This window comes from Triticum dicoccoides, chromosome 6B, assembly GCF_002162155.2.
Source record: "Triticum dicoccoides isolate Atlit2015 ecotype Zavitan chromosome 6B, WEW_v2.0, whole genome shotgun sequence".
NCBI classification, from domain to species: Eukaryota; Viridiplantae; Streptophyta; class Magnoliopsida; order Poales; family Poaceae; genus Triticum; species Triticum dicoccoides.
In genome coordinates, this window is record NC_041391.1 from 657,825,550 (window position 1) to 657,885,336 (window position 59,787).

The window sequence follows — 59,787 nt, forward strand, 5'->3', positions numbered from 1 at the left end:
ATTTTTGCTTTTAGTTTTAGAAAAATTATAGACTTTCTGTTAGTGCCATTAGTTTTCAAATCTGAAAACTCTTTTTTTGTTTTCTTTGTTGCTTTATTTATTTTATTTTGTTTCTACTTACAACAAAATACTTATTGTTGCTATTTTTATTTTTTTTCAGTTTTTTGTTCTGTTTTCTGCATTATTTATTTTTTGTTGTTTTTTGCTTTATTTTTTAATTCTTTTTGCTTTTAGTTTTATAAAAATTATAAACTTTCTGTTAGTGCCATTAGTTTTCAAATTTGGAAACTCTTTTTTGTTTTCTTTGTTACTTTATTTATAAACCGGTGTGAGCGCCCTTCGGTTGGCGAGGTTTTAAAATTCATAGTTTTCAAATGAACCCTGAAAAAGTTGGCATAGCATGTGCATGTACAAAACGGACAATGGTATCATACTCGTCTGTTACAAAGTTGGCATGTTATCATCATAATAGTTGCGGGAGAAAGTCTTCACTTTTTCTTCGCTTGTGTCGTTTGCTTATTGCGCCGTAACCATGGATAATCTTCAACGTTTATCAGGATGCTTGGGTCAGCCTTGACTTTGAAGGGGGGAATTTCATGAAACTTTTCATACTCTTCAGACATGTCTGTCTTGCCCTCCACTCCCAGGATGTCCCTTTTTCCTGAAAGAACTATGTGGCGCTTTGGCTCATTGTATGATGTATTCGCTTCCTTATCTTTTCTTTTCCTCGGTCTGGTAGACATGTCCTTCACATAGATAACCTGTGCCACATCATTGGCTAGGACGAACGGTTCGTCAGTGTACCCAAGATTTTTCAGATCCACTGTGGTCATTCCGTACTGTGGGTCTACCTGTACCCCGCCTCCTGACAGATTGACCCACTTGCACTTAAACAAAGGGACATTAAAATCTACTCCGTAGTCAAGTTCCCATATGTCTGCTATGTAACCATAATATGTGTCATTTCCATTGTCGGTTGTTGCATCAAAGCGGACACCGCTGTTTTGGTTGGTGCTCTTTTCATCTTGGTCAATCATGTAAAATGTATTCCCATTTATCTCGTATCCTTTCCAAATCATTACAGTCGAAGATGGTCCCCTGGACAACAAGTACAGCTCATCACAAACAGTGTTGTCACCTCTGAGACGTGTTTCCAACCAACTGCTGAAAGTCCTGATGTGTTCACATGTAATCCAGTCGTCGCACTGCTCCGGGTGTTTGGAGAGCAGACTGTTCTTGTGTTCATCGACATACGGGGTCACCAAGGTAGAGTTCTGTAGAACTGTGTAGTGTGCTTGAGACCAAGAATATCCGTCCCTGCATATCATTGAGTCCCTTCCAAGCGTGCCTTTTCTAGTCAGTCTCCCCTCATACCGCGATTTAGGGAGACCTATCTTCTTAAGGCCAGGAATGAAGTCAACACAAAACCCGATGACATCCTCTGTTTGATGGCCCATGGAAATGCTTCCTTCTGGCCTAGCGCGGTTACGAACATATTTCTTTAGGACTCCCATGAACCTCTCAAAGGGGTACATATTGTGTAGAAATACGGGCCCCAGAATGACAATCTCGTCGACTAGATGAACTAGGACGTGCGTCATGATATTGAAGAAGGATGGTGGGAACACCAGCTCGAAACTGACAAGACATTGCGCCACATCACTCCTTAGCGTTGGTACGATTTCTGGATCGATCACCTTCTGAGATATTGCATTGAGGAATGCACATAGCTTCACAATGGCTAGTCGGACGTTTTCCGGTAGAAGCCCCCTCAATGCAACCGGAAGCAGTTGCGTCATAATCACGTGGCAGTCATGAGACTTTAGGTTCTGGAACTTTTTCTCTGGCATATTTATTATTCCCTTTATATTCGACATGAAGCCAGTCGGGACCTTCATACTGAGCAGGCATTGAAAGAATATTTCTTTCTCTTCTTTCGTAAGAGCGTAGCTAGCAGGACCTTTATACTGCTTCGGAGGCATGCCCTCTTTTTCGTGCAAGCGTTGCAGGTCCTCTCATGCCTCAGGTGTATCTTTTGTCTTCCCATACATGCCCAAGAAGCCTAGCAGGTTCACGCAAAGGTTCTTCGTCACGTGCATCACGTCGATCAAAGAGCGGACCTCTAGGTATTTCCAGTAGGGTAGGTCCCAAAATATAGATTTCTTCTTCCACATGGGTGCGTGATTCTCAGCGTCATTCGGAACAGCTAGTCCGCCGGGACCCTTTCCAAAGATTACGTGTAAATCATTGACCATAGCAAGTACGTGATCACCGGTACGCATGGCGGGCTTCTTCCGGTGATCTGCCTCGCCTTTGAAATGCTTGCCTTTCTTTCGACATTGATGGTTGGTCGGAAGAAATCTACGATGGCCCAGGTACACATTCTTCCTGCAGCTTGCCAGGTATATACTATCGGTGTCAAGTAAACAATGCGTGCATGCGTGGTATCCCTTGTTTGTCTATCCTGAAAGGTTACTGAGAGCGGGCCAATCGTTGATGGTCACGAACAACAACGCCTTTTGGTTAAATTCCTCCTATTTGTGCTCATCCCACGTACGTACACCGTTTCCATTCCACAGATGTAAAAGTTCTTCAACTAATGGCCTTAGGTACACATCAATGTCGTTGCCGGGTTGCTTAGGGCCTTGGATGAGAACTGGCATCATAATGAACTTCCGCTTCATGCACATCCAAGGAGGAAGGTTATACATACATAGAGTCACGGGCCAGGTGCTGTGATTGCTGCTCTGCTCCCCGAAAGGATTAATGCCATCCGCGCTTAAAGCAAACCATACGTTCCTTGGGTCCTTTGCAAACTCATCCCAGTACTTTCTCTCAATTTTTCTCCACTGCGACCCGTCAGCGGGTGCTCTCAACTTCCCATCTTTCTTACGGTCCTCACTGTGCCATCGCATCAACTTGGCATGCTCTCCGTTTTTGAACAGACGTTTCAACCGTGATATTATAGGAGCATACCACATCACCTTCGCAGGAACCCTCTTCCTGGGAGGCTCGCCGTCAACATCACCAGGGTCATCTCGTCTGATCTTATACCGCAATGCACCGCATACCGGGCATGCGTTCAGATCCTTGTAGGCACCACGGTAGAGGATGCAGTCATTAGGGCATGCATGTATCTTCTCAACCTCCAATCCTAGAGGGCATACGACCTTCTTTGCTGCGTATGTACTGTCGGGCAATTCATTATCCTTTGGAAGCTTCTTCTTCATTATTTTTAGTAGCTTCTCAAATCCTTTATCAGGCACAGCATTCTCTGCCTTCCACTGCAGCAATTCGAGTACGGTACCGAGCTTTGTGTTGCCATCTTCGTAATTGGGGTACAACCCCTTTTTGTGATCCTCTAACATGCGATCAAACTTCAGCTTCTCCTTTTGACTTTCGCATTGTGTCCTTGCATCGACAATGACCCGGCGGAGATCACCATCATCGGGCACATCGTCTGGTTCCTCTTGATCTTCAGCAGCTTCGCCCGTTGCAGCACCATCGTGCACATCGTCTGGTGCATCTTGATGTTCAGTAGCATCACCGTATTCAGGGGGCACATAGTTGTCATCGTACTCTTCTTCCTCTCCGTCTTCCATCATAACCCCTATTTCTCCGTGCCTCGTCCAAACATTATAGTGTGGCATGAAACCCTTGTAAAGCAGGTGGGTGTGAAGGATTTTCCGGTCAGAGTAAGACTTCGTATTCCCACATATAGGGCATGGACAACACATAAAACCATTCTGCTTGTTTGCCTCAGCCACTTCGAGAAAATCATGCACGCCCTTAATGTACTCGGAGGTGTGTCTGTCAGCGTAAATCCATTGCCGGTTCATCTGTGTGCATTATATATAATTAAGTGTGTCAAAAATCATTACAGAACATCATGAATAGATAATTAAGTGACCAAATTAATAGAAGTTCATCATCACATAAAAACCAAAGTAGATACATAGTTCTCATCTAACAACATAAAGCTCTGCAGAGCATCTAAATTAATTAAACCATACATTGAAACTATGTAAAATATTTCAATGCGAAAACAAATGCGATCATAATCGCAACCAAGGTAACAACTGATCCAATGGCATAATGATACCAAGCCTCGGTATGAATGGCATATTTTCTAATCTTTCTCATCTTCAAGCGCATTGCATCCATCTTGATCTTGTGATCATCGACGACATCCGCAACATGCAACTCCAATATCATCTTCTCCTCCTTAAGTTTTTTTATTTTTTCCTTCAAGAAATTGTTTTCTTCTTCAACTAAATTTAACCTCTCGACAATAGGGTCGGTTGAAATTTCCGGTTCAACAACCTCCTAGATAAATAAAATCTATGTCACGTTGGTCGGCATAATTTTCATAAACAATAAATGAACCAATAGTTTTGAAAAGATAATATATACCACATCCGAATCATAGACAGGACGAGGGCCGACGGGGGCGGATACCAAAACCATCGGCGCACTATATAAGATGCAATAATAAAAGTAAGAAAATAATACAAGTATCTATCTAAAAAAACAAGTAATAATATTTTTCCTTTCAGAAAGAAGATAAGAACAAGAGGCTCACCACGGTGGTGCCGGTGATGAGATCGGCACGGGTGATCGACGGCGGTGAAGACAGGGACGGGGCGTGACGGACCGCTAAACCTAGATAAATATTGAGGAAAATTGAGCTTGGCGGTCGAGCTTGGAGAGGAGAAACCTTAAGTAGTGTGGCTCGGGCATTCCATCGAACACCTTGTGTGCATAGGAGGTGAGCTAGAGCACCACCAAGCCCTCTCCCCCTCGGCCAGAAAAAACAGAGCAGTGTGCTCTGCTCCTGCGCGAGGGGCTATATATAGGCAGAACCATTGGTCCCGGTTGGTGGCATGAACCGGGACTACAGGTAACCCTTTGGTCCCGGTTCATGCCACCAACCGGGACCAATAGTGGTGGGCCAGGAGCCAGGACCATTGGTCCCGGTTCGTCCCACCAACCGGGACCAAAAGGTCCGGACGAACCGGGACCAATGGCCCACGTGGCCCGGCCGTCCTCCTGGGCTCACGAATCGGGGCAAATAGCTCCATTGGTCCCGGTTCTGGATTGAACCGGGACTAATGGGCTAAACTGGCCTGGACGAAAGCCCTGTTTTCTACTAGTGTGAGTATATGCTCACTGACAGAACTATTTTCCTCCATCTTACAACTATAGAACTTGTCGGAGACTTCATATCTCTTGACCCGGGCATGAGCTTGGAAAACTAGTTTCAGCTCCTCGAACATCTCATATGCTCCGTGTTGCTCAAAACGCTTTTGGAGCCCCGGTTCTAAGCTATAAAGCATGCCGCACTGAACGAGGAAGTAATCATCAGCACGAGACTGCCAAGCATTCATAATGTCTTGGTTCTCTGGGACGGGAGCGTCACCTAGTGGTCCTTCTAGGACATACTATGAGGATGATCCTCAGGTTCTGGACCCAGTCCGTATAGTTGCTGCCATCATCTTTCAGCTTGGTTTTCTCTAGGAACGCGTTGAAATTCATGTTGACATGAGCGTTGGCCATTTGATCTACAAGACATATTATGCAAAAAGTTTTAAGTTCATGATAATTAAGTTCATCTAATCAAATTATTTTAATGAACTCCCACTCAGATTAGACATCCCTCTAGTCATCTAAGTGTTACACGATCCTAGTCGACTAGGCCGTGTCCGATCATCACGTGAGACGGACTAGTCATCGTCGGTGAACATCTCCATGTTGATCGTATCTTCCATACGACTCATGTTCGACCTTTCGGTCTCTTGTGTTCCGAGGCCATGTCTATACATGCTAGGCTCGTCAAGTTAACCCTAAGTGTTCTGCATGTGTAAATCTGTCTTACACCCGTTGTATGTGAACGTAAGGATCTATCACACCCGATCATCACGTGGTGCTTCGAAACGACGAACTTTAGCAATGGTGCACAGTTAGGGGGAACACTTTCTTTAAATTATTATAAGGGATCATCTTATTTACTACCATCATTCTAAGTAAACAAGATGCATAAACATAATAAACATCACATGCAATTATATAATAGTGACATGATATGGCCAATATCATATAGCTCCTTCGATCTTCATCTTCGGGGCTCCATGATCATCTTTGTCACCGGCATGACACCATGATCTCCATCATCGTGTCTTCATGAAGTTGTCACGCCAACGACTACTTCTACTTCTATGGCTAATGCGTTTAGCAATAAAGTAAAGTAATTTACATGGTGTTCTTCAATGACACGCAGGTCATACAAAAAATAAAGACAACTCCTATGGCTCCTGCCGGTTGTCATACTCATCGACATGCAAGTCGTGATTCCTATTACAAGAACATGATGTCATACATCACAATATATCATTCATCATTCATCACAATTTTTGGCCATATCACATCACATGACAATTGCTGCAAAAACAAGTTAGATGTCCTCTAATTGTTGTTGCATCTTTTACGTGGCTGCAATTGGGTTCTAGCAAGAACGTTTTCTTACCTACGAATAACCACAACGTGATCTTGTCAACTTCTATTTACCCTTCATAAGGACCCTTTTCATCGAATCCGCTTCAACTAAAGTGGGAGAGACAGACACCCGCCAGCCACCTTATGCAACTAGTGCATGTCAGTCGGTGGAACCAGTCTCACGTAAGCGTACGTGTAAGGTTGGTCCGGGCCGCTTCATCCCACAATACCGCTAAAGCAAGATAAGACTAGTAGCGGCAAGCAAGTTGACAAGATCTACGCCCACAACAAAATTGTGTTCTACTCGTGCAATAGAGAACTACGCATAGACCTAGCTCATGATGCCACTGTTGGGGAACGTTGCAGAAAATTAAAAATTTTCCTACGGTTTCACCAAGATCCATCTATGAGTTCATCTAAGCAACGAGTCAAGGGAGTGAGTTTGTATCTACATACCACTTGTAGATCGCGTGCGGAAGCGTTCGAGGGAACGGTGATGATGGAGTCGTACTCGACGTGATTCAGATCACCGATGACCAAGTGCCGAACGGACAGCACCTCCGCGTTCAACACACATACGGAACGGACGACGTCTCCTCCGTCTTGATCCAGCAAGAAGGAAGGAGAGGTTGAGGAAGACAGCTCCAACGGCAGCACGACGGCGTGGTGTTGATGGAGAAGCAGCACTCCGGTAGGGCTTCGCCAAGCTCGTGACGGAGGAGGAGAGGTGTTGGGGAGAGGGGGGGCTGCGCCTTGGTTGTGTGTTGCAGCCCTCCCCTCACCCCTCTATTTATAGGGGAAGGGGCAAGGGGGGCCGGCCCCTCTAGATGGGATCTAGAGGGGGGGCGGCCAGGGAGGGGGGACTTGCCCCCCAAGCAAAGGGGGCGCCCCCTCTAGGGTCCCCCCCCAACCCTAGCCGCATGGGCCCAAGGGGGGCGCGCCCAGCCCTCCAGGGGCTGGTGCCCTGCCCTACGCGGCCCATGTGGCCCACCAAGAGGGGTGGCCCCTCCCGGTGGACCCCCGGAACCCCTCCGGTGGCCCCGGTACAATACCGATATGCCCCGAAACTTTCCGGTGTCCTCATGACAACTTCCCATATATAAATCTTTACCTCCGGACCCTTCCGGAACTCCTCGTGACGCCCGGGATCTCATCCGGGACTCCGAACAACATTCGATAATCACATACAAGTCTTCCTAATAACCCTAGCGTCACCGAACCTTAAGTGTGTATACCCTACGGGTTCGGGAGACACGCAGACATGACCGAGACGGCTCTCCGGTCAAGAACCAACAGCGGGATCTGGATACCCATGTTGGCTCCCACATGCTCCTCGATGATGTCATCGGATGAACTACGATGTCGAGGATTCAAGCAACCCCATATACTATTCCCTTTGTCAATCGGTACGTTACTTGTCCGAGACTCGATCGTCGGTACCCCAATACCTTGTTCAGTCTCGTTACCGGCAAGTCACTTTACTCGTACCGTAATGCATGATCCCGTGACCAACCACTTGGTCACTTTGAGCTCATTATGATGATGCATTACCGAGTGGGCCCAGAGATATCTCTTCGTCATACGGAGTGACAAATCCCAGTCTCGATCCGTGTCAACCCAACAGACACTTTCAGAGATACCTGTAGTGCACCTTTATAGTCACCCAGTTACGTTGTGACGTTTGGTACACCCAAAGCACTCTTACGGTATCCGGGAGTTACACGATCTCATGGTCTAAGGAAGAGATACTTGACATTGAAAAAGCTCTAGCAAAACAAACTACACGATCTTGTGCTATGCTTAGGATTGGGTCTTGTCCATCACATCATTCTCCTAATGATGTGATCCCGTTGTCAATGACATCTAATGTCCATAGTCAGAAAACCATGACTATCTGTTGACCAACGAGCTAGTCAACTAGAGGCTCACTAAGGACATGTTATGGTCTATGTATTCACACGTGTATTACGATTTCCGGATAATACAGTTATAGCATGAATAAAAGACAATTATCATGAACAAGGAAATATAATAATAATGCTTTTATTATTGCCTCTAGGGCATATTTCCAACACTAACTCGGCGCCCCCTTGCGCCTGTGGCTCCACGACGACTTCCTCGACACCGGCCACCCCGACTCGACATCGACCACGGAATTCTTCGTGCGGCTACCTCGACCATGGCTCCACCACCCACGCTCTCGGCTACCTCGACAACGACACAAAGGGCTACCGCCTTGCTTGAGCGACCTCGTCGGTTTTCACTCTAGCCACGACTCCGCGATGCGTCAACCATTACGACTATGGGGGGTTGTCCGTCGGCTTGCCTTGGCTTGCCTTTGGATTCTTCTCCAGTCTCACCGTCTGCGTCGCTACGTTGTGACTACGGGGGGATGTTGAGTATATTGATTATTAGGAAAGATGAGATAGACTAGGATTTGTTCGTGCCTTGTCTTGTACTTCAAGTAGATCATTATACTCTTATATATATGCCATGAGGCTCAGCAATACAACAACTATTCCACCAATCTCTCTCTCCCTTCTAACACTACCGAATTAGTCTTTCTTTAGGTGATTGTTAAATTGAGAATTTGGAGCTACGAAATCGACGGTGGCACTGGCCTGTACGACATGCACTACACCAGTGATACTGCATCTTCAGCGGTACGTATGGTTACGATCAGTATACGTACGTGGCTTAACGCGTCTACATTTATTATTAACAGTAGCGTCGCCGTCCGCGACATGGAGCTGGGGCTCCAGGAAAAGGTTTACACATGCATGGGCGACCACCGGTGATCCTGATGGGCGCACCGATCACTCTCTGCCATAGCACGTCCCTTTCATGCTGCCGGTAGACCTTCGAAGCAAGTAGGTCCATAGGATCCAAATGGAAACTAAGAAAATATATATGGGACACACTTTGACCTTCTTGTGGTCTCTTCTTCTGCGGATGGCATTCTTGTGATGCTGGAAAACTTCTTGGGTTGGAAGATACACTGACGCTGGAAATACTCAAGAGAAATTTCGCATGTTCTTTCGTCCATTACAAAATGCATACGACTAAACCAGTGTCGACGTGAAGCTACTAAACAGACAAATTTTTAAAAAGCAAGATGAAATGTCCACATTGGTTAGGGACATTGGTTAGCGAGTGATACTCTCTCCGTTCCAAAATATATTGCGCCCACGATTTTTTAGGTTCAACTTTGATCATAAATTTAATCAACGAGACCGACTATGGCAGGAGCAAAAATTATATAATTGAAAAGTTCTTTTGAATGTGAATTCATTGGTATAAATTTCCGCTGCAGTGGGTCTCGTTGGTTAAATTTATGGTCAAAGTTGAAGCGCAGGAATCGAGGAAGCACTATATTTTGAAACGGAGGGAGTATAGTTTATTTCTTTCTAGAGAAAAGGCATGCTCTTGACTTTATAAATAAAGCCACTAGGCAGACTACCGAAACCAACAGCTTGGAATTATGTTTTATAAACAAAGTAGCATACAGACCAGCCACAACAGGGCAAAAGGGCAGAAACATTCCTCCCATCCTGATGGACGTGGAATTATGTTTCATCTCATTACTTGTGTTGTAGTATTTTGGCTGTAGGTAGTTGGCCTGGGAAGCAACGAGATAAAACATAATTCCACGTCCATCACGAGGAAGCAGCAAGGGTAAACGCCATTGATCGAACATGGGAGATCAGCACTTCTATAGCCTCGCGATCAGTCTTCTTAGTCAATAATTTACACTGCTGAAGAAATGGTAACAATTTAAACAAACAATCGACTGGTTTATTAGGGAAGACATACTCAATAGTAAATTTGTTTCTGGTGGTCCAAAAGACCAGGTAGGTTTATTAGCGAGTGATATAGACTCCTACAGGGTAGGTAATTCCATATAGCATTTTGTACTATCATCCAACAAGATGGGCCAATTAGAGGGAAGTACAGTAGCTGCTATACCATCCAAATCTTCAGGCTTGAGAAAGCAACTCATATACCATATAGCTGCTCTCTTAATTTTGACTTTGTTTGAAAAACGTCTTGTACGAGCCATGCAGGAATATTAATGCAACCCAAGTCCTGACCATGGTCTGGTCCTGGTGCATATGCTTATACCACGGGTGATGATCGTCGATAACCTATTTTGTTGAGAATTTGTGTAGTCATATATTTTCTTTTCTTTTTCGTGAAATGTGGTACTCCCTCCAATCCATTTATTTTAAGTTCCTTCGAACCGTATTATTTGTCGTTAAATGGATGTATCTAGATATTGGAGTACATATTTTTAAACACATTTTTTTAGAACGTAGGCGCTAGGGGCGTCCGGCTTTAAATTAATCCCGTATACAATTACGTATACAATTTCCTTTGTCTAGCGGTACTGTACTTGCCCGAGATTCGATCGTCGGTATCCCGATACCTTGTTCAATCTCGTTACCGGCAAGTCTCTTTATTCGTTCCGTAACACATCACCCCGTGATCAACCCCTTGGCCACGTTGTGCACATTATGATGATGTCCTACCGAGTGGGCCCAGAGATACCTCTCCGTTATACGGAGTGACAAATCCCAGTCTCGATTCGTGTCAACCCAACAGACACTTTCGGAGATACCCGTAGTGCACCTTTATAGCCACCCAGTTACGTTGTGACGTTTGGTACACCCAAAGCATTCCTACGGTATTCGGGAGTTACACAATCTCATGATCTAAGAAAATAATACTTGACATTAGAAAAGCTTTAGCATACGAACTACACGATCTTTGTGCTAGGCTTAGGATTGGGTCTTGTCCATCACATCATTCTCCTAATGATATGATCCCGTTATCAACGACATCCAATGTCCATGGTCAGGAAACCGTAACCATCTATTGATCAACGAGCTAGTCATCTAGAGGCTTACTAGGGACATGGTGTTGTCTATGTACCCACATATGTGTTAGAATTAATGGGCTAGGCCCATAGCAATTTCTGAAATCTCAAAGCCCATGTGTAAAATGACAAGTGGTGGTGCTAAGTTTAGTCCCACCTTGGAAGTTGAAGAAGAGTTGGACCTCTTTATATAGTGGGTTCTCTCCACCTCTCTAAGTGGTGTGTGAGAAGAGAAAGGGAAAACCACACGTGCGCGCTTGCTCGCCTCACCTCGCCTGGCCTGGCCTGGCCTGGCCTGGCCGGGGCGAGGCGAGGCGAGGCGGCGCGTACATGCGACATGCGCATGAATGGTCCGCTGAAATCCGGTCCGTCTCCTTGCAGGAGCGCAGCTTCCTTTTGCCGTTTTATTTTTATGTCTTGGCAGACAAGTTTTTGATTTCTTGTCCGGTAAGTATACGAATTAGAAACCGAGTCGGTTTGGGATTGTGGTCGCGACACAATACTGCCTCTGGTCCTAATATATATACAGCTACCGGCTGATGCCATATATACACCGAAATACACCTAGGGTTTTGCCTCATCTCACAACTTGTGCCGCCATTGTAGTCTACTTCATCCCAAACGCCGGCGTGCATCGGCGCGTGGGAGAGCAGGTCTCCGGAACCGTTCGTCTTTGCGATCCTGCACCGGGAGAGGGCGAATTAGGTTTTTGGGAAGCGCTGTGCGCGACTGCTCAAATTCGTCATCACGGGTCGTCTTCCGTCCAAGTTGGGCGATGCTACTCATCGTCGTATTCATCGCCGTCAGCAGCAGATCGTCGCCAACATCGTCATCAACACTGTCGCACCCATAATAGCTAACTATCAGTATGTCCAACATCCTATGTTCATGCCTGTTTCTATAGCTATTGTTATGTGTTTGCTGCTGTTATGCATGTCTTGCTGTTCTTCTAGTTTGCTAGATTATTGCATACTAGTATCTCTTCTAGTCATGAATTATTTACTGGAATTAATCATGAACTTGCCTAATATTCCAACAATCCAAAAACCTAATTCTAGGCAATTTCCTGAGTTAACTATGGCTGGATTCGCTGATGCACTGAGGCCCGATAAGTTTACCGGTGTGCACTTTAAGAGGTGGCAGGTGAAGACCACGCTCTGGCTTACTGCTCTGAAAGTTTTCCACGCTAGTGTTGATGCTCCAGAGGGAATGACCGACGAAGATCGGAGAAAATTCCAGGAAGCCAATACTATGTTTGTGGGATGCATTCTGAGTGTTCTAGCTGACCGTCTGTGTGATTTGTACATGCACATAAACGACGGAAAAATTCTGTGGGATGCACTGAATGCAAAATTCGGTGCAACAGATGCAGGCAGTGAACTGTACATCATGGAGAGTTTTCATGACTACAAGATGGTGAATAACCGTTCTGTGGTTGAACAAGCTCATGAGATACAGTGCATTGTGAAGGAACTTGAACTCCTTAAATGTGTTCTACCCGACAAATTCGTGGCTGGTTGCATGATTGCAAAGTTGCCTCCTTCATGGAGGAATTTCGCCACAACTCTGAAGCATAAGAGACAGGAGATATCAGTTGAAAATCTGATTGCATCTCTTGATGTTGAAGAAAAAGCTCGGGCTAAAGATACCACTGAAAAAGGAGGTGAGGTTCAGCCTACTGCTAACATGGTGCAGAGGTACCCACAGAACAAGAACAAAGGGAAGAACAAACCTGTTTTCAACAAGCCTACCAAGACTACTACCTTCAAGAAGAAGAAGTTCAACAAGGCTGAGCTAGAGTGCTACGCCTGTGGGAAGCCTGAACACTTTTCCAAGGAATGCCCTGAACGTGCAGACCGCAGAGGGAAAACAAGCTCCAAGACTGTCAACATGGTGACCGCTAGCAATACTGATGGGTATGGTAATTTACCTATTGTGCTTTCAGTATTTCAATCATCTTCGTGGTGGATTGATTCGGGTGCTAACGTTCATGTGTGTGCTGACATCTCCCTGTTTACTTCTTATCAGGTCGCAAGGGATTCTTCCGTCCTAATGGGGAATGAGTCACATGCTTCTGTTCGTGGCATTGGCACGGTGGATCTGAAGTTTACTTCGGGAAAGATCGTGCAACTAAGGAACGTGCAGCATGTCCCTACTATGAACAAGAATCTAGTTAGCGGCTCCCTTCTATGTCGAGATGGATTTAAGGTACTTTTAGAGTCCAATAAAGTAATCGTGTCAAGATTTGGAAAATTTATAGGAAAAGGCTATGAGTGCGGAGGCTTGTTCCGCTTTTCTCTTTCAGATTTTTGCAATAAGTCAATAAACCAAATTTGTGCTAGTGTTAATGATGATGCAAGTATTTGGCACTCTCGTTTATGTCATATTAATTTTGGTTTAATGTCTCGGCTATCCAGCATGAGTTTAATTCCGAACTTCACAGTTGCCAAAGGTTCTAAGTGCCATAGTTGTGTGCAATCTAAGCAACCTCGAAAGCCTCATAAGGCTGCCGAGGAGAGAAACTTGGCACCTCTAGAACTCATACATTCTGATCTTTGTGAGATGAATGGTGTGTTGACAAAAGGTGGAAAGAAATATTTCATGACTTTGATTGATGATGCGACTAGATTTTGCTATGTTTATCTGTTGCAAACTAAAGATGAAGCATTAGACTACTTTAAAATCTATAAAGCTGAAGTTGAAAATCAACTAGAGAGAAAGATCAAGCGTCTTAGGTCCGATCGTGGTGGAGAGTATTTTCCAAAAGTTTTTGATGAATTTTGTGAGGAACATGGTATTATTCATGAGAGGACGCCTCCCTATTCACCTCAATCAAATGGAGTGGCCGAGAGGAAAAACCGCACATTGACTGACTTGGTGAATGCCATGTTAGACACTGCTGGTTTATCTAAGGCATGGTGGGGGGAGGCTCTATTGACTTCATGTCATGTCCTGAATAGAGTTCCCAACAATAATAAAGAGAAAACCCCTTATGAGGAGTGGGTTGGGAGAAAACCATCACTTTCTTATTTGCGCACTTGGGGATGTTTGGCAAAGGTCAATATTCCTATTCCTAAGAAACGCAAACTTGGACCAAAGACAGTGGATTGTGTCTTTCTAGGGTATGCTCAACGGAGCATTGCTTATAGGTTTTTAGTGGTAAAATCTGAAGTACCTGATATGCATGTTGATACTATAATGGAATCTCGTGATGCAACATTTTTTGAGAACATATTTCCTATGAAAGATATGCATAGCATTACTAGATTTTCTTCTGAGATAATTCCTAAATCTAGTACAACTGATGAATATTTCGAACAATCACATGAGGAAGTCCTTGAGAAGGATAACAATGAAGTTCCTAGAAGGAACAAGAGACAAAGGATTGCAAAATCTTTTGGTGATGATTTCATTGTATACCTTGTGGACGACACACCCAAGACGATTGCAGAAGCATATGCATCTCCGGATGTAGATGATTGGAAAGAAGCTGTTCACAATGAGATGGACTCAATTCTTTCTAATGGAACTTGGGAACTAACTAATAGACCATATGGTTGTAAACCTGTAGGCTGTAAGTGGGTGTTCAAAAAGAAGCTAAAGCCTGATGGCACTATTGATAAGTACAAAGCGCGGCTAGTGGCCAAGGGCTACACTCAGAAAGAAGGCGAAGATTACTTTGACACCTATTCACCCGTTGCTAGAATGACCACCATTCGAGTGCTACTTTCCTTGGCTGCCTCTTATGGTCTTATCATTCATCAAATGGATGTAAAGACAGCTTTTCTCAATGGAGAGTTGGAAGAGGAGATCTATATGGATCAGCCTGACGGGTTTGTGGTAAAGGGTGAAGAAAGAAAGGTGTGCAAGTTGTTAAAATCTTTGTATGGTCTGAAACAGGCACCTAAGCAATGGCATGAGAAGTTTGAAAGAACTTTGACTTCTGCAGGATTTGTCATTAACGAGGCTGATAGGTGTGTTTACTATCGCCATGGTGGGGGCAATAGTGTCATATTATGTTTGTATGTGGACGATATACTGATCTTTGGTACAAACATTAATGCAATTAATGAGGTCAAGTCTTTTCTATCAAAAAGTTTTGACATGAAAGATCTGGGAGAAGCCGATGTAATTCTAAACATCAAACTTATTAAGGATGAGAGTGGGATTACATTAACTCAATCTCACTATGTTGAGAAGGTCTTGAACCAATTCGGATTTATGGATAGCAAGCCTTCTCCAACACCTTATGATCCCAGCGTGACACTCAGAAAGAACAAGAAAGAAACGAGAGATCAATTAAGATACTCTCAAATTGTCGGTTCACTCATGTACTTAGCTAGCGCTACAAGACCAGATATCTCTTTTGCTGTGAGCAAACTGAGTAGGTTCATGTCCAACCCGGGTGATGATCATTGGCATGCACTAGAAAGGGTCTTGCACTATCTGAGAGGTACTATGAGTTACGGAATTACTTATTCAGGGCATCCTGCTGTGCTAGAAGGATATAGTGATTCAAATTGGATCTCCGATGTTGATGTACTTTATGCAACAAGTGGGTATGTATTTACTCATGGTGGTGGCGCAGTGTCATGGAGGTCTTGCAAGCAAACCATATTGACGAGGTCAACTATGGAAGCAGAATTAACTGCTTTGGACACAGCTATTGTTGAGGCAGAATGGCTGCGTGAGCTCTTGATGGACTTGCCGGTTGTTGAAAAACCTGTACCGGCTATTCTTATGAATTGTGATAACCAAACGGTTATCGCTAAAGTGAACAATTCTAAAGATAATGCAAAGTCATCAAGACACATGAAAAGACGTTTGAAGTCTGTCAGGAAGTTGAGAAACTCCGGAGTAATAACTGTTACGTATATACAAACAGACAAAAACCTGGCAGATCCCTTTACAAAGGGACTATCACGAAATGTGATAGATATTGCATCGAGGGAGATGGGTATGAGACCCATAGATGTTACACCATAGTAGTAACCCAACCTTTGTGATCGGAGATCCCGTGAATTAGGATCTGGGAAGAACAAGCTATTGGTTAACTGAGGAGAGTAATAACTTATGATCGTCTCCAAGTGAAGATGCAAAACTCTCAGAGCTGTAAGGCTCAGATCTGTAAGGCAGGTCGGCAACATGCCTTAATGTGGTTCTATTGGCTATAATTAGCAAAGATGCTGTCCTACAGAGCAGTCTTGAAAGAACACACCTATATGAGTTCTGACTGTAAACGTCGCAGTCTATGAGATTTGGGTGATCTCTAGTAAACTCACGAAGAGACCAGGGAGTATGACGTATAAGCTCCAAACCGCGGGGTAGCCTATTGGCGGTCAGGTACTGGTTAAGACTTTGAGTGAAACCTGTTCACACAAAACTAGCAATTCAAGGCATAGTCCATTGTCAAGTTGTGAATGGATGTAGCTTAAAGTTCTAGGCAGAAGTTCAACTTAACAGTCTCTGCTGAAACACTGATATATTAAACAAGTGGTGAAAGAAGGCAAATCTCTAAATGGGTTTTTGAGATCTGGTGGGGGATTGTTAGAATTAATGGGCTAGGCCCATAGCAATTTCTGAAATCTCAAAGCCCATGTGTAAAATGACAAGTGGTGGTGCTAAGTTTAGTCCCACCTTGGAAGTTGAAGAAAAGTTGGACCTCTTTATATAGTGGGTTCTCTCCACCACTCCAAGTGGTGTGTGAGAAGAGAAAGGGAAAACCACACGCGTGCGCTCGCTCGCCTCGCCTCGCCTGGCCTGGCCTGGCCTGGCCGGGGCGTGGCGTGGCGTGGCGAGGCGAGGCGGCGCGTACATGCGCGTGAATGGTCCGCCGAAATCCGGTCCGTCTCCTTGCAGGAGCGCAGCTTCCTTTTGCCGTTTTATTTTTATGTCTTGGCAGACAAGTTTTTGATTTCTTGTCCGGTAAGTATACGAATTAGAAACCGAGTCGGTTTGGGATTGTGGTCGCGACACAATACCGCCTCTGGTCCTAATATATATACAGCTACCGGCTGTGGCCATAGATACACCGAAATACACCTAGGGTTTTGCCTCATCTCACAACTTGCACCGCCATCGTAGTCTACTTCATCCCAAACGCCGGCGTGCATCGGCGCGTGGGAGAGCAGGTCTCCGGAACCGTTCGTCTTTGCGATCCTGCACCGGGAGAGGGCGAATTAGGTTTTTGGGAAGCGTTGTGCGCGACTGCTCAAATTCGTCATCACGGGTCGTCTTCCGTCCAAGTCGGGCGGTGCTACTCATCGTCGTATTCATCGCCGTCAGCAGCAGATCGTCGCCAACGTCGTCATCAACACTGTCGCACCCATAATAGCTAACGATCAGTACGTCCAACATCCTATGTTCATGTCTGTTTCTACAGCTATTGTTACGTGTTTGCTGCTGTTATGCATGTCTTGCTGTTCTTCTAGTTTGCTAGATTATTGCATGCTAGTATCTCTTCTAGTCATGAATTATTTACTGGAATTAATCATGAACTTGCCTAATATTCCAACAATATGTATCTGAGTTTCCTATCAATACAATTATAGCATGGATAATAAACGATTATCATGAACAAGGAAATATAATAATAATAATAACTAATTTATTATTGCCTCTAGGGCATATTTCCAACACAGACAACCTATATAAGAAGGCGCTGGCGAGTGGAGTGAACTCTAGCTCACTCACTCCCTCCTGTAAAAACCTAGCCGTCATCTACTGTTCATCTCTCTCTTTATGACAATTCCCTTCAGCGAGAATGGCAAATCCTCACCATGTTCAATTGTGTCGTTCTCGTTGAAGGGTATTGTCATGGCTGCCACGCGCTCCCCCCCTAAAGGTTTTGTTTCCTCACAAACAAGGACAACCATTTTTCAATCAACACCCTAAAGGTTTTGTTTCCTTACAAATAAGGACGAAATTTGAACAAGTTGGGGAAATTTTCACTAGAAATTTCGGCAGCATAACGCATCGTCGAGTAGAAATTTGAGAAGCAATGGAATTATATGTATCACATATTTATTGTTGAGTGTAGAAATACAACTCACATGTGTGCTCTGCCTCATCCTATACCATCCATCAATACCATTACCAGGATTGATGATATTTAAGAGCTACAGTACTACCTACCTAGTCCAATGCATCCATCCTACCAACACAATGCAACACAACAGTTCTCAAGAGAACTACAGTAACTGGTCTTGACGAACAACCAACTAGTCCATCCATCATCATGGCGGCCTCAGGATTCACCACCCCGACGTCCGTCTCCTTCACTTCTTCAGTCACACGACAAGCTAAGGAGAGACAGCCACCATCAATAGCAACCAAAAACCGTACGACAGGCTTGAATTTACACCATCCATCCGTCTCCGCGCCCTCTCCCTCCTGTTGTTGTGGCTGCAGGCCCCTACCTAGGCAAAGAGACAAAGGGAGAACAAGATCAATTAATTAATCAGCAGCCAAGTTACTAGCTCTCCACACCACAACAGCAAGCAAGCATATCTAATAGAATCAACACTACGAACAAAACACAACCAAACAACTACAGGAAGAAGCTAGCCCGGTCTAAATTCCTCAATCGGCTTTGCTTGCTTTGTTTTTCTGACCCCCTATTGTTCTCGACATTACAGAAAAAGGTACAACCACAAGAAGCCAATTCTTCTCGGTGCTACAGGAAGCTACATCAAAATCATTATGATCCAAAAGAAAAACTACAGTTTTCATCATATTTAAAATCAAGCTTTCGGCATAGAAAGTTGACACATCCTAACTAGTCGACAGCCAAATGGGGAACAAGTCTCAATTTCGATAGAAATTTAGCCAAAATTATGACAACATGACATCACAAAATTAACACAAAATTTAACATATGACACAGATTACTTAACCATAACTTCAACCTTCAGGTTACTAAACAAGTTTGGAACAACAAGTAGTGTACGCAAAGACACATTGGAGAAAGTAGTAGCAACAGCCAGCAGCCTCGCACATAGAGATACATGCACATATACATACATACTGTAGGTTGAAGGCAAGAGCTCAACAAGCAGTAGCAGCTAGCAGCGGACTCAGTACGGTAAGCACAAGTAGTGTAGCATAGCAACACGCACCACTCTCCACACAAGCAGGCAAGAAAATGGAAAGAGAACAGAGCACCACTCTCCACACAAGCAAGCAAGAAAATGGGAAGAGAACAGCAGCCATGTGCTACTCGAGGCATACCTCAAAAATCCAGCTCACCGCTTGGCCATCTTCATGAGAAACTCTAGCCACGTAATCTGCCTACACATCATACTGAGAGTTGCAGTTCCAAATATTCTAACAGATTCATAGGAAGTTCACATTGTTGTCGCTGAGCAAGGGGAAGAAGAGAGACTCAGGAGGACTCACCTTTAATGTTTTGTAGCCGTCACCGTCAATGTAGAGCTGGGCGAAGACGATGAGACCGAGCCCAACCTACGCAGCCAGTGGATGCACATGCATGAGGCAAGAGGTCCGAATTAACTGCCTAATTTCATACAGCAAACAAACATTCGGTTTTCTCGTTACATCAAGCAAGAAAATGAGGCAGTAAAGACACTTGCAAACCATTCAATTTATCTATACACACATATCAGAAAATCGTAAGCGGATTGCACAATAGTGTCGTAAGATAGGAACAGGGCTTCCGATCAAACCAACAAACACCATCAAATAAATGATTAACCTAGCAAGGTAATAGCCATTCCGAAGCCCAAATTTGTTAGCCAACAAAAAGAAATCCTACAACACTAGCTCCATATTAAGGAAAAGCCCACAAAATTAAGAAAGATTAACTTTCACATGCAATTCAGCGAACCTGAGAGTTTCCATAATGTTAATTATTCTAGCCACTTGTAAATGCTAAGTAGGCATTGGCATTTTACACATGAAAATAAAGTCACTAGACATGAGGTTTTGATCTCTCCAGAATGAACTTGCCCTCTATGTTCTGGAGAAGACAACATTCCTCATCATCTCAGAATCCAATACACGTTGCACAACGCCTCACTAGACATGCCTTGGTAAAAAGGGATCTATATCAAATGTCGTCTAGTCTAGTACTACCTTCGCTGCTAAATATATGACATTTTGGCAGTTCAAATTGAATTGCCAAAACGTCATATATTTAGGAACGGAGGTAGTACACATTAGCAACTAGAAACAACCATGTTGCAGTACGCCAGCTCGAGGACTCACCTTTAATGTTTGTGCCCATCACTGTGGACAGCTGAACGAAGATGATAAGACCAAGCCCAACCTACACTGTCGGCGGACGCAGAAGGCAAGACATCCCAATCAACTACCCAATTTCATACAGCAAAAAAGTTCAGTTTTTTCTCATTACACCCAGCAAGAAAATGAGGTAGAAATGACACAAGCAAACCATTAAATTTATCTATACACATAGATCCTAAAAATCGTAAGTGGATGCTAGTAATCATAAAAGGACAGACCCAGTGCATAGAAGCTCCCACACAAGGTGGGGTCTGGGGAGGGATTATAGGAACCTAGTCTTACCCCTGCAAAGTGCAATGCAGAGAGGATGGTTCGAACCCAGGACCTCTTGGCACAAGTGGGGAGGACTTCACCATGCTAGTAATCATGTTGTTCAGAAATGAGACTATCTATACACACAAACCATTAAATTTATCTATACACCCAGCAAGCTATGTAAGATTAGTATTGACAAATAACTGAGCAGAGTCCCTTAGATGTTATTTGACCATGTGATCATTTCTGCATGAGTCATTACAGGTCTGTAACTGTAAATTGGCTCATCACGGTTGTCAAAATCAAAACACCAAGTGTTAACGGGCATTTTTGCGTGACATGTGCATGCATGTAAGAGCCACCTGCTCCTTGGGAGAGAGAACTCGGAGGGCAAACAAGAGGGGCGAACTCAGGTTACAACGAGATGACGTTGCTTCAAGGAAACAAGTCCACTGGCAACTGATCCGACTCAAAGATTGATCATTGCAATGACCGAATGACGCAACACAAACAAATCGCAAGTTCAGCCAGATGAAAAATCACACAAAATTCAGAGCAAATGTAACCCTATAATTCGAATGGATGACACCTAGATTCAACAGTCCCTTGCAGATTGTTCACAAGAGATGGCTTCGAACCCTCTGATAAGGATTACATGTGCACACAATATAAAGGTTATCATATTCAATCATTTGGGGAAAGGATCCTCATATTCAATCAACTTCTAAAAAATGAAACAAATCAAATAGGGAAGATGAAATAGGCGAAACAAACCAAGATAGACTTCTAGCTTGGAATCCTCTGATAAAGGATTGCAGTTTCGCACAGTATAATCACAGTCAATAATTTGGGGAAAGGATCCTCATGTCCATTAAATTTTTTTAGCTGTGTGCGAGAAGGATATGGGTGTGATTCTGCGATAAAACAACACATTTTGTGTTTTTGTCCGTCGTGCCAACTCTGCTTTGTTGCAGCACATATGAACATTCTTCCATTGGTTTAAATTGCAAAAGCGTCCACAAATGCAAGGCACAAGAGAAAGGCACTCCCCAAACATTACAGATGGTATCCATCAAGGAAAAGCCCACAAAATTAAGATTAACTTTCACATGAAATCCTGCTAATCTGAGAATTACCATAATGCTAATTATTCTACCCACTTGTCAATGCTAACTAGCATTGACATTTTTCACATGAAAATAAAGTCACTAGACATGAGGTACTAATCTCTCCAGAACGAACTTGCCCTATATGTTCTGGAGAAGACAACATTCCTCATCATCTAAGAATCCGATACACGTTGCACCACACCTCACTAGACATGCCTTGGTAAAAAGGGCTCTAAATCAAATACTCACTCTATCCCATAATATAAAAAATGCTCTTGTATTATGGGACGAAGGGAGTACCATCTAGTCTAGTACACGGTAGCAACTAGAAACAACCATGTTGTAGTACCCCAGCTCGAGGACTCACCTTTATTGTTTGTGCCAATCGGCCGTTGCTGTGGGGAACTGAACAAAGACGATGAGATCAAGCCCAACCTACACTGCAGGCAGACATAGAAGGCAAGACCTCCCAATCAACTGCCCAATTTCATACAGCAACAAAGTTCAGTTTTTTCGCATTACATCCAGCAAAAAAATGAGGCAGGAAAGACAGTTACAACGTCCCACGCCGTCCGTTGTCGCCGGCCACATCTCGGACTCCGCCGCCACCCCGCCTCCATCGAGCGGCATCCCCGACCTCGCGCGCGATCGGCTTGATCACCCGCTCGCCGCCGCGATCCGCCTCATCTATGCCGTGCGACCGACCTGGCCCGTCGGTTACGCGCGCCTCCGCAGGCCCCGTGAAGATCATCCCCGAGTTCAGCGCACCCCTCCACCGATCGAGCAACGAGCTGCCGTTGCGTCGCCCCGTCGGGCCGCAACGCCATCACCCCATGGTTCTCCTCGCGGCTGCACCGACTCGCGGGTCGCCCCTACGGGCCATAGTGCCGTGATATGCGGTCCCAGCCGCTGCCCCGAGGCCATCCCCGCGGTTGAATCGACCCGCGCTCTGCCGCTGCACTGCCCCTTCGGGCCGTAGCGCCGCGGCCCGCGGTCCCTGCCACCGCCCTGAGGTCTTCCTGCCGTCGCCCCGACCCGCCCGCCGCCGCTGCGTTGCCTCTTCAGGCCGTAGCGCCGCGGCCCGCGGTCCAGTCTGCCGTCACCGCGCATTGACCTCACGTGGTATGCGCCGCGCCATCTCCCTTGGCGCAGGAACGCCACCGTCTGCGCTGGTCTTCGTCACGTTGTTAGGGTTCTTGTCCTACTTCGAGCACTGCCGCCGCGCTCCTAACCTAGCCCACGCCGCCGCTCTTCTTTGATCGCCGCCGCCGCTACCCCCGTAGCCGCCGCAGCCGCCCATCCACCTCCTTTGTCTTCGTCCAGCACTAGTCCGTCGTCAGCGTCGTCGTCATCTACCCCGACCACTTCATCTATTCCGACCACCGTTGGTCACAATGGCCTCGCGCCGATGGACACCGCACTCGTCGTCGAGTTCTTCTCTGTTGGCCCCTCCGACTTCTCCGACATGGCATATAGCTCGTGCAGGTCCCAGTCTCCGCATGCCCGGTGCTGGCAACACCGCTGCGTGTCTTCATCCACGACGTGTCCCCGAGCCTGGCAAGCCTGGTTGGCACTTCGTCAACTTCGTCTTCGTCCATCTATGCATGCCCGGTGCTGGCAACACTGGTGTGTGCCTTTGTCCACGATGTGTCCCCGGGCTTGGCGAACCTGCCGCAAAGCGTTGTCAACAACATCTTCTTCCCAGCGCACCACTACTCCGACACCACTGCGCCCATGCTAACTCGGTGTCCCCTTGCGCCTGCGACTCCACGTCGACTTCCTCGACACCGGCCACCCGACTCGACATCGACCACGACATTCTTCGTGCGGATACCTCGACCATGACTTCACCACCCACGCTCTCGGCTACATCGACAACGACACAAAGGGCTACCGCCTTGCTTGAGCAACCTCGTCGGTTTTCACTCCAGCCAAGACTCCGCGATGCATCGACCGTTACGACTGTGGGGGGATGTCCGTCGGCTTGCCTTGGCTTGCCTTTGGATTCTTCTCCAGTCTCACCGTGTGCATCGCTACATTGTGACTGCGGGGGGGTGTTGAGTATATTGGTTATTACGAAAGATGAGATAGACTAGGATTTGTTCCTGCCTTGTCTTGTACTTCAAGTAGATCATTGTACTCTTATATATATGCCCATGAGGCTCAAGCAATACAACAACTATTCCACCAATCTCTCTCTCTTCTAACACTACCGAATTAGTCTTTCTTTAGGTGATTGTTAAATTGAGAATTTGGAGCTACGAAATCGACGGTGGCACTGGCCTGTACCACATGCACTACACCAGTGATACTGCATCTTCAGCGGTACGTATGGTTAGATCAGTATACATACGTGGCTTAACGCGTCTACATTTATTATTTAACAGTAGCGTCGCCGTCCGCGACGTGGAGCTGGGGCTCCAGGAAAAGGTTTACACATGCATGAGCGACCACCGGTGATCCTGATGGGCGCACCGATCACTCTCTGCCATAGCACGTCCCTTTCATGCTGCCGGTAGACCTTCGAAGCAAGTAGGTCCGTAGGATCCAAATGGAAACTAAGAGAATATATATGGGACACACTTTGACCTTCTTGTGTTCTCTTCTTCTGCGGATGGCATTCTTGTGATGCTGGAAAACTTCTTGGGTTGGAAGATACACTGACGCTGGAAATACTCAAGAGAAATTTCGCATGTTCTTTTGTCCATTACAAAATGCATACGACTAAACCAGTGTCGACGTGAAGCTACTAACCAGACAAATTTTTAAAAAGCAAGATGAAATGTCCACATTGGTTAGGGACATTGGTTAGCGAGTGCTACTTTCTCCGTTCCAAAATATAGTGTGCCCACGTTTTTCTAGGTTCAACTTTGATCATAAATTTAATCAACGAGACCGACTACGGCGGGAGCAAAACTTAGTATAATTGAAAAGTTCTTTTGAATATGATTTCGTTGGTATAAATTTTGCTCCTGCTGCAGTCGGTCTCGTTGGTTAAATTTATGGTTAAAGTTGAAGCGCGGGAACCGAGGACGCATATATTTTGGAACGGAGGGAGTATGTTTTATTTCTTTCTAGAGAAAAGGCATGCTCTTGACTTTATAAATAAAGCCATCAGGCAGACTACCGAAACCAATAGATTGGAATTATGTTTTATAATAAGGTAGCATACAGACCAGCCACAACAGGGCAAAAGGGCAGAAACATTCCTCCCATCCTGATGGACGTGGAATTATGTTTTATCTCATTTCTTCCCGGTAATGAGATAAAACATAATTCCACGTCCATCACGAGGAAGCAGCAAGGTTATGCTGAAATAGGGTAAACGCCATTGATCGAACATGGGAGATCAGCACTTCTATAGCCTCGCGGTCAATCTTCTTAGTCAATAATTTGCACTGCTGAAGATATGGTAACAATTTAAACAAACAATCGGCTGGTTTATTAGGAAGACATGCTCAATAGTAAATTTGTTTCTGGTGGTCCAAAAGACCAGGTAGGTTTATTAGCGAGTGATATAGACTCTTACAGGGTAGGTAATTCCATATAGCATTTTGTACTATCATCCATAAAAGATGGGCCAATTAAACGGAAGTACGGTAGCTGCTATACCATCCAAATCTTCAGGCTTGAGAAAGCAACTCATATACCATATAGCTGCTCTCTTAATTTTGACTTTGTTCGAAAAACGTCTTGTACGAGCCAGGCAGGAATATTAATGCAACCCAAGTCCTGACCATGGTCTGGTCCTGGTGCATATGCTTACACCACGGGTGATGATCATCGATACCCTATTTTCTTGAGAATTTGTGTAGTCATATATTTTCTTTTCCTTTTTGCGAAATGTGGTACTCCCTCCAATCCATTTATTTTAAGTTCCTTCGAACCATATTATTTGTCGCTAAATGGATGTATCTAGATGTTGGAGTACATATTTTTAAACACATATAGAAATGATTCTTAGTTCATTTCAACCTGCAAAAATATGCTCAGTGCAGCAACATGCACATTGCAGGAGCAGAGTCGAGCAGCAGATAATCAAGCCCTAGTTAGCGCAAAAAAGAAGAGGGACTAAAAAAAGACGAGAGCTTTCACTCCGTTTTCACCATGATTTTCCTCTATATCATCGTGGATCTCCACTTGTATGTGCCCGACGTATGTAAAATCCTTGGACCCGTTCCTGCGTTGCCACGTTCTACACATGCATGACCAACAACCGGTGACCCTGAGTCCTTGATACTGATAGACATGCACACTAAGAAGTAAGAACTTTCGACCTTGCACATCTCATTCATGCAACCAAGTAGACCCTCCGAGCCTCCGAGGGTTGCAAAAGAAAATGGTACCAGATACTTTATGGAGAAACGAGTAGGTCCAAATGGAAATTATGGGACAAAGATTGTGTTTCTTATGTGCTTCTTCATTCTGCTTCTTTGTGATTTTTTTCCTTGTTCCGCACGTGACATTCCGTGTTTTCTTTTTCTCATCTTCCACGATTGACATCCTTGTGTTAGACTGCCGCTGGAACACTTAGGGAAATTCTGAAAGAAACTAGAGGTTTTTAGTATTAAGCGTATGCCTCCTGACAGGGACGCATGCGTGCTTATATGCTCAACAAGGTACAAGATTCGGCAGGTGGTTTTGGGCTTGGCCCCTCATCCAAGCTATACAGAATATCTACAAGAGATAGAGCTCGCCTCTAACCACCTGCCTTAAGTTACAAGGTAATTAACACACACGCACATAATCATAATCGTGACATTGTCACGTTACAACTTAAGCCTATCGTCTAACAAATTCCGCAGGTCGTTCTTACATCCATTATAAAACGTGTAACAAGTGACTTGGAGCCACTAGCTCGGAGAAAAAAGCAAGACAAAACCCCCACATTTTAGTTAGTGGCAGATCTTTCTACCACATATTGTGCTCGATCTACTCCTAATCCTAGATGGTAGGGACCTTAATCTCATACTTCCTCCGTCCGAAAAAACTTGTCTCAAGCTTGTCTCTCAAATGAATGTATCTAGCACCAAGTTAATGCTAGATCTAGATTCATCCATTTGAGGGACAAGCTTTTTGAGACGGAGGGAGTAGTAGTCTATACTGTTGTCTGATAAGATGGCCAATCAATAGAATTAGCTGCTGCGGTAACATCCAAATTTCCATGCTTGACAAAGCAAACCACATAAAATAATTTAACTTCTGCACGCCCGGACGTCCTCTGTACAGGCTGCACAGGACGAAACATGCAACACAAAAAATATGTATGGTTCATGTTTTCAAACACAAATAAGAACAGCTTATAAACATGACATGAGGTTTTTCTCAAGTTCTAGTCAATTGGATTATCGGGTCGTAACCGTTGGATCAAAAATGAGTCGATGAATATGTTTCTTCTTCCTTTAACCGTTTTCTCTTCTCTCCTGGACCCGGCGTCTTCTCTTCTTCCTCTTGGAGCTGGTCCCAAACTCCCAATGACCATCCCCCTAGTCACCAGCTCTCTCTCTCTCTCTCTCTCTCTCTCTCTCTCTCTCTCTCTCTCTCCTGATCCAATTGTGATTATCATGCAACAGAGAAATAGCGCATAAAAGATGATTCACAAATCTGAATAAAAATGATTTTCCAAACAGCTAGCTCAGAGTGCAACATGCATGCGTTGATGACATACGGGATTGCTAAATATTAGTCGACTAAGATTCAATTAATGCTATATTCGTGAGATTTAACATGAGTCTGTATAATTTTTTTCTTTTGATTTTTTTACATGTTATGTCAATTGATTAAGACTTGGTTTAATCGACTGAGACCTAACTACGCCCATACACATAGCAGTTTAGCGCATCTATTACCACTATAAAAAGAAGAGAGGGGCAGATCCAAACAATTTTATCCGTCCATCTATAATATCTGATGGCCCATAATCCTTCCGTGTTTAACACAACAAGCCACGCATTAAGCCACTAATCCATCCATCCTCGCTAACCTGCACCAAAAAAATCACTTCCAACAACGCCCGCCCGCACGACCTCTCCCCTCTCCTCCCAACACCCGCACGACCTCCCCCACCCCCCTTCCACCTCCCAACGGACACCACACCACGGGAGGGCCTCCGTACGCCCATCCTCCCCGCGCCGTTCGCCGCCCTGCCATCGCCGCTGGAGCCGCCCGTCGCGCCCTTCGCCGGGGGTCGCCGCATCCTACGCCGCGGGAGCCGCCGCCCTTCGCGCCCTTCGCCGCGGGTCGCCGCGGGAGCCGCCGCGCACGATCCAGCGGCCTGGCGAACGCGGACGCGCGCGATCCAGCGGCCCGGCGGCGCCCTCATCCCTTGCCACTCTGGTCGCAGGTCTCCTTCCTAACCACGAAGTGGGTGCACGGGGGGTGGGCTCCGGCGAACGCGGCCGCGCTCCAGCCCGCGGCGCGGCGACGCCCGCTCCGCCTCTCCTCTCCGGCCGCACCGTTCTCCTCCCTAACCATGAAGTGGGTGCACGCAGGGCGGGCTCCGGCGAACGCGGTCGTGCGCGGGTGAGCACCGGCGAACGCGACGGCGCCCGCATCCCTCGCCTCTCCGGTCGCACGTCTCCTCCCTTCCTACAAAGTGGGCGCACGCGGGGTGGGCTCTGCCAACCGCGCCAGGAGCTCTGCTTCCGCAACGGCTGCATCTACATCAAGCTCGGCTAGCACATCGCACAACTGGTATGGAACGAAATTCTTAACTCTGTGGATACGCCTGAATTCGCTTTGGATTCATGTCAAGATTGCTCTTGATTGTTTGTATGTTGACTTTCCTACTTCTCTTTTCAGCAGGCTACTTGAATTTTAGGCGAGACGGCAGGGCTCACAAGCATAGCTGTAGCATTCCTGAATCTCACGTACACAGTTAAGAAATATTCTCCCGCTCGGAAAGTCATTTTTGTGCACTTGTTTTCTAGCTAGCCGCTGCATTCTTTATAGCCGAGAGAGATTGTTTTACTGCATGATGGTCAGGTGTAGCTACCATTAGCCTTACTGGAGCAAATCAACATTTCACAGGAATTTCATCATAAACATCGGCCCACATACACTCGAAATATAACATTCTTCTCTGGAATTTGAGTTTTTTTCAGAAGGTTATGATAATATTTATTTGTTATGATAATATTTTGTCGCTTGTATTTAATCCTTGGGGATTAGGATCTTTCCCATTCTGAGGAGTCCAATTGATACTTCCCATTATTTTTTAGAAATCTATCACATTATTTTCTCTGGCTACGCCGCACCTAGCTACCACATTTTAAGTAATATTATGTCTTAACATCTGAGGAGAGAAGGAATGAACCAAGGTATTCATGTCTTAACATGGATGGGACCGAAACTTGCTATTATGCACTTGGATTATGTTTCTTTTGTTTTTATTTTGCTAGCTCGTAACGTATATCATTTAATTTTCGGCTCTACCACATGATTTCATACTAATATCTGGTTGTAAGCATCTTTTAATTAAAAAACGTGTTTCTGGGTCTCCTTTGATATTGATATAAGATTTATTGCCACCAGTTTACTTGGCACAGATAAAATAGTTCTCAATTTTGTGCACAGTAGTATACAATCATGTGGCACTCAACAAAACGAGGCGTATCATTTTTTAAATTATATATAGAACAGAATCACATTTAAATCGTGTAATGGCAGTGTGTTCGTAACCCAAGTTCTCCAGGGACAACGACGAATTCATTAGTGCACCACGACAGCCGTTGTATCCATCGACTGTTGTTCGTGCTCGAATCAGGGCGGGGCCAATTGCCCAGATTTCGCTCCCCATGGTGCTCCCAAGCTGCAGCGACAATGAACGCTTTTTGTCCATCCACCCCTTTCTTTCCCCCACGTCCTACAAGGCTACAATGCACCCTTGGACTGTATTCATGTGGTAGTGACTCAAGCTTACGTTATGTGTGAGCGTTTGGTTCATTGGTTGGTTTCCAGTTATGCTTTGGGAGGCAAGATTGGGTTCAGACGAGTTGAGCTACCTGTTCTAATCGTAGAGGCTGAACTGCGAGTTTCAGAGGGCCATGTGCTACGTAATGGTGTGATCTATCTATTTTTCTTTTCTTTTGATGATAGCAATTTTTTGTTCAAGCGAAGGCTTTTGTTGATGTCCCAATGTGAAGGTACAACGCTGGCTCATATATCTTCATATTTTATCCTGTCTACAAATCTCCCAGATTTTAGTTTCCACTTGCTTTGAATCAACGAAAAGGAGACATCCAATAATTTAGTTCCCTCTTCCCTTGTAGAGTTGATGTTTCCTCTTCCTTTAAAGAGTTGATGCACAAGATTCATCCTGGGCCAAAGTTTGTGGAATATTTTCCAAAAACCAGTATAAACAAGAACCTATTATGAGATTATTCACATGATTTATCATAGGGCATGTATAGATTTGGTGCTAGGCACAAGTGAAGAAATAGAAATATTTTCCATCTCCATGCCATATGTTTCTTTTTCCTTATAAAGAACTTGTTTGTTTTCTAGATTATGGTTGTTCGGTTCATTGTCCCTGCTCCCTGCACCCACAAAGGTCAATGTTCAAGCAACAATCTTTAGCTAATATACCTTTTGACATTTGCAACCATACCAAGATTAAATTATAAATGAGATGTATTTGTAGTAAATTCATGGCCCAATATTGCAGATGCAGCTCACGAACAAATTTATTATTCAAGCACGGTTAGAGAGCAGCCTATGAATTGACTGCACCATTTTGAGTTGCTTTATTTACGAAGGCCTTCATGCTTGATCATGTGGAAAAAAATGTTGGCATGCAGACCCGCAGGAGGCTATAAGAAAATTATCTAATGACATTGCAAAATCTGATAGAGATTGGCTTGTCAGGAAGTGTTCTTGAACAAAGAGATTAGCATAAGGAATTATAACTGTGTTCTTTTTTTGCAGCAAACCACTTTGATAGGTAGTTCTGGTAAGGTAGTCTGTTTTAACATTCTTTTGCTCAGAACACTCTCTCATCCGCACTTAAAAATCCATAATCTGCTCATTCTATTCAGAACATAGTCTGTTTTAACATTGTTTTGGGAAAGAGGCATGAAGCACACCATGTAACCATTACTGTTCGTGCTAATTAGAAGAACGACAAGAACAGATGTCTAATATAGTACTAAAATCTTGTGTGATGTTTTAGAGGATGGCGAAGGCGGTGCAGGGAGCTGACGGCCTGTCTGCGGTGAGGAGGTGATGGAGAAACAACCCCACACTTGATGGGTAGGTGCCGGGCGGGGAGGGTGCCGGCCAGGAAGGTGACGCTGCTGTCAGCGGCGAGGTAATCAGGAAGGCGACGATGCTTCCGTGCGGCGAGGGGATCAGCCTGGGGATCTGTTCCTTTTTTATGGGATATATGTCTCTCTTTATTTGCGTGGCTTGCATTATGCGTGATTGTAGGGGTTTTGGTGGAGTGTGCCTGAGTTTGTATCCTCCTCTGCGGTGGAGTATGGTCAGTCAATGTAAATCTGAAAGTGCACACTAGAAACATATTACATTAACACTAGCCATTAGATTGAACTCAGTGGGCCTAATCATGTGGCGCGTTTAGTAAAGATTATGTTTGATATTTATAGCACATTTACATGGTAATCTTTGTTTTTTCCAGGAATATATTGGGCTCATACATGATGCTCCCTGATCCTGGAAAAATGAACAGAGAAGACGTTACTGATTTTGAATAAATTATTTTGTAAGGTTCACTACTACTAAAAATATTTTAGTACTGTGGAGGAACACCGTCAAATGTGCTTTGAGTTGTGGCTGCTCATATTTCAGGCATTTACAAGGCCATCAAGATGGTCAAAACAAAGATTCATGTATCCATGAGCGCTTGTCAAATTTATGCAATTTTGTACATGAATGGGTATCTTTAAGAGTGGCTCAAAGTCTATATCTGAGATGACGGCTCTCGGCAGAAGGCGAGGGCCCGTCTATTAGACGGATAACCACGTGGTGGCTTTCTATTCGTTAGCGTTTGCAGAGAGCAGGCTCTCGGCAAAGATCAGTGAGTAGCTCAGACTTCATATGAATAATCAACTAAAAGAATAGGTGAGTAGTTGAGACTTCATATAAAGAGCAATCATGTCATAGGTATCCACGCATTTTCTGTTTATATCATGGATGTATCTTCGTTTCTGGTTTTTTGTTTTGGACAGCTCAAACACCTTGTTTAATACTTCCTTCGCTCGGACTAACTGTTGTTGAAACGAGTGTATCTAGATACACTCATTGCAATGAGAGTTAGTTCTGGGCGGAGCTTGTATTTACAAGCCTTTTTTGCCAACTGTTCAAATAAGCTCTTATTTTGTGTAAATGGTCAAACAATGCACTTCAAATAATTAAGTTGTTATCCCAGGAATATTTTGGAAGATGTTGTACTTATCATCTCAGATAACCCTTATTCATTACACAAACTGCATATTACATTTCTGTACTACTATAGATGTTTGATATATTGTGCGTATAGACTAGCACATATCACATTTCTTTGCAACTATAGACTAGCATATCACATTTCTTTGCAACTATAGATGTTTGACATAATGCGTGTTAGTACATACATGCGTCGCACGTGCAAGCTTACTAGTGTAAAGAAAAAGAGTTTACCCAGGAAAAAAAAGGAACAGTTGCTAGCGCAGAGTCGTCGATCGACATCCACCCTGGACGGTTCAGACCGGTTCCTACGCTGCTATGTAACTTTCGATCGTACGTAGTACGTGGCCCACCCTCAGCGCGCGCGCGCAGACAAGTCAAAGTCAAGAGTAGTTTTCAAGAGCAACCTCAGCAACGTCGCGGTACGCCACCGGAATACAAGTCGCCGGCCGGGTGGGTGCGCGCGAGGCTGGGCGAGACCCATCCAGGTCGCGTATATATGAGTGAGGACGGCGCCGGCTTGAGCGGGCATCAGTCTTCCCAAGTTGCAAGACCATGGTGCGAGCGCCCTCGCCTTCTTCTCTCCTCTACGCTCTGCTGCTCGTCGTGACCGCGCTGGTCGGGCAGTACCCGGCGGGCTCGCTACGGGTGGCGACGGCGCAGACCGTGGCGGCGCCGGTGCCGGTCCGCGTCGGGGTGATCCTGGACTGGTCGACCAAGGAGTCGTCGGCGGTGTCGCTGAGGCGGCGGACCGGCATTCAGATGGCGGTGGAGGACTACTACGCGGCGCACCCGGGCTCGGCCACCAGGGTGGAGCTCCACTTCAGCGACTCCAAAGGGGACGTCGTCGGCGCCGCTTCCGCCGGTAAGCTCCCTCCCTCCCCTGCCGCACACACCTGTTCCACTTCCACCTAGCTAGCTGCTGCATGCTTTTCTAATCATAAGCTCTTTCCCTTCATGCTGAAATGAATCTTGCTTCTCTGATTAAGCCCTTAATTACGCCGCGATAACACTTCAAATCGCACGCTCGTCTTGAGCACCATCTTCCGTTTTGAGTTTTCCAGTGGTGGATGCTGCGCGCGTATGCAGTATGTTTTTTTAGTGAAGCGTCTATGTAGTATGTGGTGTATCTTCTATATCTAAATAGCTGGACTCCACTAACTATTTCTCTCAGCATGCAAGCATTGTCATATCATGGCACAACATGGATGAAAAAAGATCCACCTCACTATCATATGTCTCTCAACATGCAAGCATACCACTTCATCATGAAATATGCATGAAAAAAGACTTACCTCAACATGCAAAAATACATGAGAACTTTTATTCTATTATGCTATTTATATTTAATAAACGTTTCACAACTCTATAGTAATCAAACATAGTAAATTATATGTATTTTAAGTTTTAGATCACTTCAAATATTCATGTTTCATACAACGAATCATATTCATATTCCTGCAACAACGTGTGGGGTATCATCTAGTTAAGTATTATGTGCACCTTGAGCCATCTAGATGTTGTATGATCCACTATTTATCGTGTCATGTCGCATCGTGGCCTTGTCGCCATTTTGTCCGGGCAACTAGCTAGCTCCTCGATCGTCAACACATGGATGGCGATCGCACGGGGCCTCAGTTTTTTATTATTTTTATTTAGTGAAAATGATCAGATCTATTTAAAAGTTTGTCGGAAGTACAAAGCATTTCAGATATAATGAAAATTACACAAAGATTATAAGATCACCGAACAACCACCACGATCGCACGGGGCCTCAAGTTAACAACCACGACATCTTCATCGAACTATGTTGGAATCCCAACTAATCCAACCCACATGGCATAGACTGTCACTTTTAACCGCTAATGATGGACTCCGGAGCGTAAATATTCGTTAGTTCTGTCAGGGTTTGTCAGGGTCGGCTGCATAATTATTGTTGAGAACTCCATGCCATCCACGTCACCTTCTCACCCTGTCCATCCGGTTGACAAGTTTAATGAAATGAGTGAAATAATTTTTCTGAAATGAGTAAAACCAATTTTCATATTATCATATATATGAAGTAGATTTCAGTGTGAAATGTGTGAAACTTTTTTTGAGATGAAAATATGTGAAACTTGTTATTAAAAAACATGAAATTGTTATCTAAAAAAATGTAAAACTGATTATTTCAAATTAGTTTTTCGAAATTGGTGAAATCATTTTCTAAACCGTGTGAAACCAGACTTTTGAAATATGATATTTATGAATGTGCTCATTTCTGTATCCAAAAATGATATTCGTGAAATATATTTCACCAATATCATATTTCAATTTGAAATACAAATTCACAAATATTAGTTTTACATGTTGAAATATGCAGCCTTCACAAAATATCCAAGGAACAAACAAAGGATGATGGATGTTTTGCCATTACATACGGCACCGGTAGAAAACCCATTTTCATGCACGTCCACTTCTCACCTTGCCCATCCGGCTTAATTAGGTTATTTGGACTGGTGTGCGTCTGACTGACAAGTCTTCGCGGTCTGGTTCTCCACCGCGTGCGCGTGCCAGCGCGCGAGTTGGTCAAGCTAGCAACTAGTGGCCTGTATATTACTCACGGTGAGTACATCTGATTGGGACTGATTGATTTAACCCCAAGTGTTAGCTAGCTCATGCAGTTGTACATTGGTTTGGCACGACACGACAGAGATGCCTCAAACGCCATGATCCAAGTTTCAACTGGTGTGGTCATGTGGGCGTATGTGCACCATGCATCGATCGGGTCACCACCGTCTGAACGCTCGGTCGTCCAAGTTTTTAATGCTGAAAATCTTTCTGCCCTATAGTTGTCATGGCTAGTCATCAACTCTTCATCATCATCGATCGGTCATCAGTGGATACCTTTGCTTAGCCACATGCATGCAGTCCAAGCTAGTGCTCTCTTCCTTTCAAAATAATTGGAGTTCTAGAAATTTTTTAAGTCAACTATTTAAAATTTAACGATGTCCGTAGAAATATCCGTAAAGATCTACTCCCTCCGATCCAAAAAAGAGTGTTGTGGCTTAAGTTCAAATTTAAACTAAAACTGAATTAAAGCCACAACACTTTTTTTTGAATGGGAGGGAGTACAATAATAATAATAATAATAATAATAATAATAATAATAATAATAATAATAATAATAATAATAATAATAATACATAAATATATTTCATAATTAATCTGATGGATTAATTTTGGTTTCGTAGATGTTGGTACATTTTATATAGAGTTGACCAAACTTAATAAAGTTTGATTTAGGACAATCCTAAGACTTCAAGTATTTTGGACCGGAGAGAGGAGCATCCATGTTGTCTTGCTATCCGGTCAATTGGGATTATTCACAATAACAAATTTATTATTTTTTTCACATATCCTATATACCTAAGGCCCTGTTTGGTTCATAAGTCCTATGACTTTTTCTAGTCCCAACTAAAAAGTCCCTTCCTGTTTGTTTTCAGAGACTAAAAAGTCTCTAGTCCTTTCCTAGAGGTTATTAAATGTTCATGTTGCCCCTAGTATATAGAAAAATAACAATCAAACAACACCATGGGGTGGCGGGGCAATGGATGAATGGAGGGGCATTGTTGAAAAAGTCTCAAAAAGTCTCAAAAAAGACTCACCTTGAGAGTCTTCTTCATTTAGTCCCAAATGCCTAGTTTAATCCCTAAAAAGTCCCTTCCGTTTGGTAAAAAAGTCTTTAAGAAGGACTTTTTTTAGTCCCTACACAAAAAAGTCCCTGGAAACAAACACCCCCTAAGAAGTTCATCCCTACTATCAAACATGCATAGATGCCACATCATCAACTCCACTACATTTATTTATTTAAACATGCATGCATGAAAATGCTACTCCCTCCGTTCCATAATGTAGTGCCTATAAATTTTTACAAAAATCAAACATTACAAACTTTGACCACGTTTATTCAGAAAAATAGGTACATCTAGAATACCAAATGCACATCATTGGATACATCGTGAGTTATATTTTCAGAATGTACATGTTTGGTATTGTAGATATAGACAATTTTCTCTATACACTTGGTCAAAGTTGGCAAAGTTTGACTTTCACAAAAATCTATAGGCACTACATTGTGGAATGGAGGGAGTACCTATACTAATTCCCTCACCGTGCACACATCCCACCATCCACTACTTTTATTTCTCTCAACATGCATGAGAGATACAACTTAATATTTATTTTATAATTAGATATAATCAAATACAAAAATATCATATGTATTTTAAATCTTTAGTCTCATATGTAAATGCAAGACAACCAAATCTCTTAAAAATAATATATTTTAATCAATTCCCGCATGTTCCCGCCGCAACACACGGGGGTCATATAGTTTCTACAGTTGTTTTCTTCTTGTATATTTATTTATTGCGGATGGAAAGGAGTTTTATTAATCAACCAGGGAGCAAATTCAGCCTTACAGAGGTCTGGAACAACATACGTTCCCGACCCAGCCACACCACTATGCGGCCTTCAGTTCTACCAAAAGCTGCTAAATAATGGCTAACACTATTCTGTTCCCTACGTACATATGTAACTTAGACCTCCTTCCTTCATTCAGAAGCCTCTGAATCTGATCAATCAGCATAGAATAACAAGACCGGTCTTTCTCTGAAGACTTGATCATGTTTAGCGCGACGAGACAATCCATCTCCACATCTATCGGCTATTGCGCCCATTGCAGGGCGAGGTTAATGCCCTCCATATGCAGGCTAGCAGTTCGGCCTCCAGGGGTTCCGCGCACACCCGCAGTTCTCGGCAAGAGGAGAAGATGATCTCGCTGATGCTGTTGCAGAGGATCATATACCCGCCCCGGGCGTCCCTGTGTTGGCGCAGAAGGATCCATCCACATTCAGCTTAGTACATCCTTCAGCCGGTGGAGTCCATCTAGGTGCAGGCGCACTAGTAGATCCCGTCGGGGCATGTGGTCATGGGGTCCGAGGCCTCACCACCTCCACCACTTGTTTTCCTTTCACCGTATCAGTGGTAGGATTGTTCTGGATGCCCCCAAGTGAGTCAATGTAGCTTAGGAGGAATCTCTTCGAGGCTTCTACCGGGGACGCTGGCTTGTTGTGAGTCATTTCGCTCCGAACGTGCCAACAACGCCACAACATCATCATAAGCTCCATCCTCTCCGTGTCAGGAAGGCATAGAGAGTTTGGGCGAGCCACTCTGTGCCCGTCCGCTGGAAGTTCGTCGCATTAGGAATTCGCCAGTGCTCTGCCTTCGCTTGCTATAACGCCACCGCCCTAGGGCATCTGCAAAAAACATGAAACATGTCCTCCTGCTCCATTGCATAGAGGGGACATTGGTCAGAGACCTCCAAACCGCGCCGTTTTTTATTAACCCAGGTGGGCAGGGCACCTCCAAATAAAAGCACAGAGGGCTCGTCGCCCGTCCGGTGCCCTGCTCGCCGCGACTGAAGAAGATCAAAGATGATCCTTCAAAATAGTACTCCCTCCGTTCCGATTTACTCGTAATCAGAACGGAGGGAGTAATTAACAAAAGAAAATGTATGTGGTCTTAAAATTCATATCGTTGCTAGGTGGTTTACAGATCTGGTTGTAATTTGTATTACATCTGGTATTCTTTATACTTTCATGATTAAAAATGAATAGATGGGATGTTTCTCGTGGGAGAAAAAACTCATATCGTTGCTGTTGTTTGCATGCAGCGCTGGACCTGATCAAGAACGCGCAGGTGCAGGCCATAATCGGGCCCAAGACGTCGGCGGAGGCAGAGTTCGTGGCCCACCTCGGCAGCCGCGCCCACGTCCCCGTGCTTTCCTACTCCGCCACCTCCCCGTCCATCACCTCGACGCAGACGCCCTACTTCGTGCGCACCGCCGCCAATGACTCCTTCCAGGCCACCCCCGTCGCCTCCGTCCTCGCAAGCTTCGGATGGCGCGCGGTGGCCGTCCTGCACGAGGACTCGCCCTTCGGTGCCGGCATCCTCCCAGCGCTCGCCGACGCACTCCAGAGCGTCGACAGCGCGGCGATCGTGGACCGCGTGCCCGTGCCGAGCCGCGCGGACGAAGATGCCCTTGACGCGCTCCTCTACCGCCTCAAGGCGATGCCGACACGTGTGTTCGTCGTGCACGCCTCACACAGCCTCGCCGCGCAGCTCTTCCGGCGAGCCAGCAAAGCCGGGATGATGTCCGACGGCTACGCCTGGGTCGCCACCGACGGCGTAGGCAACTTCGTGGACAGGTTCGACCCCGAGGACCTCGACTCCATGCAGGGCGTCGGCAGCCTCCGTCCTCACGTGGTGTACACGAACCAAGTCAAGAACTTCTCTGCGAGGTTCAGGGCGAGGTTCCGGAGGGAGAACCCGGCCTCCAACGATGACGTCCTCAACGACGCCACTGTGACGGGGCTCTGGTCGTACGACACGGCGTGGGCGATCGCCGCGGCAGCCGAGGCGGCCAGCGTCCCCGGCCCAGCATTTCGGACACCGCAGAATAGCACGGCACGTACAGACCTGGACAAGCTCGGCGTGTCGACCACCGGAGAGGCGCTTCTTAGGGCGATTCTCAACACGACGTTCGACGGGATGGCAGGCAGGTTCAAGCTGGTGGACGGGCAGCTGCAGGTCGCGGCGTACGAGGTCGTGAACATCATCGGAAACGGCGCGGTGACGGTAGGATTCTGGACACCGGAGTCCGGCATCTCGCGGGACCTTAAAGACGGCAGCGGCAAGGCTGCGCGGCAGCTGAAACCCATCCTTTGGCCGGGCGAGATGTTGTCCCCGCCGAGAGGCTGGACGCCGTCGCAGAACGGGCGGGTGCTCAAGGTCGCCGTACCGGTGAAGCACGGGTTCAAGCAGTTCGTGGACGTCGTCATCTCCGACAACTCGACGACACCGAAGATCACCGGGTACTGCATCGACGTGTTCAACGAGGTGATGAAGAACCTGTCCTACCCGGTGAGCTACCAGTACGTGCCGTTCCCCGACAGCCCGGACTCGTACGAGATGCTGGTGGACCAGGTGAGTGGGAAGAAGGCGGACATCGTGGTCGGGGACGTGACGATCACGGCGAGCAGGATGGAGGAGGTGGACTTCACGATGCCGTTCACGGAGTCCGGGTGGGCCATGGTGGTGGCGACGGAGCCGGACACGAGCGGCAGCATGTGGATCTTCCTGCAGCCGCTCACCACCAGCCTTTGGCTCGCCAGCCTCGCCTTCTTCTGCTTCACCGGCTTCGTGGTGTGGGTCATCGAGCACCGCGTCAACCCGGAGTTCCGGGGCACGCCGTCGCAGCAGTTCGGCCTCATCTTCTACTTTGCCTTCTCTACCCTCGTCTTCTCACACAGTAATTCATTTACTAACCATCTCATTATTTAACGAAGCATGCATATCGATCTCCTAATTAACCAATCTTTGATGTTTAAATTTTCCAGAGGAGAAGCTGGAGAGCAACCTGTCGAGATTCGTGGTGATCATATGGGTGTTCGTGGTGCTAATCCTGACATCGAGCTACACGGCGAGCCTGACGTCGATGCTGACGGTGCAGCAGCTCCGACCGACAGTGACAGACGTGAAGGAACTCCAGAGGCGCGGTCAGTACATCGGGTACCAAGAGGGCACCTTCATCAAGCCAAGGCTCAAGAAGATGGGCTTCCACGAGCGAAAGATGAGAAAGTACAGCTCGGAGGAGGAGTACGCCGACGCGCTGTCCAAGGGCTCGGCTAACGGCGGCGTGGACGCGGTGTTTGATGAAATCCCGTACCTGAAGTTGTTCCTGTCGCAGCACTGCGACGGGTACATGCAGGTGGGACCTGTGTACAAGACGGACGGCTTCGGGTTCGTCTTCCCAAGGGGGTCTCCCATGACAGGAGATGTGTCACGGGGCATCCTAAACCTGGCTGAAGGGGACACGATGGCGCAGATTGAGAAGGCGTGGTTCGGCGAGCCTGGCACTTGCCAGAATGCGCTGGGCGGCATCGGCAGCGTCGGCGGCTCGTCGAACCTCAGCTTCTGGAGCTTTGGCGGGCTATTCCTCATCACCGGCGTCGTCTCCAGCCTCATGCTGCTGCTCTACCTCGCCATCTTTGCCTACCGCGAGCGCGAGGAGCTCCGGGAGGCGGAGGCGAGGGCTGAGGCTGAGGCCGGCTCCGGGAGCGTGTCGGTGCGGAGGCTGCGCGCGTGGCTGCAGCACTTCGATAGGAAGGACCTCAAGTCACCCACCTTCAAGGTGTGGAACGACGAGTCCGTAAGAAACGGCAGTGACTTTGCGGGTAGGACGCCAAGATGGAACGACAGTGCTGGCGACGCTAGTATGACGCCGAGGGCCAGCGGGGAGGAACACGCCATGGGAGGGACGACCCCGCTGAGCGTGTACATCAGCTCCGAGATGAACGCCGGCTCTTCGCCGGAGGGGACACCAGTATCAGAGATCAGTGAGTCATTCGAGAAGAGGATCGAGGGGGCAACAACCGTTGTGGAGGTGACAAGGCCAGCGGCCTCTCGGTTGCAGCAGTAGATTCTGCTATCTCCGTTGCTAAATATAAGTATTTTAAAAAGTTACAAGAAAACAATATACGAAGCAAAATGAATGAATTTATGTTTTAAAATATGTTTATATACATTGTACGTAGTCCGTTTTAAAATCTCTAGAAAGACATATAAAAGCATTAGTGTCTAATCACTCTTATATTTCCCTACAGAGGGAGTATCTAGAAACGGAGGGAGTATTAGTTTTGTACTAGGATTAGAGCGCATTTGCATGAGGACTGTATTGGATTATAAATGCTCTTTTGCCCATATAATACAATAATGTCTGGTTAATATCTAAGGACCATTTAGGTTCGTGGCAAGTGGTGGAAAATTTAGTACCATAATGCTAGTGGAGTGAGAGTGAGACCCATTTCTGAGGGCTGCTCTACCACTTGCCTTTGGAAGCTTGGGAAGAGGAATTGTATATGCATGTTCCTCCTCCCTCCGCCGCTCGCCTTGCCACGTCTCCTCACAACGCCCGCGGGTTGTGGTAATGAGCCAAGCCTTATTTTTGCCGGCCAGATATGGTTAATTAATCTCGGATTAATTGACAACTTGCTACAGTAGTGGCGCTGTCCAAGACGTTGGACCATTGGCTGTTCGAGGACTCAGTCGTGGGCCTGAGCCGAGGCCCATCTACCAGACGGCCTATATAAGAAGGTTTTGGCCAGTGGAGTGAATTCTAACTTACTCACTCCCTCCTGCACAACCCTAGTCGTCATGTACTATTCATCTCTCTATGCTACTTCCGGCGATCCCATCCTGACGACCCCGTGCATTGTTGTTCGGAAGAGCAGGTGCCTTCGGAACCCTGTTGTTTGAGATCCTGCCCGGGAGAACGGCAATAAGGTTTTTGGAGAGTGTCTCGACACGTCTGCTCCTGATCCGCCCCAGACTCCGCCTTCCTCTGCTTCCACTACTTCCCCTGCATCGACACCATGGTTGAAGACGTCGGCGCCAAGAAGAAGGCGCCCATCCCTCGTTTACTCGTTCGTGTGCTAGCCGTATATGTTGTGTTCATAGATTTTTCGATTCTATGTACTGTATGTGCTCACATGCTTAGATATCGGTATGAGTTGCATACCGTCATTGCCATGCTTGCTATTTACTCATGGATTAGTCTAATAGAAAATGTGCTAATATATCCAATAATACAAAAACCTTATTTTAGGCACTTTCCGATTCAAGGCTTTGCCGCTACACTGAGACCGAAAAAGTTTAATGAAACGCATTTTAAGCATTGGCAGACAAGGACCACCTTATGGCTCACAAGTCATAACAATGAACATGTTCTGGGTTGATGGTGTGTCTCTCAGGGAAATGATTGCTCCTGGACAGGGGAAGGCGTTTAGGGAGGCAACCACCATCTTGGTTGGAGCAGTTCTAAGCGTGATCGAAGACAAGTTGGTTGATGCATATATTCATATGTGCGTCGCCAAAAACTTGTGGGATGCGCTCAAAGTTACGTTCGCAACAGATGCTGGAAGCGAACTGTATGCTATCGAGCAGTTCGATGATTATATGATGTTGGAAATACTCCCTCTGTCCTTAAAAGAGTGTATTTCCAACTTTGTTGGAAAGTCAAAATTTTTATGTTTGCCCATATTTATACAATAATAGATCAAAATTTATGCCATCAAATTAGTAGCATTAGATTCATGATAAAATATATTTTTTTCATATACATATTTGGTTTCATAAGCATTGACATATTTTTGCACAAACTCGGTCAAACTTTGAGATAGTTTGACTGTCCAAAAAAGTTGGAAGTACACTCTGAAGGAAATATGCCCTAGAGGCAATAATAAACTTATTATTTATTTCCTTATTTCATGATAAATGTTTATTATTCATGCTAGAGTTGTATTAACCGGAAACTTAGTACATGTGTGAATACATAAACAAAACATAGTGTCCCTAGTATGCCTCTACTTGACTAGCTCGTTAATCAAAGATGGTTATGTTTCCTAACCATAGACATGTGTTGTCATTTGATTAACGGGATCACATCATTAGGAGAATGATGTGATGGACATGACCCATCCATTAGCTTAGCATTATGATCGTTATAGTTTCATTGCTACTGCTCTCTTCATGACTTATACATGTTACTCGGACTATGAGATTATGCAACTCCCGAATACCGGAGGAACACTTTGTGTGCTACCAAACGTCAGAACGCAAATGAGTGATTATAAATGTGCTCTACTGGTGTCTCCGAAGGTGTTTTTTGGGTTGGCATATATCGAGATTAGGATTTGTCACTCTGTATTTCAGAGAGGTATCTCTGGGCCCTCTAGGTAATACTCATCACTATAAGCCTTGCAAGCATTGTAACTAATGAGTTAGTTGCGGGATGAAATATTATGGAACGAGTAAAGATACTTGCCGGTAACGAGATTGAACTAGGTATAATGATACCGATGATCAAATCTCGAGCAAGTAACATACTGATGACAAAGAGAACAACGTATGTTGTTATGCGGTTTGACCGATAAAGATCTTCGTAGAATATGTAGGAACCAATATGAGCATCCAGGTTCCGCTATTGGTTATTGACAGGAGACGTGTCTCGGTCATGTCTACATAGTTCTCAAACCCATAGGGTCCGCACGCTTAACGTTCGATGACGATTTGTATTATGAGTTATGTGATTTGATGACCGAAGTTTGTTTGGAGTCCCGGATGAGATCACAGACATGACGAGGAGTCTCGAAATGGTCAAGAGGTAAATATTCATATATTGGAAGGTTGCATTCGGACATCGGAATGGTTCCGAGTGATTCGGGCATTTTTCCGGAGTACCGGGAGGTTACCGAAACCCCCCGGAAAAAGATATGGGCCTTATGGGCCATAGGAGAGAGGCTAACCAGCCCACAAGGGGCTGGTGTGCCCCCTACAAGGGAGGAGGCCGAATTGGACTTGGGAAGGGGGCGCCACCCCCCTTTCCTTCTCCTACTCCCTCTCCTTCCCCTTTTCACCCTCCGGTAGAAGGAAAAAAGGGTGGGGCCGAATCCTGCTAGGACTGGAGTCCAGGTAGGACTCCCCTTTCTCTGGCGCGCCCCTTGCTGGCCGGCCTCCTCCTCCCCTCCTTTATATACGGGGGCAGGGGGCACCCCAAAGACACTACAGACAACACAAGTTGATCTTTTCGCCGTGTGCGGTGCCTCCCTCCACAGTTATACACCTCGGTCATATCGTCGTAGTGCTTAGGCGAAGCCCTGCGCTGGTAACTTCATCATCACTGTTGCCACACCGTCGTGCTGACAAAACTCTCCCTCGGCCTCAACTGGATCAAGAGTACGAGGGACGTCATCGAGCTGAACACGGAGGTGCCGCACGTTCGGTACTTGGATCAGTTGGATCGCGAAAACGTTCGACTACATCAACCGCGTTAACTAAATGCTTCCTCTTTTGGTCTACGAGGGTACGTAGACAACACTCTCCCCTCTCGTTGCTATGCATCACATAGATAGATCTTGCATGATCGTAGGAAATTTTTTGAAATTACTGCGTTCCCCAACAGTGACATCCGAGCCAGGTCTATGCGTAGATGTTATATGCACCAGTAGAACACAAAGAGTTGTGGGCAATAATAGTCATACTGCTTACCATCATGTCATACTTTGATTCGGTGGTATTGTTGGATGAAGTGGCTCAGACCTACATTACGCGTACGCTTACGCGAGACTGGTTCTACCGACGTGCTTCGCACACAGGTGGCTAGTGAGTGTCTGTTTCTCCAACTTTAGTTGAATCGAGTGTGGCTACGCCTGGTCCTTGTTGAAGGTTAAAACAACACACCTGATGAAAAATCATTGTGGTTTTAATGCGTAGGTAAGAACGGTTCTTGCTAAGCCTGTAGCAGCCACGTAAAACTTGCAACAACAAAGTAGAGGACGTCTAACTTGTTTTTGCAGGGCTTGTTGTGATGTGATATGGTCAAAGCATGATGTGACATAATTTGTTGTATGATATGATCATGTTTTGTAACAAAGTTATCGGCAACTAGCAGGAGCCATATGGTTGTCGCTTTATTGTATGCAATGCAATCGCCATGTAATTGTTTTACTTTATCACTAAGCGTTAGTGATAATTGTAGTAACAATAGATGGCGAGATGACAACGATGCTATGATGGAGATCAAGGTGTCGCAACGGTGACGATGGAGATCATGACGATGCTTCGGTGATGGAGATCATGAGCACAAGATTATGATGGCCATATCATGTCACATATTTTGATTGCATGTGATGTTTATCTTTTATGCATCTTATTTTGCTTAGTACGGCGATAGCATTATAAGATGATCCCTTACTAAATTTCAAGGTATAAGTGTTCTCCCTGAGTATGCACCGTTGCTATAGTTCTTCGTGCTGAGACACCACGTGGGTGTGATAGGCTCTATGTTCACATACAATGGGTGCAAGCCAGTTTTGCACATGCAGAATACTCGGGTTAAACTTGACGAGCCTAGCATATGCAGATATGGCCTCGGAACACTGGAGACCGAAAGGTCGAGCGTAAATCATATAGTAGATATGATCAACATAGTGATGTTCACCATTGAAAACTACTCCATCTCACGTGATGATTGCTACCTTTTAAGCACTGCATTGGTTTTCCCTTGAAGAGGAAAGGATGATGTAGCAAAATAGCGTAAGTATTTCCCTCAGTTTTTGAGAACCAAGGTATCCATCCAGTAGGAGGCTCCTCAAAATTCCCTCGTACCTACACAAACAAACAAGAACCTTGCAACCAATGCGATAAAGGGGTTGTTAATCCCTTCACGGTAACTTGCGAAAGTGAGATCTGATAGAGATAATAAGATAAGATAAATATTTTTGGTATTTTTATGATATAGATTGGAAAGTAAAGATGCAAATAAAAGTAGATGGGAAACTTATATGATAAAAGATAGACCCGGGGGCCATAGGTTTCACTAGTGGATTCTCTCAAGATAACATAAGTATTACGGTGGGTGAACAAATTACTGTCGAGCAATTGATAGAAAAGTGCATAGTTATGAGATTGTCTAGGCATGATCATGTATATAGGCATCACGTCCGTGACAAGTAGATCGAAACAATTCTGCATCTACTACTATTACTCCACACATCGACCGACTCCTGCCTGCATCTAGAGTATTAAGTTCATGAAGAACAGAGTAACACATTAAGAAAGATGACATGATGTAGAGGGATAAACTCATGCAATATGATATAAACCCCATCTTTTTATCCTCGATGGCAACAATACAATACGTGCCTTGTTGTCCGTGCTGTCACTGGAATGGACACCGCAAGATTGAACCCAAAGCTAAACACTTCTCCCATTGCAAGAAAGATCAATCTAGTAGGCCAAACCAAACTGATAATTCGAAGAGACTTGCAAAGATAACCAATCACACATAAAAGAATTCAGAGAAGATTCAATTATTTCTCATAGATAAACTTGATCATAAACCCACAATTCATCGGATCTCGACAAACACACGCAAAAAAAGTTACATCGAATAGATCTCCAAGAAGATCGAGGAGGACTTGGTATTGAGATTCAAAGAGATAGAATAAGCCATCTAGCTAATACTATGGACCTGAAGGTCTATGGTAAACTACTCAGAACTCATCTGAGAGGCCTTGGAGATGATGTAGAGGCCCTCCATGGTCGATTCCCCCTCCGACGGAGCGCTGGCGAAGGCTCGAAGATGGGATCTCGCGGATACAGAAGGTTGCGGCGGTGGAATTAGGTTTTCGTGGTGCGCCTGGATGTTCTCGGGGTACGTGGATATATATAGGAGGAAGAAGTAGGTCGGTTGAGCCACGAGGGGCCCACGAGGGTGGGGGGCGCATCGGGCACCCTCGTGGCCGCCTCGTTTGCTGCTTGACGTCCACTCCAAGTCTCCTGGTTTGCATTTGTTCCTAAAAGATCGCTCCCGAAGGTTTCATCCCGTTTGGACTCCATTTGATATTCCTTTCTTCAAAACACTGAAATAGGCAAAAAAAACAGCAATTCGGGCCGGGCCTCCGGTTAGTAGGTTAGTCCCAAAAATGATATAAAAGTGTAAAGTAAAGCCCATAAACATCCAAAACGGGTAATATAATAGCATGGAACAATCAAAAATTATAGATACGTTGGAGACGTATCAAGCATCCCAAGCTTAATTCCTACTCGTCCTCGAGTAGGTAAATGATAAAACAGAATTTTTGATGTGCAATGATAACTAGCATATTTCTCAATGTAATTTTCTTTATTGTGGCATGAATGTTCAGATCCAAATGATTCAAAATAAAAGTTCATATTGACATAAAAAACAATAATACTTCAAGCATACTAACAAAGCAATCATGTCTTCTCAAAATAACATGCCTAAAGAAAGCTATCCCTTCAAAATCATATAGTCTGGCTATGCTCTATCTTCATCACATAAAGTATTTAATCATGCACAACCCCGATGACAAGCCAAGCAATTGTTTCATACTTTAGTATTCTCAAACTTTTTCAACTTTCACGCAATACATGAGCGTGAGCCATGGACATAGCACTATATGTGGAATAGAATGATGGTTGTGGGGAAGACAAAAAAGGAGAAGATAGTCTCACATCAACTAGGCGTATCAATGGGCTATGGAGATGCCCATTAAGAGATATCAATGTGAGTGAGTAGGGATTGTCATGCAACGGATGCACTAGAGCTATAGATGTATGAAAGCTCAACAGAAGGAACTAAGTGGGTGTGCATCCAACTTGCTTGCTCACGAAGACCTAGGGTGTTTTGAGGAATCCCATCATTGGAATATACAAGCCAAGTTCTATAATGAAAAATTCCGACTAGTATATGAAAGTGACAACATAGGAGACTCTCTATCATGAAGACCATGGTGGTACTTTGAAGCACAAGTGTGGTAAAAGGATAGTAACATTGTCCCTTCTCTATTTTTCTCTCATTCTTTTTCTTTTTCTTTTTTTCTCTTTTTTTTTATTTGGCCTTTCTCTTTGTTTTGGCCTTTCTCTTTTTTTATAAAGTCTGAAGTCTCATCCCGACTTGTGGGGGAATCATAGTCTCCATCATCCTTTCCTCACTTGGGACAATGCTCTAATAATGAAGATCATCACACTTTTATTTACTTACAACTCAAGATTACAACTCGATACTTAGAACAAATATGACTCTATATGAATGCCTCCGGCGGTGTACCGGGATATCCAATGAATCAAGAGTGACATGTATGGAAGAATTATGAAGGTGGCTTTGCCACAAATATGATGTCAACTACATGATCATGCAAAAGCAATATGACAATGATGATGCGTGTCATAATAAACAGAACAGTGGGAAGTTGCGTGTCATAATACTCTGAAGCCACCAATGCCTCCCGTGCCGCCCATGCCAACAATGGCTCTTTTCTGGACAAAGACTTCGTCACGAGAAAGATTGATGTACTCCTTTTGCTTCTGATCGAGGGTAGATGTGTCCATGAAGAACAAGTACTTCTCCCATTACAACAATCTAGTTCGCTCCTCCATTGCCAATTTCTTATCCTCCAATGCCACCTTCCTCTCCTCGGACGCCAACCTCCTCTCCTCGGCCGCGGCTTCTTGGTTCCCTGCCATCTTCCTCACCTCATTCGCTACCTTTCCTGCGTTAACAATAGCTTCCATAGCATTTTGAGCTTGTCATCTCCCTTCCTCTTCTTCTTTTCTTTTGCGTATTTCTTGCCTCCATTTGGTTTTTTTGGCTTGGAGTAGGCAACCGAGTTTGGTGTAGGGCTTCTCTTGTCGTCATCACTTGATGCCTCCTCCTCATCATCATCCAAATCAATGGTTCACTTACGATTGTTGCTCTCCCCATCATCGATACCATCACGGGGCTTCCATTTCTCATCATCCTTCAACGCTTCATAGCAATGAGGCAAGGTAAATGGTCTCCCTTTCTTGGTATTCTTCTCCTCTCCTTGAAATAAGTTTTGTGCAATAGTGATCTACAAATAAAAGAACAAGTTAACACTTGAAACACCAAGAAGAAGCATGATGAACATGGAAGAATCATGAAAGAAATGGCACTTACCCTATCTCTATCATTAGTTCCACTTGTGTTCAATGTGTCAACCGCCTTAAGTAAGGCCGCCCACCTTTGACAATCTCGGTTGATTATCGACCACCATGAGCGAAGAGATCTTCCTGAGCGGTCAATTCCACTTTTGTTGTGTAGATCAAAGTGCTCCTTCATCCGGAGCCAATATGCATCTCTACTTTGATCCCCTCCAACGACGGGATCCCTCGACACTTGCAACCAAGTATTGCATAGCAAGATGTCTTCGTCCATGGTGTAGTTGCCCCCTCTTCCTTTCGGTGCATCGACGATGCCCTCACCATCCTCGTCCACCTCAAACTCATGATCATCGAAATGCATCTCATTGGTTTGAGACCAATGAGAATTGTTGGAGCCAACACCCATAGTTGACATATATGTCTCATCATTGAAACTACAAAGTATATACAACAAAGCAAATAAGCTATCCATATGCATGCATTCACAAAACAACAACAACAAAAGTGGGTGAAATATTTACCTTGTGGGCATTCCATCGAACACCTTGTGCACGTCAGTCGTCGGTGCAACAAGTGGGCTCACGCCGCCGCATCCATCGCACGCCCTGCAAGCTTCTTCTTCAGCCGCCTAGAGGAGCCGTCCGCCGCCTTGTTCTTCTTCCCGGGCACCTTGCCCGCCTTCGCCCATGCCGCATTTGGGAGCTTCGAGAGGGGGCACGTGGCTTTACGGCGGGCGCCGGCGCGACGCCGCCCACCGCCGAGGTTGTCTGTGGTGGCATGAGAAGGCCGCACGTGATACTGGTGCTTGGAGGAGCTCCGACGGAGCAAACACTCCCCGTGCTAGGGTTTGCGGCGGCGGCGGCGGAGGGGTCGCGGGTTTAGGAAGGGGTGAGGGGGATGTTGGCGCGTTCGTCCATCGGGCGAATTCGCCGGCTGCGGCGCGGGCGGGGCGAAAGCGGCACGGCGGAGAGGGTGCGGCGCGGGCGCTCGAGTGTGCAGCGCGTGGGAGCGGGCGCAGCAAATAAAGGCGCGCAATGCCGTTTCGTCCAGCGCGCTGAACTACTTATGCCGCGTGCGCGGTTTTTGCGCCTCCGCTGGAGCGCCCGGAGCGGCTGCACGTGCGCAAATAACTCAAATTTTTCCAGTGCGGTGCTTATATAGCGCGGCTGTTGGAGATGCTCTTTAGGTTTCGTGCGATGTTTGTTTGGCATTAGGCCCGGATATTCGGCACACCTTCGTCAATGGAATAGGAGTAGCAACAGATGTTGCCTAGATGGTGACTTCAGACTGACTTATGTATTACTTTGTATGGTTTCTGTAAATAATTAATAAAATGGCCGGCATCTATCCTCTTTTTTTTTGAAAAAAACATAGCTTTCAATCGTACGTGCTAGTGGCCCAAGGCCCACCTCGCGGTACGCCACCGGAATACAAGTCGCCGGGTGGGTGCGCACGAGGCTAGACCCGTCCAGGTCGCGTATAAATGAGTGCGGCCGGCGCTAGCTTGAGCGGGCATCAGTCAGATCGCGCATCGCGTAGCTTCTTCCCAAGTTGCAAGACCATGGTGCGAGCGCCCTCGCCTTCTTCTCTCCTCTACGCTCCCCTGCTCCTAGTGGCTGCGCTGGTCGGGCAGTACCCGGCGGGCTCGCTGCGGGTGGCGACGGCGCAGACCGTGGCGGCACCGGTGCCGGTGCGCGTCGGGGTGATCATGGACTGGGCGACCAAGGCGTCGTCGGCGGTGTCGCTGAGGCGGCGGACCGGCATTGAGATGGCGGTGGAGGACTACTACGCGGCGCACCCGGGGTCGGCCACCAGGGTGGAGCTCCGCTTCGGCGACTCCAAAGGGGAGGTCGTCGGCGCCGCTTCCGCCGGTGAGCTCCCTCTCCCTCCCTCCCCTGCCGCGCACACCTGTTCCACCTAGCTAGCTGCATGCTTCTCTAATCACAAGCTCTTTCGCTCCATGCTGAAATGAATCTTGCTTCTCTAATTAAGCTCTTAATTACGGCGCGATAACACTTCAGATCGCAGTATCGCACGCTCGTCTCGACCACTATCTTCCGTCTTGAGTTTTCCGATGCTGGATGTGCTGCGCGCGTACACAAGTAGTAGTACTTACTCCGTTTCATTCCCAGCATGGTAGGTACGCACACAATAATTGCGCATATGCTTAGTGGTTTCTTTTTCTTACGAAAAGATTTTACTAGCATGCATGCATGTTTCGTCTTGGTCACTGATTAGCGGATGCCGGTACGTACTGGGGGTTCGAATCGTCTGTATCACTCACTCGATCTGTTGTCTTGTGCGGTGCGCGCTGCCTCCCACATGGCCAAGAACTGTCGTGTTGCCCAGTCTGTGAAAACCGCCATTTTGTCGCCTCGCCAAGACGGGATCGAACGAACGGGCCACTTATTACCAATGCAACCACGCACGTCTGCAGCCAGACGATGCGTCCGTGTTAGTCTGTTACTAGATCAGTATCCTAGCCAGACCATCCCACATGGCATCAACTGCAATTGTTAACCGCGCGCTATGCCATCGCCATGCACGTCGCCTTCTCGCATGCCCGGCCGGCTTAGGTGCGTCTGAGTGACTGGCAAGTCCTCGCGGTCTGCTTCTTCACCGCGTGCACGTACGTGCTAGCGCGCGAGCTGGTCAAGCTCGCTACTCCTACTAGATAGGTATAATATAAAAACTACAATACTAGATAGGTATAATATAAAAATATATTATATTGCGTATTAATATTTCCATTTTTTTTGTATTTGTTCAGAGTTTTGTATATTAAAAAACTATAAGACTTTTAAAATGTAGTTGAATATTGTTTCACTCTGATAGATTAAATGTTCTTTTGTTGTTGACAAAAACACATAAAATGTTAATTTCCCCTCGATCTGACTCAATGTGTATCGCACTTCCGGAGCGCTCTCTCTCTCTCTCGGTTTGGGATTCTAACTGCAAGAGAGTTCATGGAAAGCACATGTGCCTAAAACTCTGCTCCTTACTGTTGTTGTTGCAGCGCTGGACCTGATAAAAAATGACCAGGTGCAGGCCATCATCGGGCCCAAGACGTCAGCGGAGGCGGAGTTCGTCGCCCATCTCGGCAGCCGCGCCCACGTCCCCGTGCTCTCCTACTCTGCCACCTCCCCGTCTCTCTCCCCGGCGCAGACGCCCTACTTCGTGCGCACGGCCGCCAACGACTCCTTCCAGGCCACCCCCGTCGCTGCCGTCCTCGCAAGCTTCGGGTGGCGCGCCGTGACCGTCCTGCACGAGGACTCCCCGTACGGCGCCGGCATCCTCCCGGCGCGCGCCGACGCGCTCCAGAGCGTTGACGGCGCGGCGATCGTGGACCGCGTCGCCGTGCCGAGCGGCGCGGACGAAGACGCCCTCGACGCGCTGCTCTACCGCCTCAGGGCGATGCCAATGCGCGTGTTCGTCGTGCACGCGACGCATGACCTCGCCGTGCGGCTCTTCCGGCGGGCGAGTAAGGCCGGGATGATGTCCGGCGGCTACGCCTGGGTCGCCACCGACGGCGTAGGCAGCTTCCTGGACAGGCTCGACCCTGAGGACCTCGACTTCATGCAGGGCGTCGTCAGTCTCCGGCCTCACGTGAAGTACACGAAGCAAGTCAAGAACTTCTCTGCGCGGTTCAGGGCAAGGTTCCGGAGGGAGAACCCGGCCTCCGACGATGACCTCCTCAACGACGCGACCGTGATCAGGCTCTGGTCGTACGACACGGCGTGGGCGATCGCCGCGGCAGCCGAGGTGGCCAGTGTCTCCGGCCCAGCATTTCGGACACCGCAGAATACCACGGCACGTACAGACCTGGACCGGCTCGGCGTGTCGGCCACCGGAGCGGCTCTTCTAAGGGCGGTGCTCAACACGACTTTCGACGGGATGGCCGGCAGGTTCAAGCTGGTAGACGGGCAGCTGCAGGTGGCGGCGTACGAGGTCCTGAACATCATCGGGAACGGCGCCATGACGGTGGGGTACTGGACGCCGGAGTCCGGCATCTCGCGGGACCTTAAAGTCGGCAGCGGCAAGGCAGCGCGGCAGCTGAAACCCATCCTCTGGCCGGGCGAGATGCTGTCCCCGCCGAGAGGCTGGACGGCGTCGCAGAACGAGCGGGTGCTCAATGTCGCTGTGCCGGTGAAGCACGGGTTCAAGCAGTTCGTGGACGTCTTCTCCGAGAACTCGACGACGCCGAAGATCACCGGCTACTGCATCGACGTGTTCGACGCGGTGATGAAGAATCTTCCCTACCCGGTAAGCTACCGCTACGTGCCTTACAACGCCAGCTCGGAGTCGTACGAGATGCTGGTGGACCAGGTGAGCGAGGGGAAGGCGGACATGGCGGTGGGGGACGTGACGATCAGAGCGAGCAGGATGGACAAGGTGGACTTCACGGTGCCGTTCACGGAGTCCGGGTGGGCAATGGTGGTGGCGACACGGCCGGACACGAGCGCCAGCATGTGGATCTTTCTAAAGCCACTGACCACCAGCCTCTGGCTCACCAGCCTCGCCTTCTTTTGCTTCACCGGCTTCGTGGTATGGGTGTTCATGGGCACCGCATCAACCCGGAGTTCCGGGGCACGCCGTCGCAGCAGTTCGGCCTCATCTTCTACTTCGCCTTCTCCATCCTCGTCTTTGCACACAGTAGGCATCTTGATAACCATCTCATCATCTCAATTTTGCATAGTTCTTGAGGAATATCGATCACCAAATTAATCAACCTTGGTGCTGTTTTTTCACAGAGGAGAAGCTGGAGAGCAACCTGTCGAGATTTGTGGTGATCATATGGGTGTTCGTGGTGCTGATCCTGACGTCGAGCTACACGGCGAGCCTGACGTCGATGCTGACGGTCCAGCAGCTCCGGCCGACGGTGACGGACGTGAAGGAGCTCCAGAGGCGCGGCCAATACATCGGGTACCAGGAGGGCACCTTCATCGAGCCCATGCTCAAGAAAATGGGCTTCGACGAGCGGAGGATGAAGAAGTACAGCACGGTGGAGCAGTACGCAGTGGCGCTGTCCAAGGGTTCGGCGAACGGCGGCGTGGACGCGGTGTTCGACGAGATCCCGTACCTGAAGATGTTCCTGTCGCAGCACTGCGACGGCTACATGCAGGTGGGGGCCATCTACAAGACGGACGGCTTCGGGTTCGTCTTCCCAAGGGGGTCGCCCATGACGGGGGACGTGTCGCGGGAGATCTTGAAGCTGGCGGAGGGGGACAAGATGGCGCACATCGAGAAGGCGTGGTTCGGTGAGCCCGGCACTTGCCAGAACGCGCTGGACGGCATCGGCGGCGGCTCGTCGAACCTCAGCTTCGGCGGGCTGTTCCTCATCACCGGCGTCGTCTCCAGCCTCATGCTGCTGCTCTACCTCGCCATCTTCGCGTACCGCGAGCGCGAGGAGCTCCGGGAGGCGGAGGCGAAGGCCGAGGCAGAGGCCGGCTCCGGGAGCGTGTCAGTGCGGAGGCTGCGCGCGTGGCTGCAGCACTTCGACAGGAAGGACCTCAAGTCCCCCACCTTCAAGACGTGGAACGACGGGTCCCCCAGGAACGGCAACGACTCCGCGGGCAGGACGCCAAGATGGAACGGCGGCGCCGGCGACGCGAGCATGCCGCCGAGGGACGGTGGGGAGGAGCATCAACATGCCATGGAAGGGACCAGCCCGCTGAGCGTGTACATCAGCTCCGAGATGAACGCCGGCTCTTCGCCGGAGGGGACGGCGGCGTCGGAGATCAGTGAGTCGTTCGAGCAGAGGATCGAGGGGGCAGCAATGTAATTCTTCCATTGAAAAGGGTTTAGTCAGCAGGTCTGCCTGTTCCCTAGTAATCCCCTGCCCCCCCAAGTATTAAGGTTGATAGTGGACAAGTCTGGTTGCCCAAAGAGTTTCTTGTAAAAATTAGTGATGTATTTAATGAGGTTGTCCTATCCCTCAATCACCCATTCCTCTTGTTCTAATGATAATATTCTGTTTTTCCTCCTACCATTCACTTTGGCATGGTAATATTTTGTATCACAATCACCATCTTTAATCTCTATATCCTTATATCTCGGTAGCCACTTCAGCTCTTCTTGTATTAGCAGCCTATGTAATTGAGACCTAAGATCCTTTTGTTCCTCTCTATGATGGGCAGTGAGCCCCATGGTTTCTGCATTTTTATCTAAAGCATCTAGTTTCATCAGGATTTATTTCTTTATCTTTCTATACCACGCATCAAAGTTTACAATCCACCCTCTCACTTTCTGTCTGAAAGTTCTCATTCTGGTTTGCCACTGTTCTATGGTATCCCCATAGTATTTGGCCAGCCAAATTTTGTTTCCAAATTCTCTAAAGCCCTCCCTCAACATCCAAGAGTTTTCAAATCTAAAAATGGGTGGTGTGTATTTCTTCCCCCCTTATCAAGTATTAAAGGTGTATGATCAGATAGCTCCCTCTCTAACGCATAGACTTCAGTCAGGGGATAATGATCTTCCCAATCTGGGCATATAAAGATTTTATCTAATTTTTCATATGTGGGGTCCTGGTGATTATTTGCCCAAGTGAATTTTCTACCATTCAAAGGTAGCTCTCTTAAACCAGCATGTTCAATGATTGCATTAAAGATAAAGCTCCAGTGGCCACATCCACCAGGTCTATTTTTATCCTCACCTTTCCTAATAATGTTGAAATCCCCCCCCCCCCCAGACAGGGAGCAACAACATTATCATGATATATCCTGGATATTTCTGCCATATAAGTAGCTTTACCCACATTTTGAGCATCACCATAGACAATTATAAGATTACATTCAAATTTGGCCTTTTTGTCTAGAAGTAAAGTTCTAATACAGTAAACCCCTTTCTCAACATTGAGAATCTCAAAGGAATCATTATTAACACCCACAAGGATACCTCCTGATTCCCCCCTAGGTTGTATCCAATTCCAGCTAAATTTCTATCCCCACACAGATTGTGTAGTTCATTTTTAGTAAACTCATTTTTTATAGTCTCTTGAAGACCAATGAAATCAATTTTCCTATCACAGATACAATCTCTAATAAAGGATTTTTTTAATGTGGGACCCAATCCCCCTAACATTCCAAATCATGCCTATCATCTTTTTTTCCTTTTCTACCTTTTTCCCCCAATATATACAGTAGGCTTCACACTGGTTATTCCAGGTGAGCCTAAACTGCTCTTTTTCACTAGAAAAATGTTTTTCAGATGAGAATAGTAATCTATTTCAATTTCAGCATCTAAATGATCCACATAAGAGTATAATTCTTTGAGAGTGGTGTCCCCAGTGTCAATGAGCAATATCTCTTTTTGCACTGGTACCTCCTCTTTTTGTTTAAGATGAGTATAGTAAAAGTCTTTTCTGCTTTGTTCCATATTTTCAATAATCCCTAAGTTTTGGTTAATCATAACAATGGTACATCCCAAATCTATACCAATTTTATCAGCCATGAAAAGAAGAGAGGAATTTCCTTCATCATGATTGTGTATCTTACCATAATTGTTCTTGCCTACTGCTCTTTGTTTGGACAACTCCTCAATCTTCACATCTTGCTTATCCATTAGTCTGTCACATCTTCTCACTCCATCTTCCCCATTGTTATCATTGTCCCTTCTTTTCGATCCTTGAGGTTTAGGCCCAATCTGGTAGCAAATGAGTCAACTGATTTTTGACTAGCCCCATAATCCACAGGCTCAACATAAGTACCATTATCTTCATCTTTGTTTTCCTCTTCCATCTTCTCCAGTTCAGCTTTAGTGATATTTTCTATTTCATTTTCCCTTTCGTCCCATCTTTCAATCTTCTCCACACACTTAGCAATCATAATCTGTTGCTTATGAACCAGGTCCATCAGGCTTTTCCTTTCCTTTTCCATTTCCAGAATTCTCTTCTCCTCTTGGGCTTCCATAGCCTTTTGTCTAGCTTTCTCTTCCTCAATTTCTTGCATCCTCATCATGAGTTTTTCTAGGTCTGCTTCCACCATCTTCCTTGCTTCTCTCTCCTTATTCTGTTCCTGCTGAGCCAAAAGTATTGCTTCACTTCTTTTTTTTGACTTCTTCAAATTGCACCAAGCTCAAACTGCCCAAATTTATTGCCTCTCCGCTGGCATCTCCTGAGTTGTTTGTGTTTTTTTGTCTCTTACTTACTACATCACCCACAGTCTATCCCAGCCTCCTTTAGATGTTGTCTCTTATGATCACCATACCATACCATCTCAACTACCTTCTCCAAAGCTGGCATAACTCTATAGATGTTCAAATCTCTGTCAGTGATTTCAGTGTATCCTAGTATTTTTTTCAAAGTCCCTCACTCCCACTTTTGCCCTGATTTTCTCATGTGTTATGGTGTCCATATTAACCTTCAGCATTGGCCCTAAGGATGCTGCCACCTCACACATACCAAAAAATGTCTAAAACAGTCAGGGACTTATTCACATGTAACCCAGGTTGTGTGTAATTTCCCAACCGCCTGTGAATCAAGGCCCATTTTCTGGTATTTATCACTGCTCCACTGCCCAGGAGAGTGAAATCATCATAATTGATAAGCTCCATTAGTCTGCCTTTGTTTGGGAATCTAATAAAAAATGCATTGTTTCCTTACTTCTTGCACCTCCCAGTTCCGGTTGAACATATAATTGAATCCCTCCAGTAGTTGAGTTTCATTTAACACACTAGATCTAACAGTCACCAGGGCCATTGTGTTTGGATATTGAAGATCTAAATTATCCTTGGAGCTTTGCACCAGCAACACCCCCAAACCCCTTGCAGCATATCCTACAAATTTAGGAACTGGTTTCATCTGCTTCAACCAAGTGCAGTTAGCAGTGATGTGATTTCTCTTGCCACACACTGCACAATGATCAAGCTTGCAGTCTTTTGTGGCATGCCTGGTGTCTTTCCATTTATTGCATACCACTCTGTTAGCCCCTCCCAAAGCTATCTTGATGCCATCTTTCATTTGTCCTCCTCTCCCAAGTTCTCTCCCTTGACTCTCCTCCATCCATGGCCCCTCGTTATCAGAAAATTTAACAGGTCTACTGCTCCATTGTTGTCTCTGGTTTCCATCTCCTTGAATGTAGCTGCTTTCTCCTCTGACCATCTCTCTCCTGTGTTTTGATGCAACAGATTAACTCCACTTTGAAGATTGACGTTGCCCCCTCCCAATGATGCATTCCCTTGGGTAAGTTGGGTCAGCAATGCTGAGAGAAAACGCTGATGTTGCATAAACTCTGCTCCACTCATCAAGTTACTCCCATCAGACTCACCAGTGATTCCCGTACCTGTTTTAGTTGCTTCTTGTTTTTCTTTCTCCTTATCTGTCTTCCTCAGCTCCTCCTTTTCCTCTTGGTATTTCTGATCTTGCTGAAGATCTTGTCTCACTTGCAAGCAGCTGCTACCCAGTCCTTGCCCCAATTCCTTCTTGCTCTCTCCATTGTTGTAATTCCTAAATCCATCTCCTCCTTCCTCTTTCTTCCTATATTGCCAACTCTCTCTGTCCCCCTATTGAATCTTCCCCCTCCTCCGAAGCGACCCCCAAATATGTCCATCTTTCTACTCTCTTCCGGCGCCGTGGTGGGGAACCCTAGCTCTTCTTCTTTGTAGTCAGTGAACCCTAAAGAGAGGGTGGGGGTGTGGTTTATATAAGTGCAGGGCCCGATGAGCCCTCCCCCTCCACCCTCAGGATTTCCTTCCCTTTTTGGGCTGGGCCTGAAGCCTGCCCAACCAACCAGTTCTACAGCCCATTCTTCTAGAATATTATTTTCAGAGATTTTATTTTCTCATCTGTTAGTGTAATCCTCCACCACACAGTGAGACATATATAAAATATTTTCCTCATGCCCAATTTCTGACAAATAACCAGGAATTTTAGGGTCCATACTCATTCTCTCTTTGACTATCCATCCATCTAAATCATCTTTATTATTTTTATTACTTTTTTCCATCTCATCCTTGCAATTGATTTTTGCAGGCGAGTTGTCACCATTTTTACTAGCTTTTCTAATTTTCCCAATCTTGTTACCTCTTCTGTTTCTGCTAATACCACATCTCTCGATCTGATTGAGCAAATAGTAAGCAGATTTATCTTCAAACAGAGGCTCACCAGAAGTATCTGACGGGTTCCCAGTCTCCTCGTCAGCACCCCCCATCCAGCACCCAGAAACGGTTGCCGGCGGGGGAAACGCCTATTCAGCCGCCGCAGATCAAGCGAGGCTGAGAAGGCGCGGTGAGCGATGAAGAAAGCATGGGGAGTGACGGGGTGTAGTTCTTTTGCTTCCCCCCCTCTCCACCACTCGCCAGATCTTCCACCGCTACTTGAACTCCGGTGCCCATCTCCTCCTCCTCGTCGCTGTCTTCGATCGATCTCTGCACCCAGCATGTCCTTGGGGTGGGGATGGCCATCACCGCCCTGACAACAAACTCCTCTACCCCTGCCGGAAAGCGGTGACGGGAGCGGAATCCCCACCACTTCTGCTTCTGCGTCGGATCTGCAAACTCTATCTCTTCCATGGCCCAGACCAGCGCCGCAAGAGAGCTCACCGGCGCACCCGATGGAGTGGTCCAGCCGTTGGACGTGAGCCTCTCGTCCTCCTCCACCGTGAGGTTTGTGAACACCTCCTTCGCCGCATGTCTCATTTCCTTCCTGGTGGAGAACCAGGAAACAATCTCTCGCGCCCTCTCGAGCTTCTCCTCGTCGCCGCTCGCAAGCTCCATCATGGCAAATTTCATCTCATCCTCCAGTCAGCCATCGGCGTCGGGTTCGCCTCTCTCCCTCTCCGGATTGGGTCGTTCAACGGTGCAGTG

At 46.3% G+C, this 59,787-nt stretch overlaps 1 protein-coding gene and 4 pseudogenes across 1 annotated transcript; 2 read left to right on the forward strand and 3 right to left on the reverse strand.

Annotated features, from left to right (window-relative positions):
• Positions 1-21,085: 21,085 nt before the first annotated feature.
• Positions 21,086-21,185, reverse strand: LOC119326932 (annotated as a pseudogene).
• Positions 21,186-21,499: 314 nt separating this feature from the next.
• LOC119326999 lies at positions 21,500-21,605 on the reverse strand (annotated as a pseudogene).
• Positions 21,606-21,665: 60 nt separating this feature from the next.
• On the reverse strand, positions 21,666-21,759 carry LOC119326997 (annotated as a pseudogene).
• Positions 21,760-32,952: 11,193 nt separating this feature from the next.
• LOC119325163 (glutamate receptor 2.8-like) lies at positions 32,953-41,152 on the forward strand. Its single transcript, XM_037598917.1, has 3 exons — positions 32,953-33,262; positions 38,114-39,751; positions 39,840-41,152. The coding sequence occupies exons 1-3, from the start codon at positions 32,953-32,955 to the stop codon at positions 40,919-40,921; spliced, it is 3,030 nt and encodes a 1,009-aa protein (XP_037454814.1). The 3' UTR covers positions 40,922-41,152.
• A 9,396-nt stretch (positions 41,153-50,548) lies between these two features.
• On the forward strand, positions 50,549-54,971 carry LOC119320461 (annotated as a pseudogene).
• The last annotated feature ends 4,816 nt before the right edge of the window (positions 54,972-59,787 follow it).

What these genes read in the sequence shown, in the direction of transcription:
- LOC119325163 (XM_037598917.1), top strand. Translation starts at nt 32,953, where the DNA reads ATGGTGCGAGCGCCCTCGCCTTCTTCTCTCCTCTACGCTCTGCTGCTC. An exon ending in CGTCGGCGCCGCTTCCGCCG is followed by an intron (nt 33,263 to 38,113) that starts GTAAGCTCCCTC and finishes GTTTGCATGCAG; the next exon opens with CGCTGGACCTGATCAAGAAC. An exon ending in TACCCTCGTCTTCTCACACA is followed by an intron (nt 39,752 to 39,839) that starts GTAATTCATTTA and finishes TAAATTTTCCAG; the next exon opens with AGGAGAAGCTGGAGAGCAAC.